This window comes from Ips typographus, unplaced genomic scaffold (assembly GCF_016097725.1).
Source record: "Ips typographus isolate SLU unplaced genomic scaffold, UJ_Ityp_2.0 IpsContig137, whole genome shotgun sequence".
NCBI lineage: Eukaryota > Metazoa > Arthropoda > Insecta > Coleoptera > Curculionidae > Ips > Ips typographus.
The window spans coordinates 1-72,089 of record NW_028098543.1 but is presented as its reverse complement, the minus strand read 5'-3'; the positions used below and the strand labels follow the sequence as shown (position 1 = coordinate 72,089).

At 37.2% G+C, this 72,089-nt stretch overlaps 2 protein-coding genes and 2 long non-coding RNA genes across 4 annotated transcripts; 2 read left to right on the top strand and 2 right to left on the bottom strand.

The window, feature by feature from the left end:
- Positions 1-13,721: 13,721 nt before the first annotated feature.
- Positions 13,722-14,261, top strand: LOC145739417 (uncharacterized). The gene is made up of 3 exons (XR_014181030.1): positions 13,722-13,860; positions 13,912-14,137; positions 14,189-14,261. It is a non-coding gene; the product is annotated as an uncharacterized LOC145739417 (long non-coding RNA).
- Positions 14,262-22,131: 7,870 nt separating this feature from the next.
- On the bottom strand, positions 22,132-24,856 carry LOC145739419 (uncharacterized). The gene is made up of 4 exons (XM_081994842.1): positions 24,622-24,856; positions 24,360-24,543; positions 24,236-24,322; positions 22,132-22,622 (listed from the first exon to the last, which is right to left on the bottom strand). Exons 1-4 carry the CDS (start codon positions 24,690-24,692, stop codon positions 22,275-22,277), a joined length of 690 nt encoding a protein of 229 aa, XP_081850968.1. The 5' UTR covers positions 24,693-24,856; the 3' UTR covers positions 22,132-22,274.
- Positions 24,857-40,917: 16,061 nt separating this feature from the next.
- LOC145739416 (uncharacterized) lies at positions 40,918-48,410 on the bottom strand. The gene is made up of 2 exons (XR_014181029.1): positions 48,313-48,410; positions 40,918-41,180 (listed from the first exon to the last, which is right to left on the bottom strand). It is a non-coding gene; the product is annotated as an uncharacterized LOC145739416 (long non-coding RNA).
- A 14,663-nt stretch (positions 48,411-63,073) lies between these two features.
- LOC145739418 (uncharacterized) lies at positions 63,074-71,595 on the top strand. Its single transcript, XM_081994841.1, has 2 exons — positions 63,074-63,111; positions 70,864-71,595. The coding sequence occupies exon 2, from the start codon at positions 70,866-70,868 to the stop codon at positions 71,403-71,405; it is 540 nt and encodes a 179-aa protein (XP_081850967.1). The 5' UTR covers positions 63,074-63,111; positions 70,864-70,865; the 3' UTR covers positions 71,406-71,595.
- Positions 71,596-72,089: the final 494 nt, after the last annotated feature.

Here is a 72,089-nt window from a genome sequence, read left to right as displayed (position 1 = left end):
GGGAGCAACAACCGAATTACTGATTCGAGCGCTGGAAATTGAAGCTGCGTGCAATGATTTAAAGCCAGAGCCTATTCAAGAGGAAAGAGTACCGCCAGCCGATCATGCTGCTACATTAATAGATGAAATTAAAGCAATGGTAGGCCAATTAGTGCAACAAATGGCAGCATCAGGAAATAGTCAGTCCACACAGTTAGAACGGTCACGTCCGATCACGAGAGTGGAGTGTTATCGATGCGGACGTACGGGACACATTAGAAGGAATTGCAGACAGCGGTCTTGTTCTCCAAACCCACAGTGTCGACGGAATCAGGACATCAGAACAAATCACTGGAACTCCTCTGCTAAAAGAAACATTACATGTTATGTTTGTGGACGTAAAGGACATTACCAATGGAATTGCAGACAGCAGTCTCGTTTACCGACCCCGCAGAATTGGCGTAACCAGGAGCAGGAAATGAAGAACCCGGAAGGACATTTACCGCGATATGTAGAGGATCGTCAAGCTTTTGATAGTGATTTAAGATACCGGAAAGGACAAATTCATAACGGTTGGAGGATTGGTCAAATCGCGATGGTGACAGATAAAGAGGCTACAAAAAGAATGAAGAGCAGCGTTTCTAAGGAGGACATAATAAAAGGACAGCGCTCAGACTCTGATTTGAAAGTAATCAGAAGATGGTTGGAGAAGGATTTGAAACCGGATTGGCAACAGATTTCCAGATATGGACCAACAGTAAGGGTTACTGGTTGCAGTGGAATTCGCTTCGACTGCGAGATGACTTAATTACTCGCAAATGGGAAAGTCCAGACGGAAAACGCTTTGTTTACCAAACAATAGTGCCCAATTCCTGCAAAGAGAATGTGCTGCGAGAACTACATGACAGTCGCAGAGGAGGACACTTTGGAGTAAACCAGACTTTGGCTAGAATAAGGGATCGATTTTACTGGATTAACTTCAGAAAGGACGTTGAGGAATGGTGTAAACGGTGTGACCAGTGTTCGTTACAGAAGGGATCCAGCACAATTCGAGAACTTAAGAGAGAAGATGAAACCAAACAACAACCGTATGAAGATGACACTGGACCACAGACCAACTGGTGGCAATTATAAGGAAGGTGATGCCGTGTGAATGTTTCAACCCAGGAGGAGCAAAGGATTAAGTCAAAGATGGCAACGACACTGGGAGGGACCTTACAATGTGGTAAAAAGGTTAAACGACGTCGTGTACAGAGTCAAACGCAGCCCCAAAGGCAAGATGAAAATTGTCCATCTGGACAGACTCAAGAAATACCAGGGATTAGATGAAGCGGATCGGACGATCAGCTTTAAGAGGGGGGCAGTGTTACGGTCTGGGCCTACTATGCTCGATACTTCCTAACGAGCGCTCGCCTCGGGATGAAACCGATGCGCCGCAATATCTGGCCGGGCGCGTATTAAAGTAGGCCACAGTTAGGAAACGCTACCTGGAAGATTCTTGAATGATCAAGGCAACCCGCGAAGCGTTTCGCGGTCATTCTAGAACGTGATTTGCGAATATAAAAGACGCGGTCTCGACAGCAGTAGTAGTAGTGAATTTGGGAACGCGGTAAAGTTTAAATAGCGGAGTAATTGTGGAATTGTAGTAGTGTTTTTAGTAGCTGTGTTAATTATTGTACGGAGTGTTTTGAAGTGTAATAAATTTATTAATTGTTGAGTTAAACTGACTTTGTGTGAACCCACGGGAAAATCGTAACAATATCAATACAGACATTTTACATCAATTAGGCCTAGAATTTGACGTAGAATTCACATATCGGATAAAAAGTTGGTCATCGTATTTACAAAAACATAAGTTTGGTTTGTTACTCAAATTTGGGACACCCTGTATAATAACTGTTTATCTAAAAATACAGTAGACCTAAATATCTACTAGTTTTGTATTTAACGTTTTTTGCTAAAATCAAAATTAAGAAAGTTAAGGGGGTGGTCAAAATTCAATCAATCACCCTGTACATACATCAACTTCAGCAGCGGTACAAATGGACATCTAAATCAAACAATTTAGAAACGGGAGAAGTAGTAATCTTAAACGAAGATAACGTAAAACCAAGTCAATGGTCATTAGCTCGAATAACCGAAGCGCACGCGGATAAGGACGGAATTGTTCGAGTAGTGTCAATAAAGAAGCCAGGGGGAGTAATTACCAAACGGCCGATTCATAAGCTTATACCGTTACGTGGAGAATCAGAAAAAAAGGCAGTAGAATATGGAAATGAAAGATCAATTCAAAGGTAAAACAAGGTCAGCGAATTTTTGGAAGAAAGCCTTTGTTGCGATTTTATTCATATTAAGCTTAGTAAATTCAGCAGAATTTGCTTCAACCAGGAATGTACATTGAACATATTGGACAAGCAAAATAGAAAGGGGAATCTTTCGAATTGACATAAAGCTGAATAAATCTGATATCAGCCACCATATAAAAACATAAAAAATGTTACAGCCCAAATTCAGACCGTATGCCAAAATGTGGCAGAAATATCAGAAAAAACTGAATGCAACACATTAATTTCCGATATGCAATTAAAAGAAACTAGACTAGAGTGGGTTATAAAAGGAATATACGATGTTACAAGGTCAAGGAAACGGCGAGGATTACTTGGAAAACTGATGACTTCAATTTTTGGCGTAAAAGGCCTAAATGACTAAGTATACACCGACATTAACAATCTAGAAAAGAATCAACAACAATTAATACATGCATCTAGTCATCAAACTAAATTTATGCTGCAGGCACTATCTCAGTTTAACGACACCGAAAACAGAATTTACAGCAAGCTTAAGCAGTTTCAAAAAAGGTTATCAGAAGCCAAGCCGCTATAACTGAGATGAAGCAAAGTTGGTTTCAAGCGGTGGACGAAAACAGACTTAGCATTCACCTTCTAAGCTCATATCAAGTTGGGAACAATTATTTAGATGAAGTATATGACTATTATAAAAGTCTGTCTGACATCCTATACAACACAGGCAACATATATTCAATGTTAACTCCGGGGCATATAAGGGAAATAATCCAAACTGCAGCGCGCAAAATGCCACCAAACATTGAAATCCTACCTCAACCCATATTGAAAACTGAACTTGAGGAAACAGAAAAACAACTACACGTTTTTGTGTATTTTATAGTAACTGAGTTCAGCAATTTTACCGTAGTCAAGGTCAGTGCGATACCGTCTGCAGTGGAAGGCGACACGTATTTAACAATTAACCTACCTCAAGAATTGCTAGCTAGTGATTACAATGAACAAAAATATTTTCACATAAGTGAAGAAGAATTTAAGAATTGCATAGGAATCAGAAAACATTTATTCGTATGCTCACCGCCTTTAATAAGGAACATTGAAAACAGCCCGAACTGCATTTTAGATGAATAATCAACGAACTGAACATTCGAGCTGTCCCGTTAAGTGAGTGAAAATTAAAGCAATACAAATTCAACTTTACACCAAAAATTCGTGATTTTTGTGTCACCTGATTCATCAAAAGTTGCAATAACGTGTAACGGTAATAGAGAAGATTTAGTCTTAAATAAAACAGGAATCATTTCGATTTCATCAAATTGCATTATATCGACTAAAATATCTATAGCAGCTAGGCGCAGGAGGTTTTATCAAGCAGGTGGCGGTAAACTTGACTACGTCAATAAAGCAACCACCTCAAAGCCAATACGAAGAAAACATCATTCATCCTTCAGATGATTTTCGAAAGCTAAAGGAAATGGAGGAAGACATTGAAACCGAGTAAGGACAATATCACTGGAAATCCATAACTAAACATTCTATGTTCACAGGTGCACTGACATCAGCAGCGGTAGTACTTATTATCATGGCGGTCATAGTAGCAGTCAACAAATGCCGTCGGGCACTAACTACTACTAGATCTCAACCAACAGCCAAACATAAGACATTGGAGAAAAATCTTCCAATTGTACGGTATTATGAAATTACTTTTTGCAGGTTGACACAGTGAACGAAAATAACAGCCAAACATACTTGAAAACGATTAGAAAATATTCTGGTGGAAGAGTACTTGGTGTAACTCCAACTTCTGACAGTTACAAATATCAAAGCCACTCAACACCTAGTAACGTGTCTGTGATCCTTTTTAGAAAAAACCTGCAAAATGAATCGGACCTCACATTTCCTATAGATTCTGCTGTTACTGCCATTCACATCACTATCAATCAAGCCTTCATTTTACATCAAAGGGGAGCTTACATCTCCGGGTGGTAATATAAATTAAATACAACAATACTTTGGTTGTGCCCTAATAATTTTTACAACAGGCTACGGGCTCTTATTTGTCTAAAAAGTTCTTGGATACAGTAAGATTTCCTGATGATCAAAAAGGTAAGTAAGTGAATGGAAGCACAAAACTTACAATGTAAATAACCACAGACACTGAGGGAACACTTTGATTACCAGGGCAACGACTATTAATGAACTATCAATATTAAATAAATGATATAAACCTTGACTAGTAAGCACATCATCACAAACACAAACTAATGATCGGAAAAAATTATAATAATAATAAAACTCCTTTATTCCATTTGACATACAAATATGTTTGGAATGCGTCACAAGTCAGATACGAACACTTAACACACTTAACAAAATAAAGTTCGACAGACAACAAAATAACAAATTAAACAGACTTTTCCATATTTAAGATCCACCAAAGTACTCAACTATACTATAAAATTCCCTCTCGATAAGGTATCGCTTTAACGCAATTTTAAATCTTCTGAAGTTAATTTCAGACTTTATACTTATAGGTAGTCTGTTAAAAATGTTTAGGCCCGCGATGTGAGGAGAGCCTTTACTGATTTCCAAACGACATCTAGCAGGCCGAAGGTCCATTCTAGCCCTTGTAGAGTAGCAGTGCATGTCCACGCCGGCAGAGAAACAATTTTTATTCTGATGTACAAATTTACAAATTTCATAAATATAAATTCCCGTGAGTGTACAGAATAACCCAAGGTTACGGAAACACCATCTGCATGAAGTCCGATATCCCGCCCCCATATGCATCGCAAAATTGTTCTTTGTGCTATAAACACTCTCTCAGAGTTCGGCGCACACACCCCAAAAAAAAATAAAAACGAAAAAACAATTCCGTAGTGCAGTCGTGAACCTACAATAGCGTGATTACACATTAGAATTTGTCCGCAAGCTGGAGAAAAACAGATTCTAAAGGTTTCTGATAAGGAAACAAAAAACTACCGAGTTTAGACGACAAGACGTCCACTGTTCTTGCCAGTTGTAATTGTCATCAAAGATGAGCCCATAAAAATTTTGTAGTATTAGAATGTGAAACTAATTCATCTCCAACTCTCAAAGACAGAGCAGGATTTACTCCTTAATCTGATAAGTATGAAATCTCAAAAAGACGGTTTTCTGAATGTTAACAGAGGAGTTATTGTCAACACCACTTCTGAATGCTTCCAAACCCGAGCCACACCTTGTTGCTCTATATCATCTGCATTAGTCGGCCACAATGAACGAGAATCGTCAGCAAAAGTGTTGTATCCATCTTACTGCCTATCTCCGAAATAAGGTCATTGACGATAAGCAAGAACAAATAAGGTCCCAATTACAACTACCCTGCGGTACCCCGTAGTTATTGGCAGTAAACAAGAACGCTCCAATTTTACTCCTCCTGGCGGGGTTGGATGTGGGTCACTACCACATACTGATACCTATTTAACAAGAAAACCCGACAACCAGTTCAAAGCTGGTCCCCGACACCGTACGTCTCTAACTTGCGAGTAAAAGCTTATGTCGACGCAATCAAAAGCTTTACGAGATCCGCAAAAAACGCCCACTGTGCACTTTCCCTGCTCCAAATAATGTATAAGCTTTTCGTAAAAGTGTTGAAACGCTGTCTAGTAAACAGCCCTTTCTAAAGCCAAATTGTTCAGGGAGCAGGGACATTGTTTAAAAGAAAAAAATGTTCTAATCTACTTAAGAACGCGTATATCCTAGAATCTTTGAAAAAAAACGAGTGTTAGGGCTATTGGTCGGTAATTATCCTAAGGCTATCATCACCCTTCTTAAAAACAGGGCGACCTAGTTATTTTAAGGATTGAAGGGAAGAGTAACCTCAGTAAATGATAAAATTATGGAGGTACTTTAAAACTGGTAGCAAGTGGATAAAAACGTCTGTCCGAGTCATTGTAACCGAAACGTCGTCAAATCCCGTTGATCGTTTGTTTTTAATTTTATTTGTAACAATGGCAGACAGTTCTTCTTCTGTTATTGGTTTTAAAAAGATAGTAAGGAGAGGGTTATTTTTGAATTGGTGCCTTTGTTGAACTCCCGACCGAATATTTTTGATTACTGAATTCGGGAGCCTGCTGAAAAAAACTTATTGAACTGCTCAGCTATCGCTATCGGATCACTCACCATGCAGCCGCCAATCGAAAGTTCAATAGTTCTTACGTAAAGGAGATTTTTAGTGGACTTTCCGTCACAACTCTCCATGCTTCTTTGACGGGATTGTCAGAACACGATATTCGAGATTGATAAAACTGCCTTCTTAGAGCGGGATACCAACCTTACATGCTCTAACTTTTTGGTTTTATATAATTGATTGAGAGCGGGATTTTTGTCTTGAGTTTAAATAGATCTTTTCAACCTTAAACCGACTCTACTACGTTTGGGGTTATCCAAGAATTTTTTTAGGTCGCACAGTTATACGCTTTAAAGGAAAATGTACATCAAAATAGTGACAGTATAGATTATACAAATTTTCGAAAGCAATTTTCGCGGTTGTCTCTTGGTAAACCGAAATCCAGTCTTCACGGAATAAGTCATCAGAAAATGCGGCCATGCTTGCGTCAGAAAAGACTCTCCTCATAATTGATTGCGGGGCCGCTTGTTATTGGGGTTAGGAGCACCCAATACAGACATTCAGAGATCTATGATCGGAAAAGTTGTTGTCCTGAACAGACAGAGAAACCAATGTACTACTGGTGTAAAGTGGTCCAAAGTATTATTGCCTCTAGTGGGCTCGTTCACAAAATTACCCGAAATGCCGGTAAGTAATTAAAATATCACGTAATGCTATGTAATCGTTCGAATCCCTGTAATGGGTCTATGTTAAAGTCGCCAACCAAGGAAATCTGCATTCGCTTCGGTGGCTTAAATAAACTATCTAAAACACAAATAATCTTATCACAAAATAGTTTAAAATTACTTCCTGGAGATCGAATAACAGGTCAGTATAGCGCATGATACGATACCATCGAGGTCATCAATGAGAATACCGCTTATTTCAAATTCTCTCTCGATACACATGGTCGAAAGATCGAGAGGTGATGCGCAAATGTCCTTATGACAATATACAGATATTCCACGCCCCTCTGAATGGATCGACAGTAATGTAGATACTAAATTGAAATTTTCAAAATTAATTGACCTTACACTATCCCTGCTGCCCAGGTTTCACAAAAACACAAAACATTATTTTATTTGACAGCCCAACGGCAATCAAATCAGCCTTTTCTTGGCTGAGAGCTTGACAATTGCTATAATAAATCCATACCTAGTGTTGCTAATGTGTTTTGGTAGCCGTTCCTCGTTTGATCCTTACTCAGACGAGGTGAGATGAATTCTCGACCTTATTGCTCTTGCGCTTAGTCTTTGGGTTATATACAAAATAAAGACACAATCTGCGTTAATGCTTTGTTTACTACTTTAACTTGCGAGATCAAAATGCTCTAAATGTGTCAGACGAAACATTGTTGCGCAATTTAAGGCTGAATACTTGAATAGATCCGCGTAGTGAAAAACATAAAAAATTAGGTGTTCAAAACATTTCCTCCACGCGTCAAGGACAAAGTATGTACCTTGTACTGGTACCCTGCGTATATAAAAGAAAGTGCAAAGATGTTGAAATAAATAAATATATTTTCTAGGGAATAACTCAGTAAAACAAGGATATTGTTACGGTTTGTGGCCTACTTACTCGATTCGGGATGGAATCTGAAGCGCCGGCAATATCTGGCCGGGCGCGTATTAAAGTAGGCCACAGTTAGGAAGCACCACACCTGGAAGAATAATATTCGAGGCAAATCGCGTTGCGTATTTAAAAGACGCGGTGTTGACCGCGGGAGGAGTAGTGAATTTGGGAACGCGGTAAAGTTTAAATAGTGAAATAATTGTGGAATTGTAGTAGTGTTGAGTTAGTATTGTACGGAGTGTTTTAAAGTGTAAATAAATTTATTAATTGTTGAGTTAAACTGACTTTGTGTAAACCCACGGGGAAAATCGTAACAATTGGTGTCAGAAGTGCGATCAGACTTTAGTGCGACGTGAATTTGAACTAAACTTCGGGTTAAAGACTTGTGTTCAGAACCGGACTAGAGATTTTTGGAACAGTGGTGTGTTAAATTTATTTTATGCCAATAACAAGACGTCAAAGTGCAAATATGGAGGAACAAAAAGGATTCGACAACAAGACAAGGAAGAACAAGGAAGGATTCGACAACAAGAAGAAAGAAGTCGACAACAGACAAGGAAGAACAAGAAAGGGATTCTGACAACAAGGACAAGGCAAAGAACAAGAAAGAATGAGGGACCAACAAGATATGGAAATGCCGTCCAGAACAGATATTAGAGCGTACGTAGAAATATTGAAACGTCCTAGCGGACACCATAAAACAGAAATCACAAGAGTATGTAAACCCCTAGTCTCAAAAGATGGAGTGTGATGTTCAGATTGATGTTTCGGGAGGGCATTCATAACAATTCAGAATGATGTTGAGGATAAAGGCTACGCGACTTAGACAGCACGAAATTGAGCAGCGATAGGAGCTCAGCTCTACAGTGTTGTCACCGGAAATCGTGCAGGCTCAACAGATCAAGCCTCCCACATTCCGATGGTCAAACTTCCTGGGCAACGTATCAACTTCCAATTTGTGAGGCCGCTGTCAAATGCAAATCGATGTGATTAACGAGGAAATGGCTTGTAGCAACTGGTGGTGTGCATGTACGAGGAACCTCCATTGGAGCTGCTTACAAGACCTCTGCCCATCTCGCCCACAAGCAACTATGACGCATTAGTAGCTGCATTAGAACGACGTTATGGGGATCAGCATAGGGAAGGGTGTATCAAACACAATTAAAGGCAAGACTGCAGAAAACTGGTGAAAATTTACAAGAGTTTGAGGCCGAAATTCGTCGCCTTGTGCATCTGGCTTACCCAGCCGTCCCGGATGAAATCCAAGATATAGTATTTTGTAGATGGGATTCGAGATCTGGAAGTAAAGAAAATGCTGAAGATGTTCAAAGGAAGCAACAGCAGCGAATTACTGGTTCGAGCGCTGGAAGTTGAAGTTGCGTGCAATGACTTAAAGCCAAGGATCAGGGCCGTGACTATTCAAGAGGGGAGAGAACCGCCAGCCGATCATGTTGCTACATCAATAAATGAAATTAAATCAATGGTCGGCCAATTAGTGCAACAAATGACAGCATCAGCAAATGGTCAGTCCACACAGTTAGAACGATCACGCCCGATCACGAGAGTGGAGTGTTATCGATGCGGACGTACGGGACACATTAAACGAGATTGTCGAGTAAAGATACCGTCCCGCTCTCCAACGAGGGACGTACAACCATCCAGAAGGGACCAGGAAAACTCCCACTAGTCAACATTACGGGGCGAATGTTGACTAGCGAAGACAAAGCCCCCAGAATTATCTCCATCAGAAGCCTGGGTAGATCAATGGGAAGCCTGAACGTAGATGGAAAGGTGGATGCGATGAACGTTACTTTTACTTTGGACACCGGTGCGGCAGTATCTTTAATCCGGTCAAACCTTGTGGATAAAAGTCAAATTAAGCCTTTACGAAGAAGTATTCTCCTGCGCACTGTGACTGGAGAATCGGCTAAAGTTTTAGGAGAAATAACAGTCAAGATTTGCCTTGGAAGGATTACGTTTTACCACACCGTGTTAGTAGCAGACATTGAAGATGAATTTATTCTGGGAATGGACCTGATTCGTCAACATGGATTTTCTTTTGATCCCGAGCAAAATATCCTAAGGTTTGGAAGTGAAGAGTTCATCTGTCAACCAATCACCGCTATGAGTCACCCATTAATGTTTTGGCATCTCAGACAGTAAAAATAAGCGGCAATTCCGAGCAAATAATCATTGGACATTTGGAGCAGAATTCTGGGAGCTGTGTTGGACTTGTACGAAACCCGGACCGACCAGGAAGATGCCTTATTGGAAATCACTTGTAAATGGAGGAAGTGAAGTCCCAATTAGAGTTGCAAACATTTTTCCAGACGACGTCAAAATCAACAAAGGCGAAATCATTGCGGTATTTGAGCCTGTAGTCAAAGTAACCAATTGCGATGGCTTACCAGAACAGGAGGAGCAGTTGGGGGAAAACAAGCTCTTAAATGAACTTGAAAAGACCTGGAAACATCTGTCAACACCACAACTGAAGAAGGCTCGGAAACTGATTTTGGACCATGCTAGCATATTTGGAACACCGAACAATATGGGAAAAACTACCATTGTAAAACACCGAATTAACACCGGCAATGCACAACCGATTCGACAACCACCTAGAGACTACCAATAGCCAAACAACAGGAAGTGCAGGAATTAGTGGACAGGATGCTTGACGACGGAGTTATAGAAGAATCCTGCAGCCCTTGGTCATCACCTGTTGTTCTGGTCACTAAGAAAGATGGATCAAGCAGATTTTGTGTAGATTACCGAAAACTGAATGACGTGACCAAAAAGGACAGCTATCCACTTCCCCGTATCGACGACACACTGACGACTTTGGCAGGATCCTGTTGGTTTTCTACTTTAGATTTGAAGAGTGGGTACTGGCAAGTTGGCATTGAGGAGCAAGATAAGGAGAAGACTGCTTTTTCTGCTGGAAATGGGCTGTACCAATTCAATGTGATGCCCTTCGGACTTTGTAATGCTCCTGCTACGTTTGAAAGACTAAGGGAAATTGTGATTCGTGGCCTTAACTGGAAGACTTGCTTGGTTTATCTGGACGATATCATGGTGATGGGGAAAACTTTTGAAGAACATCTGAACAACTTGCAAGAAGTATTTGCTAGAATAGGTGGTGCCCATCTTCGATTGAACGCCAAAAAGTGTTGGTTCTTCCAAAAGCAAGTCGAATTTCTTGGGCATGTGGTGTCGGTCGACGGAATTCAGACGGACGACAAGAAGATACAAGCAATTAGAGAATGGCCAGTACCAAAGGATAAACACGAACTCAGAAGCTTTCTAGGACTTGCCACCTACTACAGACGGTTTGTGGAAGGATTTGCCAACATCGCAGCTCCGCTACATCAACTTACTGAGGACAAAACACCCTACTGTTGGAATACCCAATGTGATCAGGCGTTCAGAAGGTTAAAGGCATCACTTTGCTCCAGTCCCATCCTCAGTTATCCACAACCAAAAGGAAAGTTCATTTTAGACACAGATGCCAGTAATTCTGGTATTGGAGCTGTATTGTCTCAAATCCAAAACGGAGAAGAACATGTTATAGAATACTTCAGTAGGAAACTTACCAAAGCAGAACGGAACTACTGTGTAACGAGAAAAGAGCTACTGGCAATAGTAAAATCAGTCGACCACTTTCACAAGTACTTGTACGGACAGAAATTTTTGATAAGGACTGACCATGCAGCACTCAAGTGGCTCCTCGGAATGAAACAACCGGAAGGGCAAGTAGCAAGATGGCTTGAAAAACTCCAGCAGTATAATTTCAACATCAAGCATCGACCCGGAAAGCTGCATAATAACGCAGATGCTCTATCAAGAAGACCTTGCGCCGAAGAATGCAAACATTGCCAGAAAGCGGAACAACGTGAAGAAGTTGTGTCCATCAGAATGGTTCAGCTGAAGACCGATGATGAATGGAGTCCCGATGAGATTAGGAAGGATCAACTAGAAGACAGCGACATAGGCCCATTGTTGTTGAGAAAGGAACAAAGCGAGCCAAGACCAACATGGCAAGAAATCTCTAGCAAAGGCCTGACGTTCAAAGCACTTTGGGCTCAGTGGGACTCGCTTGTGGTTGAAGGCGGCTTGCTAAAAAAAGCTTGGGAGAGTGCCGATGGAAAAGAGATAAGGAAGCAGCTGGTAGTTCCCAGAGAAAGGGTCGACCACGTACTGGAGGAAATGCACAATGGAAAGACTGGTGCTCATTTGGGAGTAAATAAGACTTTGGACAAAATCCGACAACGCTTTTACTGGGTGAACTACTGCCAAGACGTGAAATCATGGTGTCGACAATGTTCCATTTGTGCAGCTAGCCACGGACCACAGACGAGATCCCGGGGACCTATGAAGCAGTACAACGTAGGATTGCCGTTCGAACGTTTAGCCATAGATGTCGCTGGGCCTTTTCCTGAGACCAACAGAGGCAACAAGTACATTCTTGTTGCCATGGATTACTTTAGCAAATGGCTGAGGTGTTTGCGATTCCAAATCAAGAAGCCAGCACAGTCGCTGATATTCTCGTCGAAAATGCTTCAGTAGATTTGGTGTGCCGTTGGAGTTACATTCTGATCAGGGACGAAACTTTGAGTCCAAGCTCTTTCAGAGGCTCTGTGATCTGCTAGGCATTAGGAAGACCCGAACAACGCCGCTTCATTCTCAGTCGGATGGAATGGTCGAGAGATTTAATAAGACCATAGAGCAACATCTCTCGAAGGTTGTTGATCAGCATCAGAAGGCTTATAGAGCAGCAGTCCACAACTCAACGGGACAGTCACCATCTAAAGTTCTGTTTGGTCGAGAACTTCGACTTCCATGTGATGTGGTGTTCGGATCTCCAACAGGCCAAAGCACGAACATTGAGAACTACGTTGACGAGTTGCAAGACAGATTACTGAACATCCATGATCTGATCAGGGAAAGTTTGAATCTAGCTAGCGATAAGATGAAAGCTCGTTATGATCTGAGGGCCAATTCGGGAGGGTTCCAGAAGGATGATAAAGTTTGGTTGTTTAACCCTCAGAGGAAGAAAGGCAAATCACCGAAATTAACACCTGTTTGGGAGGGACCTTACAATGTGGTAAAAAGGTTAAACGACGTCGTGTACAGAGTCCAACGCAGCCCCAAAAGCAAGATGAAAATTGTCCATCTGGACAGACTCAAGAAATACCAGGGATTAGATGAAGCGGATCGGGACGATCAGCTTTAAGAGGGGGGCAGTGTTACGGTTTGGGCCTACTATACTCGATTCGGGATGGAATCGAAGCGCCGGGTCTGGCCGGGCGCGTTTTAAAGTAGGCCACAGTTAGGAAGCGCCACACCTGGAAGAATCGTTAATATTCGAGGCAAATCGCGAAGCGTTTCGCGGTCACTCTAGAACGTGGTTTGCGTATATAAAAGACGCGGTGTCGACCGCGGGAGGAGTAGTGAATTTGGGAACGCGGTAAAGTTTAAATAGTGAAATAATTGTGGAATTGTAGTAGTGTTTTTTTAGTAGCTGAGTTAATTATTATACGGAGTGTTTTAAAGTGTAAATAAATTTATTAATTGTTGAGTTAAACTGACTTTGTGTAAACCCACGGGGAAAATCGTAACAATATGTTGAAATTAGGCGTTACCGGCGATATAAGTCATATAACCGACGTCAGCTTGTTAGATAGTAATGGCGAGACATTGTTGAAAAATATTATAAATTCAACAACGGCCATCTAAACTATGTCACTGAAAATAGAGATAACACAACGGATATTGGAAATAAAAATGCCATTGATATATTAAGTAAATCGCGACTCGCAGAGCCTTTGTATACTTTAATTAAAGGAAAGGATGTTAAAGGTCTGTATTTTAAAAGCGAAATTAGTGTCGAAACTATAAATACATTTACAGGTCACTACTTTCAACGTTTGAGTTACTTTTCTAGAAAAAGCGACATTTACCCTCTCCAGTTAATTTCAATTGAAGTTGGGCTGGGATCTAAACTATTTACTGCGACAGATGCTCAAACATGGGCCCAAATATATTTCGAAATCACCAACCATGGAACAACGGCTCAATATATTACATACCAATGTACTCATTCTAGAGCCATTTTACACAGACTGTCAAGCTTTCAGTAAGCTTATAATTGTTAGTAATTATAATAATAAATGCATCATGTTCTTAGGAGCTATTTAGAGCCACAGGGACACACTATGGTCATATTATCAATACTAACCCGTTCAGGAAATTATCAAGACGAATCAGTTTTATTGTAAAAGCGGTTAATAATGGATGATACTGCTCCGGAATTGGAATATCATTAAAAAGTGACTGCACAGAAGTCCTTTTTTCCCAGTGTTATAAAGGCATTTGGACAATAGAGGTTGTGGCTAGAGATGTAGACTCAAGTTTTTCAAACTTTACTAGTTAAATTTTTAAACTTCAGTTAATATTGATTTTGTTACTGCAGGCTTAATGCGACTAAACAGAATCCCCAAAGGCTTATACGTCCCATACGGATACACTGTAGGTACTAAAAATTCAATTACAGGAAATCAATTGCAGGTGAGCCCTGCTGCAATCCTGATTTACAACTAATAGCAGTTGATCGACAAGGCAATCAGAAAAGCTACAGTGTTAATGCTTATCGTAAATTTCCTGTACAGCCAACTTCTGTATTTTAACAGTTTTCATTTGCAGAAACTCTTCCAAGCATCGGAGTAATAGCTGCCATAGTACTGGAGTAATACTTTTCATTATTTACTAGTAGTGCTTATTATTGTGCTAATAAAAAAGTGCAAGTCTAGAAGGTCATACGAATTGCGGTCTTACAGAGGGAGGAGGACTGACAATTAATTCAAACTAGCATAGCAGAGCAAAATCAGATGAATCTATGGGATACTTTAGTTCTGGAGTTTTCTGATAGTTTACGCAGTTCCAGTAATGCTAGAAGAAGTAGCAGCAGTACGTAATGACGATGTTTTATGTTTTTGGAGAAATTTTACTACTTTGATATAACATTTGTAGAATCTTGGGTGCTTTTATTTTATTACAAATTATTTACCCTTAATTAGATTAATTTTAAGGCAAAAGAAGGTAGAAATGTAATTCTCTCAACCTAAGTAAGAGGGTTCATTGGTCATATGTTAATTTGAGAGTTGAAACCACTGAGTTGAGCATTATAGGCAGTTTTCCAAGATATATTGAAAGGTTGGAAGGTAAGTAAAATGAAAACAACAAACAAAAAAGGGGGTGGCACGTTTTGGTGGTCATACGCATATAATAATGCATACCCTATCAAAAAAGGGTAGTTTTAATCAAAATTTACCTACAAAATTCCGACATTTTGGTGAAGCAAAAAAAAAAAACGTTTTTTTCATGTAGATTATTCCACTTAGCTCTTGTATTAACCATGCCTGCTACTTAGATGTGGGATATTTTTATTATATACCACAGGTCATTTTTGAAATGACAAAAATATAACCAATTATCCCTTCAACAAAAGATGAGATGTTGGTCTAAGAGACTTGCATTGACTACTCATTAGTACAAATAACTAATATACTAGATTATTAGAATAAACAGTAATAATTATGCTTTTTGTTATCCATGTTACCCTGATAATTACATTTCCACATTATTTGTAGCTGCATTTTGTTGTATTTTACAGAAATTTCTGTCATTGAATAAAATTATGTGTAAGGACTAATGAATCTTACTTTGGAAAATAAATAATATAATTTTGTTATTTGATTAATAATATCAATATCTCTAATATAGAGTATTTATTCACTTCTTTTACAATGACCTTAATTTCTCTAACAAATATTGCTCTAGCATGATAATGGCATGATGATCTCCTATGGCATTGATTGAGGGTATACTGAAAGAGATGATTATGCAACTCAAAGAACCCATAAATTGCAAATCTTTTACTTTTGATGGAAATAATGATTTAACACCTGTTAAGTCAAGGAATTGTTATACTAAGTTTCAAGATTCTTCTTTCAAATTAAAACTTTGACAAGTTGAGTGAGCAATCATAAAAGGCACACAGGAACTTGTTATTACTCATAGTACAGTAATAAACAAAACTAGCTAAATAGCAAAATTAATTTAAATTGAAAAAGTTTAATTTTAGTACTCAAATTATTTACAGGAACAATATTTACTACAGGTTTTGGTGGTGGTTTTTCCATAGCAGGGAGCAAAATAGCATGTTGTGTGAAGTCCTCGTAGGTACTCCCTGTCACTGAAGGACTAAAAAGAGTATTTTTCACAAATTTCTTAGGATCATTCATATTTTTTTAATAACTTCTATTATTGTATGTATACTTAACTATATAGTAAGTGAACCGCTGGAAAGTTGGTAGCTGGACACATTGGCAGGCAGCTGGGCGGAGCCTACAAATAATAAATATTCTTTAAAATTAACTGTTTTATCGATCTGTCAATAAGTTGTAGTTTGCGTTATTTCGAAAAAAGGGCGCTAACTGCTAACACCAACTACAAAAATGCGCAAAAGTCCAAAAACCAAACCGATAGTCAAAACTATGGTCAAGATCAATTGGTCAAAGCAATAAGCAATCTTCAATCTTCATGTCCATATGGTACTGAAAAGAGAGCACCATCTTATGTTGGGGTACTGGGTGACAGATGGCGTTGTAAAAATGACGTCTGGACGGACAGAAAACCAGTCGTGGCACCATCTATTGAGTGTAGATAGCTTCAGCTGATGAACATCTAATGCTTTTGAGATAGGAAATCACAACACCATACAGTATAGATTAATAAGTATTTATTTCAGCGCCATTTCTTAACAGTAGATGTCACTGTACATTCGATTTTCTACTAAATCTGAACTAATTTACCTCACAAAAGCAGTTCCTTGATTGGGGTTGTTTACACCTTCGAACCCTAATCAAAGACCTATATTTATGTATAATCATAAAACATCAACAGTTGTACCCTGGCCAAGTAGATTCTCTTAAATTAGCTTGAAATGGACATAAATAAATGTCTTGAATTGTGCTTGTGGCAGGTAAAGCCAATATTCTTAAATCTCCTGAAGGATTAATCTGCGAAGCGTTTGATACTCAACTAGTTGAATAGCGTGGTTGTCCATACGAATTGTAATTCACCGTAGTGATAGTACTGGATTGTGATTGACCAGTAATCGGGTTGATAGAGGAGCATCTAGCGATAGTCAAAATACACGAAGTTATATTTTTATAAAGAATTACTTGATCCTGTTGTTCTTCAGCAGGATTGTCCTGGCTTGATTCAGAGTAACATTGACTAATCTGAAAATGAAAGCATTAGAGAGATAATAATATAAAAACTAACGAAACATGAGTATTGTTTGGATTTAATTCTAGGCGATAAGATATTATTAGAATACCATCAAACATGCTGCAATGTCATTCTTGTTCAATATACAAGGCGGTTTTTTTAATTATTAAATTTATAGCGATAATCAAACAAAAGTAGTATGACGTCACAGCTGAAAAACTTGGCAAGATTGACAAACTGCAAATGTGTAAGCCACTCAAAACAACGTAACCCTTCCAAATAAAAAGCCTATAAAATCATATTAGAACTTTCAGAGTCTTCTAAATACTACTGAAAACCACCCAAAAATTGCCAGAAGTCTCTAGAAGTTTTTTAAACCCTCCAAGAAATTTCTAAAATTGCCACAAACCTCAAAAAAAAATTGAAAATGCCAGGGGCATCTAAATACCACTCAACAAGCTTGAGTGGTTGAGTTATGTTAAGTAAGCTTTGTTCAAATCAATGCTTTAATTTACTCCAGTTCTTCATAAGTACCTTTCATAAAATTAACATAGTTTTTAAAAACAATAATTAATTCTTCCTTCATTGCTCAGTTAACCGGTTTTAATAACCAGCGATCTAAAAGCGGTAATTTTCCAACTGTAAAATTTCCCGGAAGTTACACGCCATGAAAGGAAAACTTTCAACAAAAAAAAGAAAAATCCCCGTCCTTACTGACATTCCTTATTAAACCCGTAAATTTCGATAAGTCATTCAACTGCAAAATTTACGTTCGCATTAATTATTAAATTGATTAGGTACTTTTTCTGGAAATTTATTTTGGTTGATAATTATTTTAAGTAACAAATTATGATAAAACAGTCAAGCTATGAAAACAAGATAATTACATATTACATATTATGTAATACATAATTTTGATAAGTATATTATTCGTATGTACTAATGATTAGTAGCGTTAATAATAGTAATTATTAATGTTAACTGCGGTCTGATCAATGTGTTTGTTAAGTATACATTTCCTATAGATTCTGCTGTTACTGCCATTCACATCACTATCAAAGCTTCATTTTACATCAAAGCGGAGCTTACATCTCCGGGTGGTAATATAAATTAAATACAACAATACTTTGGTTGTGCCCTAATAATTTTTACAACAGGCTACGGGCTCTTATTTGTCAATGAAACTACTAGGAACCCAATTAAATTCTCTAAAGGATCTTTTTTTGATGACATGGATGGAGGTATGGAAATACATCTGAATTTTTCGACAACTACTATATTAATTGTGGGAACTTGGAGATTAAAATTGAAAAACCAGCAAGAGGCTTATAATGTACTGTTTTTGCTTTTACTAAAAAGTTCTTGGATACAGTAAGATTTCCTGATGATCAAAAGGTAAGTAAGTGAATGGAAGCACAAAACTTACAATGGAAATAACCACAGACACTGAGGGAACACTTTGATTACCAGGGCAACGACTATTAATGAACTATCAATATTAAATAAATGATATAAACCTTGACCAGTAAGCACATCATCACAAACACAAACTATTGATCGGAAAAAATTCTCGACCTTATTGCTCTTTGCGCTTAGTCTTTGGGTTATATACAAAATAAAGACACAATCTGCGTTAATGCTTTGTTTACTACTTTAACTTGCGAGATCAAAATGCTCTAAATGTGTCAGACGAAACATTGTTGCGCAATTTAGGCTGAATACTTGAATAGATCCGCGTAGTGAAAAACTTAAAAATAGGTTTCAAACATTTCCTCCACGGTCAAGGACAAAGTATGTACTTTGTACTGGTACCCTGCGTATAAAAAGAAAGTGCAAAGATTTTGAAATAAATAAATATATTTTCTAGGGAATAACTCAGTAAACAAGGATATGTTGAAATTAGGCGTTACCGGCGATATAAGTCATATAACCGACGTCAGCTTGTTAGATAGTAATGGCGAGACATTGTTGAAAAATATAAGTTATAAATTCAACAACGGCCATCTAAACTATATCACTGAAAATAGAGATAACACAACGGATATTGGAAATAAAAATGCCATTGATATATTAAGTAAATCGCGACTCGCAGAGCCTTTGTATACTTTAATTAAAGGAAAGGATGTTAAAGGTCTGTATTTTAAAAGCGAAATTAGTGTCGAAACTATAAATACATTTACAGGTCACTACTTTCAACGTTTGAGTTACTTTTCTAGAAAAAGCGACATTTACCCTCTCAGTTAATTTCAATTGAAGTTGGGCTGGGATCTAAACTATTTACTGCGACAGATGCTCAAACATGGGCCCAAATATATTTCGAAATCACCAACCATGGAACAACGGCTCAATATATTACATACCAATGTACTCATTCTAGAGCCATTTTACACAGACTGTCAAGCTTTCAGTAAGCTTATAATTGTTAGTAATTATAATAATAAATGCATCATGTTCTTAGGAGCTATTTAGAGCCACAGGGACACACTATGGTCATATTATCAATACTAACCCGTTCAGGAAATTATCAAGACGAAATCAGTTTTATTGTAAAAAGCGGTTAATAATGGATACTGCTCCGGAATTGGAATATCATTAAAAAAGTGACTGCACAGAAGTCCTTTTTTCCCAGTGTTATAAAGGCATTTGGACAATAGAGGTTGTGGCTAGAGATGTAGACTCAAGTTTTTCAAACTTTATTACTTTAAATTTTTAAACTTCAGTTAATATTGATTTGTTACTGCAGGCTTAATGCGACTAAACAGAATCCCCAAAGGCTTATACGTCCCATACGGATACACTGTAGGTACTAAAAATTCAATTACAGGAAATTCAATTGCAGGTGAGCCCTGCTGCAATCCTGATTTACAACTAATAGCAGTTGATCGACAAGGCAATCAGAAAAGCTACAGTGTTAATGCTTATCGTAAATTTCCTGTACAGCCAACTTCTGTATTTTAACAGTTTTCATTTGCAGAAACTCTTCCAAGCATCGAGTAATAGCTGCCATAGTACTAGGAGTAATACTTTCATTATTTTACTAGTAGTGCTTATTATTGTGCTAATAAAAAAGTGCAAGTCTAGAAGGTCATACGAATTGCGGTCTTACAGAGGGAGGAGGATCTGACAATTAATTCAAACTAGCATAGCAGAGCAAAATCAGATGAATCTATGGGATACTTTAGTTCTGGAGTTTTCTGATAGTTTACGCAGTTCCAGTAATGCTAGAAGAAGTAGCAGCAGTACGTAATGACGATGTGTTTATGTTTTTGGAGAAATTTTACTACTTTGATATAACATTTGTAGAATCTTGGGTGCTTTTATTTTATTACAAATTATTTACCCTTTAATTAGATTAATTTTAAGGCAAAAGAAGGTAGAAATGATAATTCTCTCAACCTAAGTAAGAGGGTTCATTGGTCATATGAATTTGAGAGTTGAGCATTATAGGCAGTTTTCCAAGATATATTGAAAGGTTGGAAGGTAAGTAAAATGAAAACAACAAACAAAAAGAGGGGGTGGCACGTTTTGGTGGTCATACGCATATAATAATGCATACCCTATCAAAAAAGGGTAGTTTTAATCAAAATTTACCTACAAAATTCCGACATTTTGGTGAAGCAAAAAAAAAAAACGTTTTTTCATGTAGATTATTCCACTTAGCTCTTGTATTAACCATGCCTGCTACTTAGATGTGGGATATTTTTATTATATACCACAGGTCATTTTTGAAATGACAAAAATATAACCAATTATCCCTTCAACAAAAGATGAGATGTTGGTCTAAGAGACTTGCATTGACTACTCATTAGTACAAATAACTAATATACTAGATTATTAGAATAAACAGTAATAATTATGCTTTTTGTTATCCATGTTACCCTGATAATTACATTTCCACATTTATTTGTAGCTGCATTTTGTTGTATTTTACAGAAATTTCTGTCATTGAATAAAATTATGTGAAAGGACTAATGAATCTTAACACCTGTTAAGTCAAGGAATTGTTATACTAAGTTTCAAGATTCTTCTTTTCAAATTAAAACTTTGACAAGTTGAGTGAGCAATCATAAAAGGCACACAGGAACTTGTTATTACTCATAGTACAGTAATAAACAAAACTAGCTAAATAGCAAAATTAATTTAAATTGAAAAAGTTTAATTTTAGTACACAAATTATTTACAGGAACAATATTTACTACAGGTTTTGGTGGTGGTTTTTCCATAGCAGGGAGCAAAATAGCATGTTGTGTGAAGTCCTCGTAGGTACTCCCAGTCACTGAAGGACTAAAAAGAGTATTTTTCACAAATTTCTTAGGATCATTCATATTTTTTTAATAACTTCTATTATTGTATGTATGAACTATATAGTAAGTGAACCGCTGGAAAGTTGGTAGCTGGACACATTGGCAGGCAGCTGGGCGGAGCCTACAAATAATAAATATTCTTTAAAATTAACTGTTTTATCGATCTGTCAATAAGTTGTAGTTTGCGTTATTTCGAAAAAAGGGCGCTAACTGCTAACACCAACTACAAAAATGCGCAAAAGTCCAAAAACCAAAACCGATAGTCAAAACTATGGTCAAGATCAATTGGTCAAAGCAATAAGCAATCTTCAATCTTCATCTCCATATGGTAGCTGAAAAGAGAGCACCATCTTATGTTGGGGTACTGGGTGACAGATGGCGTTGTAAAAATGACGTCTGGACGGACAGAAAACCAGTCGTGGCACCATCTATTGAGTGTAGATAGCTTCAGCTGATGAACATCTAATACTTTTGAGATAGGAAATCACAACACCATACAGTATAGATTAATAAGTATTTATTTCAGCGCCATTTCTTAACAATAGATGTCACTGTACATTCGATTTTCTACTAAATCTGAACTAATTTACCTCACAAAAGCAGTTCCTTGATTGGGGTTGTTTACACCTTCGAACCCTAATCAAAGACCTAATATTTATGTATAATCATAAAACATCAGCAGTTGTACCCTGGCCAAGTAGATTCTCTTAAATTAGCTTGAAATGGACATAAATAAATGTCTTGAATTGTGCTTGTGGCAGGTAAAGCCAATATTCTTAAATCTCCTGAAGGATTAATCTGCAAAGCGTTTGATACTAAACTAGTTGAATAGCGTGGTTGTCCATACGAATTGTAATTCACCGTAGTGATAGTACTGGATTGTGATTGACCAGTAATCGGGTTGATAGAGGAGCATCTAGCGATAGTCAAAATACACGAAGTTATATTTTTGTAAAGAATTACTTGATCCTGTTGTTCTTCAGCAGGATTGTCCTGGCTTGATTCAGAGTAACATTGACTAATCTGAAAATGAAAGCATTAGAGAGATAATAATATAAAAACTAACGAAACATGAGTATTGTTTGGATTTAATTCTAGGCGATAAGATATTATTAGAATACCATCAAACATGGTGCAATGTCATTCTTGTTCAATATACAAGGCGGTTTTTTTAATTATTAAATTTATACCGATAATCATACAAAAGTAGTATGACGTCACAGCTGAAAAACTTGGCAAGATTGACAAAGTGCAAATGTGTAAGCCACTCAAAACAACGTAACCCTTCCAAATAAAAAGCCTATAAAATCATATTAGAACTTTCAGAGTCTTCTAAATACTACTGAAAACTACCCAAAAATTGCGAGAAGTCTCTAGAAGTTTTTTAAACCCTCCAAGAAATTTATAAAATTGCCACAATCCTCAAAAAAAATTGAAAATGCCAGGGGCATCTAAATACCACTCAACAAGCTTGAGTGGTTGAGTTATGTTAAGTAAGCTTTGTTCAAATCAATGCTTTAATTTACTCCAGTTCTTCATAAGTTCTTTTCATAAAATTAACATAGTTTTTAAAAACAATAATTAATTCTTCCTTCATTGTTCAGTTAACCGGTTTTAATAACCAGCGATCTAAAAGCGGTAATTTTCCAACTGTAAAATTTCCCGGAAGTTACACGCCATGAAAGGGAAACTTTCAACAAAAAAAAGGAAAATCCCCGTCCTTACTGACATTCCTTATTAAACCCGTAAATTTCGATAAGTCATTCAACAAACAAGATTAGGTACTTTTTCTGGAAATTTATTTTTGGTTGATAATTATTTTAAGTAACAAATTATGATAAAAACAGTCAAGCTATGAAAACAAGATAATTTACATATTACATATTTATGTAATACATAATTTTTGATATTAATGTTTAACTGCGGTCTGATCAATGTGTTTGTTAAGTAGGCATTGTATCCTTACCGTGTAAGTCTAAAATAAATTAAATAAAAAATATTGTATCATATAAATATCCTAATTAATTAAGTGTCCAAATTTGGAAAATGTCACAAAAATAACGATTCTTCGATGTTTGGGAATGTCGGTACTTTAACAGGCAAACTTATTAATAGTCAACCCTAGTTTTGACTCTTTTCATTAAGAGAAAAAAAACAGTGCAATATCACGTTTTTAAATGACTACATCAACAGATCTATTTAACGAAAAGAAAAAAAAAAAAGTTACAAAGCGATATCTAAAGAATTCTGAGAGGTTGCCAAAAGATAATTTCATTGACACAAATTATACTAAAATCACTGTTTTGAAATTACCAAGAAAATCACATTGTTCGGAATTGCTCTGTTATCACTGCCATAGTGTTTTGGGGAATTCGCGTTCTAAAATGTTTGCGTTATTCAAGTAACGATTAGGAAATCAAAAATATATCTAAATGTGTGTCTTATCATCGGCTAAACAAAGTGTTGTAATTATGTAATAAATATTCAGATTTTTGGGCTATCGTTGTTTGGTCTGACATGATGTTTTTATTTTCTGTGAAATTTGCGACCAATATACGATTTTTTCGCCACGAGTTCGAATTGCATAACTGAGTGAATAATATCGATTTTATATTCAAGAAATATAAGGTACTAACTAATCTTTCCGAGTTGATTCTTCGCAAACACCGAACAAAGCTACAATATCCTGTCACGCAAACTGCATTTTGAAGTACTGTTGACGTCTGAAAAGTAATAAATATGGATAGTAGAAAAACTTACATTGATCATGTCTATACAGTCATTATACTCTGTTTCAGCAAAATACTGTGAACTGTATGAAGACAATAAATTTAAAGAGGGTTGGTTATTGTTAGCCCTTACCGCCTCACGGAAATTGAGTCTGCAATTCTGCGTATCGTCTACATTTCCGCAGGCATATAAAAGTAAATTTAATAGCTGATTACTGAAATTGAACGAAGAACAAAAAACAAGCGAAATTAATTTTATGAAACATTTCAGGAGGTTTAATAAAAAGACTTACATGTTTTTCTCGCACTTTTGCGTACCAAGGTTTGTAGCCCCCAAAAGGTCACCGATCTGTAAAATAAACATGTTCACTTGACCGCAGTTGCGAAATATTTTAAAACCTTAGACCATTGAACTATTGTTCCTGTGAATGTAATTTATATTCCTAGTAATTAAAGTTGTATCTTTACAAAGTGACCATATAAGGGTAAGATTCTTAGATTTCTGTTTCAGAAGTCATAAGTCCATTTTAGTTTGTAGTATCTTTACACAACTATCTATTTAAAGAATATAATTGAATCACAATAGCTGACGCTAAAAACATCAAAGTTGGGTAACATTACATATAGAATCAAATTTTAATTACGAAGCAATCTGATACTTAAACAAACTAAAATACCTCAATTACGGTGATCAATTTTGTCCCCGCCATCTTGGCAATCTGGGGGTAAGATTACTGTCTAGCCACTAAGTCAGTACGTTTTAAATAAAAGTGGGTTACTTGTGGAAACCTGAGTATTCTTCCCTCTGAGCTACCCCTTAACGTGACATGGTGGAGGCGCCTCGTTTGATCTCGGACTACTGATCTTCATATCAGTAGTCACACCCCAGCTCTGCCCCTGACGCTACGACCCTCCGAAAAATGAAGATGTTGAAGATTTTGAAGGACCGGTTTACAGGCTCGCATTTGCCCGAATCGAGTAGGGAAAAGTCAAGAGCGACCTGGAGACGCCCTAAAGCAACAGTCTATGCAGTGCAGATGAGCACAATAATATGTATATTTGTATTAATTTGATAAAGTTGCAGTTTAGTAATAACATTGTCTCAATTTTCTAAGCCAGTGACGCTATTTCTGACCTCTAGGTTCTTTGCTGAGACAGCAAAATAGTGCAAGTATCGTGTGTTTATTTAAAACTAGGTCAAGTGCAAGTACATGTTATAGGATTCTTTGTTTATTAATTTAAAAAAATATATATTGTTTATTTCAGTGGCCACCGGACGACCTTTTTGCGTCTATCAACGAATTGCCATATCTTTTAAGGAAGTAAAGCAGCAAGTCTTGGAGAAGCTGACATCTTCAGATGGGTCCCGCCAGGACGGTTCTACTTACACCCGTGTGCACCCGAAGTCTTTAATAAGTCGGGCTGAAGAAGCATCTCCAAATGAGCTCACGTTAATTAGGACGAAGTATACATGTCCAAGGATAGGTGTGCTAAAGGAGCACGCAAAAGGACACAGTATGAAGAAATGAAGCTAAGCGATGAAGTTTGCCGCTTAGAGAATACAGTGCCAAGAGAAGGCACTACGATGAGATGAAGCCTAGGTGAAGCGTTTCCACTTAGACGATGGTGCCAAAGAAGGGTACAATGAGCAATTTACGTGAATTTCGCTTAATAAGGAAGGCAATAAGATAGACGCAACAGCAAGGTTGAAAGGTGACCCAATGTAACATTTGTGATGTTTTAAAGTACACCCCTATCTCTCGCAGGCATTAAGAATAGGACTAAGCTAACATATTGTAATCTGCTGAAGAAATAAAGGACTCGTTCCACCACCTTCATACACCCTATAGCATTTAAGGTTAAAATTAGCATATGTAGACTTTATGTATAAGTTTTGCTTTTAGTGTTCGGGGCAAACACTTGTTGGAAGGGGGAGATGTCACACCCGTGTTAGTGGTAACGGTGCACACCCAGTAACCAGCACAGTCAGCAAGGTTAGCATAATGAGGTCGCTGACGAATATAAAAGATGCACCGTAACTCGACTAAATTACCGAACTCTGGGGGAGGGAGGTCACTGACTGATCTCTGGGTTAGTCTGTGTACGCCTATTGTGCAACGCAACGTGGAGCAGTAGGTGACCAAGTGCCACACCCTAGATCAGCCCTAGCAAAGGAAATAGTGTGGGCGAGCAGCATAAGTTGCCGTACCTACTTACCTCCCTTTGTTAGGTTCTCCACGTCTTTACCAGCTCGGTGAATGCCCTCGGACATAAGTCTAGGGTTCATTCATCCCCGATAAAGCGTCGCCCCCCTTGTTCTTCCTGCCTAAAACCGGACCACATTATGCTCCCCGCCATCTTGGCGATCTGGGGGTAAGATTATGGTCTAGCCATTAACTCATTACGTTCTAATAAAAGTGGGTTACTTGTGGAAACCTGAGTATTCTTCCCTCTGAGCTACCCCTTAACGTGACAATATTATTGGGTGCCAAGTTTGAGTGACATACTCACCACACCCGCTAGGGTGGGGGGAATGTCAGGATATTTGTTCTAATGTGCCCCACGAGTTCTGCTAAAATTAAATGTTTCCGGTATTAGGACAAGGAAACAAAGGGGTGCTCATTTCAACTGGTGCAATTTAAAACTTGGTGAAAAATAAATATAAAAAGACATTCGATGGGCTTCGGCAAACAGTATTAGCAGTCTTGCTGCAAGAGTGGCTGCTTTTAATGACAGTTTATGGGATGTATACGACTGTCTCAGGTGTCGGGAATCCCGGAACAGACGATAACAAGAATAAACTCGGCGTTGCAATGCGTCCTTTTTGCCTAATCTGACCTGTGGTTCATTGCCTTCGCACGATATATCGTGAAATATCATATCCCGGTGTCAAATCCAATGGTAATGATTGACATAAATTTTGTATAATGAAAGCAATTTAATACCGCACCGCGGGGTGATTGCTTACAATTTTCCCTCAGCTCTAATAATAAAACACAAACCCGGTTTTGTTTTTTAACTGACGTATTCTTTCACGTCCTCGTGACAATATTCGAGCTTAAATGGACACATAATTACCCATTTTGTTTCCCTTCGTTCATAGCCTCGATAATGTTAATTATTTTGAATTTGTATTTTTCATACTTGCCTACCAATTGCACTTAATGACAAATTATTTGGCAAACACATTATCTTTTTAGCTTAAATTTGTTTGAAGCAAATCGCCTAACTAATGCTCTACAGGATGGTTCAAGAAAACCAGTATCTCAATATACTTATTTGTATATGCCATCAGGGTATAAAGTGGCTTGAAACTAAAAATAAGATTTGCCATGTAATTTAGAAGCGATAACAAACGAAATTGAAACTTATTAACATGCAAAATTTAAATCAATTGACCGACTTGCAATAAATTTGAAAATAATTTTCAAGAACAGTTGGGTATGTTTGTTTTGAATTAAACCAAAATGTCGGGATTCCGGAACAGGCGATAACAAGGAGAAACTCGGCGTTGCAATGCGTCGTTTTTGCCTAATCTGACCTGTGGTTCATTGCCTTCGCACGATATATCGTGAAATATCATATTCCGGTGTCAAATCCAATGGTGATGATTGACATAAATTTTGTATAATGAAAGCAATTTAATACCGCACCGCGGAGTGACTGCTGACAATTCGCCCTCAGCTCTAATAATAAAACACAAACCCCGTTTTGTTTTTTAACTTGCGCTTATTCTTTCACGTCCTCGTGACAATATTCGAGCTTAAATGGACACATAAATACCCATTTTGTTTCCCTGCTTTCATAGCCTCGATAATGTTAATTATTTTGAATTGAATTTGTATTTTTCATATTTGCCTACCAATTGCACTTAATGACAAATTATTCGGCAAACACATTATCTTTTTAGCTTAAATTTGTTTGAAGCAAATCGCCTAACTAATGCTCTACAGGATTTATACATCAGGGTATAAATTTTAGCTTGTTAACCTACACCACTCTCCGTGAGTAGTTAGCCTGGGGCATTCACCGAGTGGCTTGAAGAGGTCCCATGGCCACCCAATCTTGTTTTGTAAAATAAAATCTTTCAGTTAGTATTTTCAGCATAGCAAATTCTATTGTTACAATTAGATTTGTGAAAGTCTCCAGTTCTTAAATAATTTTGGTGTTCTTTAATACGTTTTTTTAAAGGTCTGGAGGTTTCACCAATATAAAATTGATTGCATTCGCAAGGAATTTTATATATCACGTTTCTTGTAGATTCATTTTCATTGTGAGGTTTTGTTTTAGTTAAGTGTGATCTAAAGTCAAGAAGTCTTCAAAGTCTTGGGGAACGTACAAGCTTAAGCGTAAACACTATTTTAGAACTTTTAACAATTGTGTGTTAAAACAACATTCTTCCAATATGGAGATGATTATTACCAACAAAATTCTGGAATGGCAATGGGTTCTCCATTGTCTCCAATATTAAGTAACATTTTTATGGAACATTTCGAAGAAAATAACATTAATAATTTTAATTATAAACCAACAATCTGGTGGAGATATATTGATGATGTTTTCACAATATCATTCGGTAATGATCATCTCCAACAATTTCTAACTCACATAAACTCAATAGAACCCACAATCAAATTTACAACAGAAACTGAACAAAATAACGAACTTCCATTCTTAGACATTCTAATCAAAAAAGACATAAACAAATTTGAAAAAAAAGTATACAGAAAACCAACCCACACAAATAGATATTTAAACTACAAATCCAATCATCCAATAATGGTAAAAAAAGGTATTGTAAAAAGTTTATTTTATAGAGCCAAAATTATTTGCAATAATGAACAATTTAATAAAGAAAAATTATTAATTAAAAATGTTCTAAAAGAAAATGACTATCCTGAAACATTTATTAATAAATGTTTTAGGGATTTAGAACATCCAAAACAATCTGGAAATCAAAATGAAATTTTACCTTTTACTAATTTACTATTCCTTACATTCCAGGTATTTCTGACAAAATCAAACGAATAGCTAAAAAATATAACATCAGAACAATATTTAGAACTCAAAACACATTAAGATCACACTTAACTAAAACAAAACCTCACAATGAAAATGAATCTACAAGAAACGTGATATATAAAATTCCTTGCGAATGCAATCAATTTTATATTGGTGAAACCTCCAGACCTTTAAAAAAACGTATTAAAGAACACCAAAATTATTTAAGAACTGGAGACTTTCACAAATCTAATATATGCCAACACGCGTTTGATAATGATCATAGAGTCAAATGGAATGAATGTAGTATCATAGACCAAGAAACTTTTTCAAAAAGACGTAAAATAAAAGAAAGTGCATATATTAGATTAAACCATGACTCCTGTGTTGCTACATCCTCTATTAATATTGACCAAACTTGGTTAAATATTCTAGAGGAGGAGATAACACTTGGTCATATCAAACGAAACTGAAATTTCTTGTAATTTTGTTTTCATTATAAAACCCACCTTTCACTACAACAATAGATAACCTTCCTATTGGAATGACAAAAGTCAAAATTTATGTCAATTTTTATTGACAAAACCCTTCTCAGAGTTCCAAATTGAACATTATCAGGTTTAATATTTATTAAGTTGTTGTTTTCTGTGTTCTGCCGTTGTGTTCTTTCTTTTTTAGATTCTCTGAAGACGGTGGTAGATTTTCCACCGAAACGTCAGCGTTTTTAGGTAACAAGACCGAGCCTAAGTCAGTGGTCTTGTGTTGGGACGACTAGGTTAATGTTATTTTCAACTTAGTTGAAAATAGTGCGAAATTCTATTTTCCCAACAAACCTTTTTTGTGTGAGACAGAAGACCCAATAAACAAAGAAAAAAAAATGAGTAACTCGTCTCAACAAACATATAGAACTTATTCCCCATTATTGCGTAATTAATAATCCAAGTGTTTCTACAAAATTAAGGGTGGTGCTTGATGTTAGCATGAAAACATCTTTGTGTTTTTTACTTAACGATGTGGTTTTAAAAGGCTACACAGTGCAGTCGAAATTAGTGGATATTTTATGTAGATTTCGTTGTTTTAATATGTTTTGACTTGTGATATTAAAAAGATGTTTTTGCAAGTTAGAGTAAACATAGATCACCATCATCATGTTATGTTTTGTTGTGATTCCAAATATTTCAAAGTTAAACCGATGTTTTTGCTTTAGCTTTAAATGTCGGAGAACAACCAAACAAATTCGGCCGACAATGCGAACAAATTGGGACACTAACACAAAACGGGGTGACAAGAAATCCGTTTTTAAATTTTCTGCGAGACATGAGAAAAAACGTTTAGGGTAGGTCGTGTAAGCAGCTCTCGTCAAAAGTAGCAAAAATTTGGGGCAACATGTCGAAAATAAACAAGTAACCGTATCGGCAAATGGCTCAAAGAGTCGCGCCCATCGTACGTCGACGAAGAAGATCGAAATTGCGACGTCGCCGCATACCGAGTAACCAAAACTCACGAAAAAGTCGCACTCGATTGTTGTTTTCCGAATCCAAATATTTTTTATTTCTGTTTTTGAAACCCGTATAAAAAGCTCAAAGAGAAAACAGAAGATCAAAATCCGGACGTCGCACACTGGTAGGTTTTTTAAAATCAGTGGCATAAAAGAAATACTTGGAGTTTTATATTGGCTAAATATCATTCAAATGTCAAACAATGTTTTCAAAGAACAAGTTGGGTATGATAGAATGTCACATTTTTTTATTACTGTTTGGCAGTGATCCGTCAAACTCAAATACATTATTTTTTTCCAGTAAGTTTTTTGGATACCTTACGAAGGTTTTGTTGTTATAATTGTAAAATGTAGTTCCAAATTAACAGTTACATTCAGTTATTATTGGTACAAGTAAGAGGAACAATATTATTAATTTGACGGTCCATAAATTATTTTTCTAGTTTAATTAGCTCCGGTGTTTCGTAAATGAACTGTAATTTTAAAAGACGACAAAAACGAAGCGATGACGTTCTTACATTTTGTCAAATTATTTGATTATTTTATTCGTTTCTGTACGACATACCAGGTGTCCAAGAGCACCCTGGACATAGGAGATTAACCCTCCGTTAGTCTGTTGCCATTTTTTCGAATTTGGTCTGGTGGGGTCTAATGAACCCCACAAAATAAAATTGGATCAACAATATTTTAAGGCATAATTTTTGTCTAACTTTAAAATACATTTTAAAAACAAGTTTTTATTGCAAATTGCATTTATTTAAAAATATAGAACAAAAATATCATACTCTATACAAACAAAAGAAGAACAACAGAATGCTTGAAAAATCATAATGTGACTAAGTAAAAAAGTATCCAACAGAAAAAGTATTATTATACGTAACTAAGCGCCTAACTACTTATTTTAGTCAGATTCAGAAGTCAAACCGTTACTAATAGAATTTTTGCAAAACATAGCTGAGTGCGGGACACATATGGGTTTTTCACATTTGACAAGAGTATTGCGACTTGCAACAACAGCGGTTAGACGATGGTCAGTAAGAAGTTTATTGATTAGGCTGTAGCTGGTAAACCAGTTGTCAAATGTTACGTTACGCCCGGTTTTAGATACTGGCTGAATCAAACGGATTACTATGTCCTCGCTTTTATTACTTTGTTGGAAAGGGTCGTTAGGCTGAAGTCCGACATAAACTTCCATGTTGACAGTATAAAAACATTTTGCATCCACTAATGCAAAAAATTTAGGCCATCTTTGGAAGGTTTGTTTGGAATATATTGACGGAATGAGCACCTCCCACGAAATGACGGCAATCTTTCGTCGATAGTCAAATAATCTCCTGGAGAATAAACGTCTTTTGAGTGAGAGAAAAACTGATCAAAAATTGATCTAATAGGCGCCAATCTGTCCAATTTCTTGCGTTCGGCTCGAGTTTCGCTGTCATCGAATCGGAGGCAGGCCAATATAAACCTAAACCTGTAGAGAGCCATAGTCTTCCGAAAAATCATTACTCCTGTGTCGTCTGTCGACCAAAGATCGTCCAGATTATGTCGACCGGAGCGGTAAAAGCCTGCCAGATACAAGAGACCAAATCATGCAGAGAGTTCCTGGTGGTCGGTATCCTTTACTTTGTATTTATGTTTTTCGGCATAAGAAAAAGCTTTTTCTCGAATTTTTTTATTGGTCTGCAAGGCTATTTCTCTCATCATATCGTCAGTAATAAACAACTTCCAACAATCTAGAGGTGATTTAGCGTCTATGAAAGGTTTTCAAACACCCGGCCGTTGAGTAATTATGTTTTCAGAACGTGTCTTGGCTGTTTTACAAATTGGAATTTTAAACCATTTTGTTGATTGGTTCTTTTCTAAGTAAAATGGATAATGAGTATATTCTTCTGCTTCGGTCCGACCATGCTCTACGCCCGAATTACTGTGTTTGACAAATCGTTCTTCTAGTTCATCTTCTTCTAATTGTTCTATTTCAGAATTTTCATCTTCGTCCATTTCGGAAGTAGAGCTAATAGTCTCCGATTCCACTTCTTTATAAAGAGCTAACAGTCTTGCTTGTTCCCGTTCAAAATCGCCCATGTTCAATCTAAAAAATGTCGCAGTTATTACACTGCACATCTTGAAAATGTAAAAGTAAAATTTCAGCATATATAAAAGCAGAAAAAAAGTTTTAACTGCAAACTTAAAATATTCAAAAAGTTAGCGATCTAATAACGAATTGTACTTATCAAATTTGCGAAAATGTACTTACATATTAGTAGTAAAAACAAGTATCGACTTTAGTCTGCTGGGGTCTCAACTGACAATATCGCTGAATAACACCGATATGGACAGTAAAGCGGTACACAACACACTGGATCAGTGAATTCGTGTCATGACACAGGAATACATAGAGCGAAAAGATTGCGAAAAGTGCATTGTCTAATAAAAAGGGGGCGCCACTATATTCAAAGCTTGGGGTCTGCTAGACTCCACCAGACTAAGGCAGGGTTAACATGGGAAATCGGTTTTGATTTTTTTGCGCCTGTACAGGGTGCTGCATTTTCGATGGTTTTACGGGGTACAGAGAAAACGGTAATACATAGAAAAAAAGTAGCATACGGGTTCTGATCTCTTTTTCTGAGCTGAGATGACTGGCGAAAAGTGGGCGGCGCAAACTTCTTTTGTTTCAAAGATACCGGGGGTTTTCAAAAATTGGTAATTTTTGAACCTCTTCTGTATTTCAGTTGCTCTTAAAGTTATCAAAAAAGGAAGAACGGTTCCCGGTAGTAGTTTTCATGTAGAATCCAATGGCGTAGTCAGTTTTTTCTATTCCGTTTAGTTTCTGACATATGACAGTAAATTACATTTTTTTAAATGTAACATCCTATATTTTTATGTCATTTAATTCAGTTGATTTTTACCTTTTCAACGGTGTGTTACAACATATAAGTTTGTAGAGTTAATCCTGTTATTTTAAAAAAAGACCTTTGCTAAGCTGAAAAAAGGCCAATATCTAAAATACCAAACAAAATCGGAAATCATATAAACTAACACATCAGAAAATTAAATATTTTTAATAAATCTTATTAAAAATCTAAGTTACAAACAGTTCTACCGTCACGTTAATAAGAAAAGTGGCCATTTCTATTTTCTACTATTTTAAGGTAGAAGTTGAAAAAACTGTTTATAAACACATGTAACATGTTAATAAGAACATAGCCAAATTTTGTTTCGACTGTGGGTATTTTTTTTATTATTTAGTACTCTTTTGTTAAGAAAACGCTTTTTTTCTAATTACCAAGATTAACGTTTACAAACTTATATGTTTTAATACACCGTTGAAAAAGTAAAAATCAACAGAATTAAATTAACTAAAAATATATAGGGTGTTCCGTTTAAAAAAATATAACTTACTGTCATATGTCAGAAACTAAACGTAATAGAAAAAAACTGACTACGCCATTGGATTCTACGTCAAAACTTCTACCGAAAACCGTTTTTCCTTTTTTGATAACTTTAATAGCAAATGAAATACAGAGGAGGTTCCAAAATGACCAATTTTCAAAAGCCCCCCGTATCTTTGAAACAAAAGAAGTTTGCGCCGCCCACTTTTCGCCAGTCATCTCAGCTCAGAAAAAGAGATCAGAACACGTATGCTACTTTTTTCTATCTATTACCGTTTTCTCTGTACCCCGTAAAACCATCGAAAATGCAGCACCCTGTACAGTTGATTTCATTGAAAAATCGTATTAATGAAAGTTGTATTACCTATCACGGACTAGTTTTCTGGATTTTTTTCAAATCTCTAACTTGAGCTCTTTCGTCGTAAAATACGTTGGGCAATTTTTTAAAAAAGGTTTAAAACCCAATAAATTTATTGTGGAGACGACTGAGTGAGAATGGACTACTTCTTCAATCTATAATATTTGTTTACATAACATTTGTTTACGTATACATAAGTTTGATAAACTTAAGGCTTGCTCCTTCCATTTCTAATGTAGATACATTTAATAGTGGTAATTCTAGTGACAATAATGCCTCTGCTTTGTTGGTTAAGTCAAGTGATCAGATTTCGTGTTCAAAGTTGCCTAACATTGAGATTCCCAACTTTGATGGGAAAAATTTAAATGAATTCAAACCACTTTATGAGATATTTACAGCCGTAATAGACAGAAATAAAAATCTTTCGGATGTGGAAAAGTTATTTTACTTAAGAAGCTATCTGAAAGGTGAAGCTCTATCTTTAATTAATCACCTTCCAATTGTAAATTCTTCTTACAATGAGTCTTTTGAAATTTTAAAGAAACGTTATGATAATGAGGTTGTGTTATAAAATTCTCACATTAATCACATATTAGAAATACCTAATATCCAAAAAGGTGGCCCAGTACCTATTAAAGAATTTGTCAGCAAGGTAAGGCAACAAATTGGTGCACTAAAGAACCTTAATCAACCAGTAAACCATTGGGACACGATCTTAATATCTATTTTGTCAAAAAAGTTAGATGCATTTACAAACAGAGCTTTTCAAATTGATAGGGATTCTTCAAAACTACCTATATTAACTGAGTTTTAGAATATTTAGAAACAAGAGCTACAGCATTAGAAACTGCTGGTGGAACTATTAAAGAAGTCAATACTTTTTATTCAAATCATGTACAGCTTGAGAAAAACGAATACAGTTGTGTTTTTTGTAAGCTGTCTGGTCACAAATTATACAATTGCAGAAAGTTTAAAACATTATCTGTAAATGATAGAATTTATTTTGTAGACAAGAACAAAATATGCAGAATGTATTTAAACAGGCATATTGGAAAATGTAAATCCAAGTTCAGGTGTCAGGTTTGTCACAAGGAGCATAACAGTCTTCTCCATTTGGATAAATCATCATTACAGGTAAATAGACTTTTGAACAGTACCAAAGCATTTCAGCTCATATGCATTCAAGTTGACACGAGGTTTTATTGCCAACAACTAAAGTTAAAATTAACATGAATAATTCTTGGGTGTATGCTAGATGCTTATTGGACACTGGTTCACAAATTTCATTAATTAACAAAACATTATTTGAAAAGTTAAATTTAAAAACATTTGAAATTGAATTAAAATTTTGGGGGTATCAGAAAGTGCTATCACTACAAAAAATTCTGCTTTTGTCGAAATGCATTCTCTTGTATTTAATTACAATATTAATGTTAAATGTGCCATAGTTGAAAAAATTAACAGCTTTCCTCAAGGTGGTATAGAAATTTTAAGGAAGATTAAATTTCCAGAAAATATTACGCTGGCTGATAGCTTTGGTTGCTCTGGGGGCATCGAATTATTACTATCAGCTGACATATGTTTTCAAGTTTTGCTGAATGGTATTATAAAACTCGAAAATGGGCTAATATTACAAAATACTCTTTTTGGGCATGTGGTTAGTGGTTGTCTTTTGCCTTCTACATTATGTCATAATTTTTTGCTATCATGCCATCTTACCTCATATGATAATTTTGAAGGTTTGATTTCAAAATTTTGGGAAATTAAAAAGGTTCCTGAGATCTACCCTGAGTTTTCCACTGAGCAAAAGGCATATCAAGAGCTATTTTGTAAATCTGTAAAATTGATTGATAAAAAATTTTAAGTTGATTTGCCTTTTTAACAGTCTCTGAATGACATTAATTTAAGTGATTCTTTTTCAATTGCTTATAAACGAAAATTTGGAAAAACGCTTTAAAGACATTTTTTGAGCAATATCAAGCATTTATTAATGAATATTTAACACTCGGACATGCAAAAGTTGTAAATATTACTGATTATGATTTAAACAGTGGAAAAGTATATTTTATGGGTCACCATCCTGTAATAAGGGAAGACCGAAAGACCACTTCATTTAGAGTAGTTTTTGATGGAAGCATGAAAAGTAAGTCAAGAAAGTCAATAAATAATTATTTATATAATGGTGTCGTTGTTCAAAATTCTCTATTTGACATTCTTATTTATTTTCGTACTTATCAATTTGTTTTGTTATCAGACATCAGACAAATGTATCGAATGATTGAAATTAGTCCACATCACCGTCCTTTTTCAAAATATCTTATGGCGAGAAAGTCCCAATTCTCAAATTCAGTGTTTGCAACTACAAACAGTCACTTATGGTCTTAAAAGTTCATCATTCATCGCAACTAGATGTTTGGTATTTTTGGCAAACACTTACAAAACGCAATTTTCTTTGGCTGCAAATGCACTTTTAAATAATACATATGTAGATGATATTTAGCAGCAGGTGAATCAATTGAACAACGATGAACAGAAGTTAAAATGTGAATTGATTGAACTTTTAAAACTTGGTTCTTTTCAACTTCATAAGTGGTGTTCTAATAAAATGTTGTTTTTAGAAGACATAGCTAAAGAAAAGTGCCATCTTGATGATGTAGACATTAATAAAACAGAGTCAATAATAAAAACGTTAGGATTAGTATTTGTTCCAAAAAATGATTGTTTCAAAATGTCATCTCCAAAAACCGACCCTAACAGTCTATTAACTAAACGACAAGCATTAAGTTTTATTTCAAAATTTTATGACCCTCTTGGATTAGTTGGGCCAATCATAGTTCAGCCTAAACTGTTGATGCAAAAACTGTGGTTTTTAAAGTTAAAATGGGATGATGTGCTACCCACTGAACTTGGTTTTCACATCACAAGTTTTCCTGAACCAAATTACATTGAAGTTCCATTGAAGAACAGATTAAGATCTTATAAGCTGTGCACCAAAATGCAACAACATTTTCGGCAAAGGTGGCTCAAAGATTACTTGGCTCAACTTCAAAGTAGACCAAAATGGCGTTTTGATGTACCTAATTTAATTATTAGTTCTTCTTAAAGAAAACCATACACCATCATTAAAGTGGCCAATGGGCAGAATTACTAAAGTTATTCGAGGTAAAGACAATAAAGTGAGGGTAGTGGAAGTAAAAACTCAAAGTGGAAATTATTTAAGGTCTATAACTAAAATTGCAGTTTTGCCCATTTGAACGCGACTATAAGGTATTACTATTAGTTTTTAAATTTTAAGAACATACTCTAGTAATGTATTAGTATGTAGGTGTAACAATTAATAGTAATTTAAGTTATTATTATGACTTTAGTAGTCTAATTTTTACTGACTTTCGTAGTCACTTGTTTTCTTTCTTTTAGACATTTATTGTAAAATCAATGCTTTGGGTTGCAGTATATTATAAGCCTTTAATAATTCTTAAGGCCCTAGCATGTTGGATACAAATCCAACAAGACATGGCAACAATGTATATTAAAAATAGCGCCGAGGCGAATTAGTGTGTTTTATAGCTTTAGAAGCGAGCACACGTTTTAAATTATATTAAGTTTTGCACCGATTATATTGTTACAAAAGCCTCATAGCCAGATTAAGATTTCCTGAAATTTAGGGAAAAACGAGGGGTCACTATACATAATATCCCTAAATTTAGGGAAAAAAGTGCACAACTTGGCAACACCGCATCCCAGGGGTGTCCCAAACTTACCCCCCTAATACGAAGTCTCAACCCTCTAGGCCTTAAAATACCCTCTAGGCCTTAAAGTTACCCATTTAACCCCATGTAAAATGCAAATCTACAAAACAACTACTTTTGGACATGTCCCGGTATCTTTTAAAACTCGGATCGGCGCGGCGTATCGGATGGAATGTTCGCGATACAATACACGTTTACTGGACGTATAACGGGAACATTCTGTGCAAACGGGAACATTCTGTGCATACAGGAACATTCGAGAATCGAATGCCCACACGACGGACAGTCGTTGTGAAATAACAGTGGCGCGATAAAGCAAAGAACGAAGTAGTGAAGTGGTAAAAGTGACTTTAGTGGTTTAAAAGTGAATTTTAGTGTTGTAAATTGTTGTGTAATTAGTAAATAAAGTTTGTTGAGTTTATTAAAAGTCTCACTTATCAAAAAGAACCCAGTAAAGTGTAACAATATTTTAGGCTCTACCTTAACTATAATTTGTATCCTAATTCTTAAACTTTGTATATTTTGTAAATACAGTTAACCGAATAAAATTTATCGCGTGTGAGTTGTTTTTCTTTAAGATAACAAAACTGTCGAGATATTGAAGCTTGTACCAGTTAAACTGGAAAATACAATTATCGGAAAATTACCAAGCAGGTGATTTTCTCAGAATAAACAAGTAGGTATATGTTACCGTGGCTATGGGGTAAACAACAGTCACCAATATAAATAATTGTCAAATAAAGTCGGATATTAAGTTGGCAAATATTAAATTAAAAAAATGTCATCCGATCAAGAATTAATGGATTGTACACCGCCAGAAATACGACAGGCTAATGACGCAGCAGCACATGACATGGTGCAAAAAAAAGATGAAGAATATCGGTTTCAAAAGAGAACTCTTAGCATATTTTTGAGAACAAACGAGACAAAACAATGGATAGATGGAAATCTAGTACTGTGACAAAAGTTTATGCGGATAGCTAAATGGAGAATAAAACCAAAACATTCTACTATGCTGTTCCCAACGTTCCATGTCTTCTGTAGCTGCTGCAAGTAGTTCACAAACCTCAGTCATTCAATAGAAAATTAATTTATTGATCAAAGACAACTGTTGGAAACGTCAGGACTGGTACTGAAAGTATACTAAATATTTCGATAAACGCTTACAATAATTCAAATGTAACCATTAATTCAATAAGTAGTTTATTGTATTTTAGTTTCCCGTGTCAAGTTCCGCACAGTTACTTAGTTCGCCATGCGTAGATTGACATTTAAAGAAATGGCAATTTTTCTAATACTTCACCATTTAGTCGGATATTGAATAAAAATCATTCAGCCAGATAATGTTGATAGAACAATGCTGCATATGGTATAACAGCAAATCAAAAGAGCAAATAAAACTACACCACCCGCGCCTCCATCTTTAGTTTATTATCAAAATATAAGAAGTCCGAGGTTCACCAGAACTGACTTTTTTTGCTTCACGCTTCACTGGAGGAATATCTGAAACAAGGAAAATAATATAAAACATATTACACAATGTTATATGTAGCATAAAATCAGTATAAAAATTCATTCCATATTGAACGGTAGTCTAACACACCAGGGGGGATATTTCTGACCATATGCAACTTTAGAAACGTATGAAAATTATACGCAAAGTTGAGAAGTATTTACCATACATATCTGTACGCATATATTCGTATACGTAAATTAACTTATGATGACCGGATTTTACCGACCCTTAAAAAATTGATTTTATGCAAAACACGTATACCAGGTGTCCAAGAGCACCCTGGACATAGGAGATTAACATGGGAAAACGGTTTTGATTTTTTTGCGCCTGTACAGTTGATTTGATCGAAAAATCGTATTAATGAAAGTTGTAGTACCTATCACGAACTAGTTTTCTGTATTTTTTTCAGAACTCTAATTTGAGCCCTTTTGTCGTAAAACACGAACAAAAATGCGAAAATTTAAACTTTTTACCTGCACTGTATAAGCGTTTGTCGAGCAACCGTACCAGCAACAATGACCTGTTTACCCCTTGCCCGACAACCGCCTATACAGTGCAGGCCAAAAGTTTAAATTTTCTCATTTTTGTTCGTGTTTTACGACGAAAGGGCTCAAGTTAGAGATCCGAAAAAAATACAGCAAACTAGTCCGTGATAGGTACTACAACTTTTATTAATACGATTTTTCAATCAAATCAACCGTACAGGCGCAAAAAAATCAAAACCGTTTTCCCATGTTAATCTCCTATGTCCAGGGTGCTCTTGGACACCTGGTATATCAGCGCGCTGGGTTAAAACAGCGTACTGAAATTATTGTATTTTTGGAAAGTCCTACTGATTATTGTCACGAATAGAAATTCTTATTATTTAAAAAATATAAATTCATAAAATTTAAGCAGGTATTTGAAGATGGCAATATAATAAAAGGCACGAGGTAAGGTTACAGTCAGAATGCTAGTAGAGCATCTTACCTATTTTTAGCGGCTAACAAATAATATGTCACGACTAGCGTGACTTGTCGAATTGAATTCAACCTTACTACCTGGGATCTCGTTTCAGCGTGAAATAAAACACACAGTCAACCCTTCCATTTAATTCTATTAAATAAGTTCTTTAACTTGAACAACATAAGTTACTAACTAATAAAATAACTAACTGGAATAAACCCCTCTATAAGGTAATTCCTTTTTATAACCTTCAAAACACTGATTGCACCAATCAGAAACTCCCAAACCTGGTCTCATTTAGCCCACAACTCGTGAGGACCTTTCGACCCAACACACTTAGAAATATTTCTCATATTTCACAACCCAGCATCAGTAGTAGATCAAATATGGATTTTTCTAGAAATTAATTAAATTCATATTTTATATAAAAAAAAACATAAATGTTTTACTTTTGAATGTCACTTACAACAATTTAAAATGTTTATAATAAAAAACGGAGTTAAATCGCAATTAAAATTAGGTATATGATATACTTCATAAAAGTTAAAGTGTTTCGGAAAAGCTAACAGAAAAAAATATAGATGAGTATTTCGTTTTAAAAAGTCGAAATTCTTTAATTAAACATACACAGGGTGTTTCAGGTTTTAATATGCAAACTTAAACCACGTATTCTATGTCTAAAAATAACTGTAGCATACAGTGTTGAAAATTTCATTTTTATTCAACTTGTTTTCAAGCAAATTGCATTATATTTTCAGAAAAAAACATCTCAACTTTGTATACTCCTCTTTAGATTGGTAGAGAATTTGGGGTCATTTTTTAGATAAATTTGTAATTTTCTTGAAAACGGTGACAAACACGGAAATAATTTAAGAAACAAAAAAGTTTCCTAATTGAACAAGAAATTTGAATAAAATCATTGTGGACGAAAAAAAAGACCAAAAATTCAAAAAAAAAATAACACCCTGTACACTTGCAAAAAGTTGGCTTATTCAATGATGCTGTACGATAAGATACCTTTAGTCCATATTGCCAATTTTTCTCAGCTAGTCGATGATAGATTTATATTTTCCTTCCGACGTTTCGTTTTTGCGCGGTTTTTCATGAACTTTTTTCTTATGAGAACCATATTCGATTTTTAGACCACCAACTAGTGCATGTTATTTCTGATTTCAGTGATGTATAATAACTTATGATTTGCTTCATAAATGACAAAATAGTTCAAGAAAAACTAATTTAACTGAGTTGACTTTGATACGTTTTATGAAGATTATTTGACAGTACTTGTCACACGCAATCGGCCTGCATATACTTCAAAATGAAGAAAAACGAGGCAATATCATTTTAAAGCTTTATCACAAATTTGATACCAAGCTAATATTATGAGAGCAAGCCAAATGTAAATTCTATTAAATAAGTAATATAAAATTTATCCTTGAAGGGAGAAAAAACTTAATCAAAACCCAGTGTTGGTTTCAAAGGTGGCATGTTGCTTGATTTTTTATTATTGAAGGGGGAAAAACTTAATCGAAACCCGAGTTAGTTGAATAATGTTAAAACGGCATGTCTATTGAAATTGGAGACCAAGTATGGATGGTGGACATTCAGAGAAAAACAAATTTAAAAAATCCTGGTGGTGGCGTGGTCGGGCAGGGCATCATGTTCAGGGTGCAGCAGAAGAAAATTTGTTTTTCTGTGAATGTCCACTGCGGTTCTTGTTATGCGACGTCTTTTACGTGGTCTACTTGGTCTCCAACTTCCATAGACATGCCGTTTTAACATAATTCAACTAACTCGGGTTTTCATTAGGTTTTTTTCTCCCTTCAAGAATAAAAAACCAAGCAACCTGCCATCTTTGAAACCAACACTGGATTTTTTGATCAAGGCTTAACCCAAGGCTAAGGCTTAACACCAACCACCTTATGTCAAGCCTTATGTACACCTGGGTTCAGCTGTCCCCCCTTGTAGTCTTGTAGAATGACAGCCAGCAGACTGTGACTCTAGTTAAGCCTCTGAAGATGGATGTCCAAATACACCCGAAACATGTCAGGCAGATAACAACTTAATAAATATTGTCACAAGTAGATTTTCGTTGATTACTTAGTCAGCAAAAAATCAACCATTGACCGAAACAAGTCGTTGACCACTCGAATTGAAAAGTAAGCAATCCAACCTTTTAGAACGGAAGCTAGCTAAGGTGTTGCAATCGCCAGTCAGCAATAAGTCATCATCTGTACGGACAATGATCCAAGTGCTTAGACAAGCAATTAAGAAATTGAACTAAGGGATGGTAATACCTTACAATAAATAACAGAGAAATGTTGGAAAAGGGGTGTCTGAAATTATCCGCGAAACTAAACGGTTTGGTCGCGAAAGTTAAGGGAACTCTACCCTGACACGTACCCTCGGTCCAAATGGTTTGTGCATTTATCATCATGTAAGTACAAACTTGTAATTTATAAATAAGCCAACTTGTGTCTGACAATGTGTATAAAATCAGTCTCCAACTTGACTTGTTTATCTCTATGAATAAACGTTGTTATTAAAAAGAAGTAGTAGTCCATATTCTTTCAGTGGAGTTGTACAAGTACAAAAGGAGGGCAATGACACGCAGTCGTCTTCAAACGGTAACGCCTGCTCTACTAGATTCGGACATATAAATGGCCATCTTCAAGAGCTACAAGAATAACTTACTCTACTTGTGTAACAGGTGTTTAAGAAACAAGAAAACCTACTTCAACTCGACAAGGTAGGCCATTTATATGTCCGAAACTATTAGAGCAGGCCTTACCCTTTAAAGGTCGAAATAAAGTATTGTGGAGACGACTGCATGTCATTCCCTTGCTTTTGTTGTTGTTTTGTTATCCAATCTTTGAGTTTAACTTGACTACGATCCCAGCCTACACGTCCCCGCGTTACGACTAAAAATTAGATCGTGACAATATTTTGTGGAGATCGACTTAGTTTTGTTTTTACTTTATTTTAGTGTTAAAAAGAGCAATGAACCTAATTATTGAATCATATTAAAGTAAATTATCTACTCATTATGAGAATATATAAATGTTGTTTTAAAAAAATAAACAAACAAGTACCTAAAAACACACTCAGAAAAAAATATACACCCAATGGTAAAAAAAACAAAAATAAAACTTTCAGTTTTTCGGTTTTTGTCTGATTTCTCCAAATGTAATAAAATGTTGTTGATTTTTTTACTAAATTATTTAGCAATAAAATGCGCAACTTTGCTTTCATTTAATTAAAGCTCTACCAACTGCAGGTTCTTAGATAGCAATGCTAGTGCATCAAATTTGTAACACCCTGTATGTAAACAATTTGAACAATTCATCTTTTAATGTCATTCCTTCCCATCTTTTGGAAAGTTACCACGGATCCGAGTATACAGGGTTTGATGGAAGTGTCAAGGTCAAGGTCAAAAAATGTGTCAGGACAAAAAATTAAAAATTTGCTCCAACGCTCTCATCAACATTTTTTTTGTGTTTCAAAATAACCTTAATCGAGTCTTGTGGTCAATATTTCTGGACGTTTTCTCTAGTTTGGTGATTAAGGGCGGTTTACAAATTTTATTAAAAAATTTAAAATGGGGTTATTTTTACTTCTCTTGTTTTTAATTTAAACATTTCCTTAAATCTTTTGTGGAAAAAGAAAGGGATTAACAAGGCTACACTTAAAACTAGGTACCCAATTTAAGTAAAAAGCTTAATCTGCATTATACAGGGTGACCCAAAAAAACTTTGAAAACAAAATCATATTTTTATCATACATTTTTGCATGGTTAGTGATTTTAATAGAAAATAATAATATTGGAGACCAGGGTCATGATTACACAGTCAACACAAAGACGAGCATTGTGCACACACACACACACACACACACACACACACACACAGTGAACACTTGTTTTTATATTCAAACATAATTAGAATGAAAATGAAAACTGTAAAAATATTGTAATATCGGTAAATAAAATTTATAAAGTACTGTAAAACGATGAACGTTAACTTTAGACCGCCTCACTCCATATTGAACAATTCTGTCGTTTTAACGCAAAATCGAGGGCTTTTAAAAAAACATTCTTTACCGACATTATAATAGTTTTACAGTTTTAATTTTAATTATGTTGTGAATGTAAAAGCAAGGGTTGACTGTGGGTTTTGTAATGTGTACAATGCTTGTCTTTGTGTTGACGGTGTGATCCTGACCACCTCTTTTTAAGGTCTGATGATGGCTTAAGAGCCAAAACCGTTAGCCGGACTTAAATTGTCTCTATCCTTTCCTGATTAAAAAACATGGGTCACTTTGCGGATTAGAACAACTTTATCTTAATATTTGTTTAATGATCCGAATCATGTATCTAGACGTTTATAAAATTTATTGGTAAATTTCAAATATGTTATTTAGCTAAGCTATTTAATAAACTTAGTGCAGATCGACTCTGTGATTTTACTTTCACTTACACTCACTACTCCACTGTGGGAATATGAACTACTTCTTTTCAATTAAATTGGGTAGTTTTAAGTGTAATTTGGTTTATCCCGTATTTCTTCAACAAAAAATCTAAAAAAATTATTGAATTTGAGTAAAGAGACGAAAAAATCAAACCATTTTTGAAATTTACCAATACATTTTATAAACGGCCCTTAATTGCCACTGTTCGAATCGTCTAAATATATGAATTGGATCTTTAAATAGGATTGGATCTTCTTAATCCAATATATTATTTTCCATTAAAATCACTGAAAATGCAAGATTTATGATAAAAGTTTTTTTTGGCCACCGTGTACAGAGTGTCTCTAAAAGGTCTGTACAAAATCCTATGACATATTCCTGACATCAAAATAAGCCGATTTAAAGCAACTTACCATAGTCCGAAATTACTTAATTTTCGAGATACAGCGTGGTAAAGTTAAAAAATAAAACTCAATTTTTTTAAATTTAATATACGTCTTGTAACGTATTACTGTCAAATCTAGTAGCCAGAGGTTTTTTGAGATGCGAAACCCGAATTTAGACACTTACAATTTGAACAAATTTCAGGTGACAGTATTTCGGTACAGTATCGAACACTTAAAACCGAAATATCTCGACAACAGTTTACATTAGCGGTTCATAGCAGAAGTACCTTTTTTGCTTTAAAATGTTTGAAACATCATTTCCTTAAAAAATAAATAAGAAAATTACACAGAGAAAAAAGTTACGGTCACTTAAAATCATCAGAAGTACACTGTAAAGCGCCCTCTACCGGCCGCAGTAAAAATGTGTCCAAATTCGGGTTTCGCATCTCAAAAAACCCCAAGATTTGAAAAGTAATATGTTACAAAATGTACATTATATTTTAAAAAATCAATTTTTATTTTTAATTTTACCACCCTGTACCTCGAAAACGGACCAATTTCGGACAAAGGTAAGTTGCTTCAAATCGGCTTATTTTGATGTTAGGAATATGTGATAGGATTTTGTACAGACCTTTTAGATACACCCTGTATAACAAAGATTAAGCTTTTTACTTAAATTGGGGAGTTTTAAGCGTAGCTTTACTAATCCTTTTCTTTTCCCACAAAAAATTTAAAGAAATGGTTAAATTAAAAAAAAGCATAAAAATAACCCCATTTTTGAAATTTTGCAATAAAATTTGTAAACGGCCCTTAATCACCAAACTGGCAAAAACGTCTACAGATATTAACAACAAGACTCGAATAAGATTATTTTGACAAACAAACACATTTTTTGTGAGAAATGGCGTACCAAATTTTTCATTTTTACTACACTTCAGTCAAACCCTGTATACTCGGATTCATGACAACTTTTAAAAAGATTATTTAGGTCAACAGACACAGAAAGAAAATACCTTTTAGTTGTCAAAAGAATTATTAAAATTGAGTCAATCAATTTGAAGAAACAGCTGTTGAAAAAAGAGCTTAAATTTTGATGGCCTATTCTTTTTAACAAGCAGTCTAGTTTACTTTGGTATTAAGTTTTTTTGTAATATAAAGTAGAAAAAAAAAGAGCGGGTAAAAGTAAAACCAATCACTTTGTACAAAAAATAGTTATTTACTAGCAGTAAGGCAAGTAAATAAAGTGTAAATAAAGATTAAAGTAATCAATTGAACAATGTCAGATGCTGTCCACCTGAGATTATTTATGGAGAGGCAAAAGCTTGAATACCTATTCAAAATATCTAAAAATTCAGAAGTAGTTTTGTTTGGTTTTGAAAAGATTCCAACTCCACACAGATGTTTGCTTTATAATCATAGTATTCTTTATAAACAGTGCGTTTTTTTTTACGTGCAACGTAGGATTTCACATGTTAAATTTTTAAGCACATGTTAGACCATGTTATTTTGGAACTAGAAGTATAAAACTTGATGGGTGGCTGTTTCGTACGCTTAAGCTAAAGTAAGTTTACCAATTCGGCCTAAAAAGTGATAAAAAACTTTCAAAAAATCATCTTTTCTCAAACAGGTTTTATCTTTCCATACTTCCTTTATGTCGGTATAGCAAGTAAAATTTGGCATAGAAAGTAAAACAGGGTGATCAAAATGCAAATATTAACATTATATCAAGAAAGTTAAGAACAAAAGAAGTATTTTATGAATGAATTGTTCAAAGTGACCTCAGTTTGAAGCCAAACAGTATCCCAATCAATAATAAAATACCCTTTTGCGCGTTAAAAAAACGCACTGTACATTTTTTCTTTGTTTATTGGGTCTTCTGTCTCAACACACAAAAAAGGTTTGTTGGAAAAATGGAGTTTTGCACTATTTTTAACTAAGTTGAAAATAACATTAACTTAGTCATCCCAACACAAGACCACTGACTTAGGCTCGGTCTTGATACTTAAAAACCCTGACGTTTTTGTGGAAAATCTACCACCCTCTTCAGATAATCTAAAAAAGAACACAGAAAACAACAACTTAATAAATATTAAACCTGATAATGTTCAGTTTGGAACTCCAAGAAGAGTTTTTGTCAATGAAAATTGACATAAATTTTGACTTTTATTGTTCCAATAGGAAAGGTTATCTATTGTTGTAGTGAAAGGTGGGTTTTATAATGAAAACAAAATTACAAGAAATTTAAGTTTTGTTTGATATGTCCAAGTGTTATCTCCTTCCCTAGAATATTTGAACAAGTTTGGTCAATATTAATTTAATTTAATTTTATTAGTGTGATATTCCATTTTTCAAACAAACATTTTTTTTGTAGTGAGACAGAAAACCCAATAAGCAAAGAAAAAATGAGTAACTCGTCTCAACAAACATATAGAACATGTCTCTCTCTTTATATACATGTTGTCTCATACAAATACACACTACAAGCTACATACCTCCTTATTACTGTTACTTTAAACATGCCATTAAATAACACTACCTAATACAAATTGACTCAAGCTTTAGCAGTGCAATTTACTAAAGTGTATAATAATGATTAACGTGAGAAACATAAAACAATAATGAAAACTGCATTGTTTTCATTTTAATTTGAGTTTTAGTAAAAATAGTTAACTAACCTTAAAACTTGTTCTTTTATCTACTGTTGTAATGTAGTGCATTCAATTTCTCTCTTTATCTCGATTGATATGTGGCAGTCTTCTTAGTGGATAATTTGGGCCTGAATCTGGTTAGTTCATAAAAAATAAACTGAACCATATAGAAAATTAGTGAAGTATTCAGGATATACCGCATACAATTCTGTAAAAAAGGCTTAATTTGTTACTTGAACTATACTTAAAAAATGCTAGACTTGAAAAATTTTTAGAACTGAAGCATCAAGGGGGTTTTACATAGGTTAGGTATGAAACTGCCACTGTAATCTTACCTGGGCCAGCAGCTGTTTGATCCATTATGTCCATCAAAAAATATATATTACTTGATTTTAGGATATAATCTTCACCAATTATTGGATTAATGTGATAAAATTAAATTATTTTAGCTGCATGTTAATCTTTTTGACAGAACTAAATAAACAAAAACCAAGTGACAAGTGACAAGACTAGTCGGCATTTGCCTTCTCAATAGATCCAAGATCTAGCGAATGTCAGCGACTTGTTTGCTTAAAGCGATACGCCGGGTGACGTCACAGTGGATGCTCGGGTGCACAATATGCACTTAATTAATACCCAAAGGATAACAGGCGTTGTCTGTTTTGTATTACTCTTTACATTAAAATTGTCTCAAATGCGGCTTGTTGTGTGTTACTAGAGGCGGCCCTGAAGTGTTATCTTTATCCTTTTTATGCCAATTAAGAATTTATTTATAAAATATAAAACTAACCATTAAAACATGCTGTCAGTAAGTTTATCACAATGTTACGGTTAAGTGAATTACGCCCTCAATACTAATGAGTGAAAAATAGAAAACAGCACTAAAGAAGATGTAACTTTATTTTTGTTTAAATAAATCTCAAAGAAAACTAAAGACGTGGTTAAAAACATGTTAACCCGAACAAGAAGTGAAAAGGCGGCAAATCATTACTTATGTCTAACAACTTAATCTTTACTAGACTTATGATGTTTGACATTTGTCATAAGTCACTTAACAGTAGACATTACTAACTTATACATATACACATAGGTGGTTTTATTGGTATTTTAACACCCTTCCTCAATAAAACAATTGTTACATATTATCAATATCAACTATCAAGTTCAAGTCAGTTCTAAATTTATCAAACAGAACACTAGTTAAACCTTTTGTTAAAACGTCTTGCAACTTGCTCAGTCGTTGGCAAGTATTTTACACTCACAGTTTTATTTGCTATTAAATCTTTAATGTAGTTAAACTTCACATCAATATGCTTAAGTCGTTTATGATCAAATTTGCTTGTTAATTTAATACAAGACTGATTGTCTTCAAAAATGTCAAAGATGTGTTTTTCAAAACCAAGGTCGAAGACAACCATACTCCTTCTTTTGATGCTTCTGCCAGGGCGACATATTCCGCTTCCGTTGATGAAAGACTTACAGTGGCTTGCTTTTTAGTACACCAACACACAACAGCTCCAAAAACTTTAAAACAGTATCCAGTTGTTGACTTCCGATCATGCAAATCACCAGCCCAATCGGCATCGGCATAACCAACTAACACCACTTTTTCATTCTTTGGACAAAAGAACTCCAAATTAATTGTACTTTTAAGATATCTAAGAATTCGTTTTAACTTGGTCCAAAGTTGTTTCTCGGTTTGCTTTGATGTCTACTACACGTATTTACAGAGTAGCTTAAATCCGGTCTTGTTGCCAGCATCAGGTACATAAGTGAACCCACCAATTCGCGCACTGGTAGGTTTTCATCTGTTTCTTCAGTGTCCGTTTCTTCAAAAATAACACATCCAGCCTCCATTGGAGTTTTTACTGCTTTACATTCACTCATGTTAAGACGACTTAATATCTGTGCAATATAGTTCTTTTGACTAAAGTACAGACCTTTTTTACTAAATCTAGTATTTATACCCAAAAATGTTTTATATCACCTAAATCTTGCATTTCAAAATTTGATTTTAACTTTTCCTTTAAATTTGTGATTTCTTGATCATCACCCACAATTAAAAAATCATCCACATACAAAAGTAGATACATTTTCCCTTCCTTAATATGTTTAATATAAAGACAAGGATCATTTTGTGATCTTACAAATGATTGTCCTTGAATAAATCCATCAAACTTTTTATTCCAACAATATGGGGATTGTTTCAGCCCATACAAAGCTTTATTCAGCTTACATACTTTATCTGTGTTTTCAAAACCTTCTGGAATGGACATGTAAATATCTTTTTCTATTTCACCATGTATAAACGCGGATTTAACATCCATCTGTTGAACAATTACATTTTTGTAATTTGCAACAGCAAGTAATGTTCTTACTGTAGTTAACCTAGCTATAGGAGCATAGGTTTCACTATAGTCAAATCCTTCTTTTTGCATAAATCCTTTTACAACAAGTCGAGCATTATATTTGAAAACATTTCCTGTTGAATCCTTCTTGATTCTAAAAACCCATTTACAATTTATAATTTTGTCCAAGTTCGGTTTTATTTAAGGCACTTATTTGTTCTAGTACAGCTTCATTCCAAAGATTATAGTCAGGTCTCGATTTTGCATCCTCAAGGCTTGTTGGCACTTCTTTTGTTATAAGTGAAATATTTAATGCCATATGTTCCAGATCATCATCTCTAAGGTAGTCACTTAAATACTTTGGGAGTTTTCCTGACTCTCATACTTCTTCTATTTTCTCCTTCAAAATGATTTTCAGATATGTCTTCATCATTTTCGTCTATCATTGAGTCAGTTTCCTGATTTTGTCTCTGTTGAGTACCATTTTCCTCATAGCCATTTTGAATTGTGTTTGGAACATAAACTGCAGTCAATGTTCATGTTTTTGAAATCTTGAGCAGTCTTTGTCTCATCAAAAACAATATTTCTTGCAATAACCAATTTTTCGTTTTTCGGATACCACAACCGATAACCATGATCTGTGTACCCAATCATAAAATTTAGTTCACCTTTTGGGTCAAATTTATTTCCTTGTTTCTGCTTAGGAATATGGCTATATGCCAGACAGCCAAAAATTTTTATATTTTTTAGATTAGGCTTCCTTCCATAGAATAACTCTGCAGGAGTTACATTTGTTTTTAATGCATTAGTTGGACTTCGATTTAATAAGTAGGTGGCACACAGAATAGATTCACCCCACAGGCTTTTGGGTAGGACTGATTGCAGCAACATTTCTCGCCCTTTTTCTATTAAAGTCCTATTGAGTCGTTCGGCACATCCATTCTGATCTGGATTGTATGGTACAGTATAACTTACCATTATGCCTTTGGCATCACAAAGTTTACGAAAATCATTTGAGCAATACTCCCTACCATTATCACATCGAATAACCTTGATTTTTTGTTTAATTGGTTAGTTACAAGAGCTTCATACCTTTTAAAGCATTCAAAGAAATCACTTTTATTTTTCAAAAGAAAAACAATACAAAAATGAGTATAATCATCAAGAAAGGTCAAGATATATTTCTTTTCATCATAAGTAGCTGGAGTAATAGGTCCACAAATGTCACTATGAACCAGTTCAAGAGGGCTTTTAGTAATTTTATTCGCTATTTTGGTATCTAGTAATTTTTGTTTGAGCACAGACTGAGCAAATTTTACAATTTCTAGACATTTCCTTACTTAAATGTAAACCATCTACCATACTTGACAATTTTAGTATACTATTATTGCCCTAACCTAGAATGCCACAAGCTAATATCATTAGTTGAACAACAAACATTTGCATTTTTCGAGTTGAAATTTATTGTATACAAACTCCCTACTCTTTTACCTATAGCTAAAACCTTGTTATCTTTAGAAATAGATACAGAACCATTTTCAAAAACAATCTTTAAACCAGCTTTTCAAGCTTTGAGGTAGATAACAAATTATCTTAAATCAGGGCAAAAATAGACATTCTTAATTTGGCCAGATTGACCACTTTTAAAGGTAATAGTAATGTTACCAATTTTTGTGGCATTCAGTTTTACATTTGACTTTGCGACAACAATACTCACATTTTTAAGTGTACTTACAGAATCAAAGTATTTTTCATCATTAATCATATGGTCAGTCGCCCCACTGTCCACAATCCAACTTATGCAGTGTCCACCACAGCTGTTTGCCTCTTTCTGCTCCTCAGTACAAGCATTTGTTAAAAATGCAATAGATGACTGGTCATCATCAGCATCAGGGTCAAAACTGGAGCCAGCCTGGTTTGCATGTCGTCTCGATAGGTCCTTTACTCTGCAGTACTTTCTTGTATTGCACATCTCTCATGTCGCTGTTCTGCTCGTTTCCCGTTCGGCAGGCCGCGGTTTTGTGGAATTTGTGGAATGCGGACAGCAGGTCATATTTAATAATAATAGCGGCTTTGTTTACATGTTGATTGGAAATTTACTCAAATTGTGATTGATTTTATTACTGGACAGTTTTAGACTGGTAAATCAGAGTTAAATCGATTACTTATAGTTGGGCATGTTTATATTTATCATCAGCCGAGTTTTCCTGAGGAAAGTTGCAACAGGTGAGTGGAATGGTATTATGTAGGACTTATAATTTCAACATTTCGTTTTTATTTCAGAAAATCTTTGATAATCTGCCCACACAGCTCATATAGCCAATGTGCATGAAGTATACTGGAACTTCTATTAAGTAACAATTATTATCAAAGACAGTATTTAATAAAAACCAAATGTAAACCGTTTTTGAAATCTATCTAGTTTTAAATCATCAGAGAGGCAAATACATTTGAAAAAACTGCATCCAGCTTCAGCATATACCTGTTGAGGTATAAATCTAGTTGATTTACTTACACAATGCTTTAATATGGTAAGTATACATATCAATCAACCAGCCCTCGACGTCCACTGCTGAACATAGGCCTCCCTCATGGCTCTCCACCCCTGTCTGTCCTGGCTCGCTTGGATCCAGTTGTTTGCCATTCTCTTTAGGTCGTCGGTCCAACGTGTAGGCGGGTTTCCTCTGTTGCGCTTATCGGTACGTGGTCTCCATTCTAGCAACCTTTTTGTCCATCTGTCATTTCCCTGTCTGCCCACGTGTTCAGCCCAGCTCCACTTCAGTGAGGTTATACGCTGAATAATGTCCGACACTCCGGATCTTCTGCGCAGTTCTTGGTTTGTGATATGGTCCTTCAGGCTCAGCCCAAGCATTGCTCTTTCCATTTTGCGTTGTGTGACTCTGAGTTTCCTCGCCGATACTGTTGTTAAAGTCAGGGTCTCTGCGCCATAAGTGAGCACCGGCAGAACACACTGGTCGAATACTTTTCTTTTCTGGCAAGTAGGAATGTCACCCGTAAGGATATCTTTCAGCATCCCATAGGCCGCCCATCCAAGGCCAATCCGTCTATGCAGTTCACATGTCTGGTTGTCCCTTGATATTCGGATTTCGTGACCTAAATATATGTATTTGTCAACTTGCTCGATTTCATTATTTCCGATGTTTATTGTCGTTCATGACAAGGTTTGTCATGATCTTGGTCTTAGTGAAGTTCATTTTTAGACCAACTTCAGAACATGCTTCCTCTAACTCTCTTAGCATCTGTTTCGCCTCTCTTAGACAGTCTGTTGTTAGGACTATGTCATCTGCAAAGCGGAGATGGTTAAGTTTTTCACCATCGATGTTTATTCCTTTAAGTATTAGTAATATAGTAATATTAGTAATAAGTATACATATGTTACATAGTTAATACCTACTTCTCATATTCTCTATGTAACATTTAATTTTTTTGTTTATAGATCCATCAATTGCTACATTTGATGTAGTGTATATTCATGATTTTTCTGATTTGCATGCAGGTCACACGAATGCAGCAACAACCAAGGTAACATATGCTTTTATAGTTTGTATATTACAATAGTAATTCTATATAAACGTCTGTGATAATATAACTTGTAATATCATATGGGAGTTAACAGTTAAATAAATCTATGAAATTTATAGTTTTCATTACACTAATTAGGTATAATGTATTATTAAATGGTATTTATATAAGTATATGTGCTATTTTAAGTTGGTAGAAATGTTATTCTTTTATGTTAATACATTGTTTTAAGAGTTTAAAAGTTTAATTAGTTTAAAACCATTCGAAACGAGTTACATTTTTCCTAAGTAAACACGATAATGTATAGAATATGGTGCATCTGATGCGTATAGAAACTTATGTAGCATTGTATTGCTTTCAAGAATAAAGTACGATAGAATATTACACAGCCATACCAGATAAACTGGACACAAAATTATATACGGTAAACAACTATTAAAATAAATAGATCGGGCAGCTTGATCGACCATATAAAACCAAACTGAATAAGTCTAGGTTTGTTTATGTTTATTTTTACTAATTTATTAAAGAAAAATAAATTATTATTAAATTTATTTCGCTTTTGTATATTTTATTTTTTCTCAATTTTGACCTCTCTGATAATAATAACCTTGTTGATCTCTTCTTGAAATTGTTAATTCTAGAGTTAGACAACAATTATCCACTTGCAATAATCAAAAAAATTCTCAACAAACAAAACAATACCAAAGTTGAAAGTAAACCAAAAGACGAAGAACTAACATGTTTTAAAATACCATTCATACCATTATCAACTAAAATTAAGTATGTTATCCAAAGCTACGAAACCGCAGCAAAGCAAAGGTAGGTAAAATGTAGTGATTGAAAGTCTCTAAAGAGAAACAACTTGCTTCTAATTTAATACACCATTTCACACGACATAACTTTACCAATCAAATGTGCAGCATCATATTGCCAAACCCGAAAAAACCAAAAAACCAAATCCCCCAGAGAACGGAAAAGGTCAAAACCCTCAGAGCCGGACATGACAGACAGCTGACAGCAGACAATACATGTGTGATCGGTCTACTCATCAAAATAATACAGTGTAAACAAATAAAGTTAGGTTAAACTAGAACTTAACACTGACAGCCAGCAGACTAGTGATCTAGTTAAGGTAGGCTTCCATGTCCTTAGTTTTATAAGTTTTTAATTAACACACTGTATAACTTTCAGCCTCTGAAGATGGGTGTCTGAATACACCCGAAACGTGTTAGGCAGATAACAACTTTTATTAATATATATTTGTGGAGATCGACTCTGAGTTTTGCTTTCACTTACACTCACTACTCCACTGCGTGCATATGGACTACTACTTTTCGATAAAATATTGATGTCCCTACCTGTTCCGTTTTAAGCATTTTAGATCGGCATGGGAATCAGTTGCTAGTCCCATTCAAATTCTGAGTGAGTTAACCTCTAGATTTCTAATTGAGGACGAAAGGTTAAAGTCAGAAGAGAATACCACTGCATTAGCAACCTTTAGTAGAGATGAGGCCGCTCATGTTCCAGTTTTTAAAGCAAAGGAGTATTCATTTTGTCACAAAAGGGGCCATACAGTAAATAATTGTTTTAAAAAGCAGAACAGTGATAACAAAAGTGAATCCAGGAGGTGTTTTTACTGCAAGAAGCCAGGACACGTGATAGCCAACTGTCAGCAACGAAAACAGAAAGGTGACCGAGGCAAAACATCCAATGTGAAGGCTTTTATTGGAGGTGAATTGGACTTAAAAATGATTCGTGCATGGACACAGGTGCTAGTGAACATATGTGCCATGACAAAAGTCTTTTCAACCAACTGGTACTCAGTGATCTAAGCAGAAAAGTCAAGGTGGGCAATGGCAATTTATTAAATGTCCTAGGAGTAGGCACAGTGCATTTGTGGGCTGATGCTGGTAATTGTTTGTTAGAAACCACTTTATCAAATGTTCTCTATGTCCCAGAGGTAAAATGTAACCTATTTTCAGTAGGCTGTGCTTTAGATAAAGGGTGCACTATGACCTCTGATAAAAATCGGTGTATGTTTCTAGATATCAAACACAAAATTAGAGCTATTTTTAACTATTACATTTTGTAAAACTAAGCAAATTGAAAATTATTTCTGAGTGCAAAGTTGCAGAAAATGTTGAGTCACTTAGTGTGTGGCACTCAAAATTAGCACATCAGAATATAGCTCATGTTAAACAAGTACTGAAAAGAAATAACACTGTTTTTTCGGATAAAAAATTAGAATCCACTTGTGTTAAATGTCTAGCAGGGAAACAGCATAGATTTCCGTATCCACTCAGTCATTTCAGGTCAACTGATCTTCTAGAATTAGTACACGCTGATCTTTGTGGCCCAATGGCAACCTCATCAATTGGTGGTTCAAGGTACTTTCTCCTCATGAAAGATGATTTTTCCTCATACAGGCATGTGTTTTTCCTCAAGCATATGTGATAAACTCTGCTGCTATTCTATTGGAAGTATGGTTGTCCAATGAAGGGTTCTTCAGTTCCAGTACGTAGGGCTAGATTCAGTGAAACTCAAAGTACAACAATAACAACAACGTTAATAACTTCGCCATTAATAACCGCACATAGTCACTCTAACGGCAACGCGAACCGACTATTCGCGAGTTTGCGCGCGGCGCGAACTGTTCTTTTGACTGCCCGTTACTACGATCAATCGCTCTTTTATCTACTCAGTATGTGTTATCTTACATCAGGTTTTTGGGGTCGATTGCCTCCTAAAACCTTCAACAACATAACCCATTATCCTTTTGCTTGAGCGTTGACCGCATGGAGAATCACGTACTCACTTCTTAAACGTGCTTTTGAAGTGATTCCGTGACGACCAATAACCCAGCGATTCGGGTTATACCCTTGCCTGGGTCATCTCCCTTACATCTCCCCCCTGGAAGAAGAAAAAATGTCGTCCTGTAAGACCTGCATTTTTTCGGTTGCACACATGTGCTTGCATACAAATTATTTACACAACTATCTGTCTACTATAATAATATTATTCTAAATGTTTACGCAACACTATCTTAAATTATTATAATATTCCTCTCATATAAACATTATTTTACTAACGTCAATTGTTTTTAGTATAAGCGCGCGTATTTACACATCACTTGCACCGCCGTGTTTTTGTTCATGGTATATTTTCACATTGTTTTTGTGCACTTCCTTAATTCTACCTTTAACTTTTATGTGTACATTTTGGTCCGATATGGATTGAATTTCATAAGGATCTTTAAATAGGGGGTCCAGTTTATTATTTGGAGCTGTATTTTCGACTAATACCCGATCTCCTACTTTAAGTTAATTTTTAATTTTGCAGTTGCTATCATACGTATTTTTTCTCTTGTGTTTAGAAGATATGATATTTTGTCTGGCATCGTTCCATGCCGTTTGAAGACAAAGAAGAAGAAATTTTAATTCGACCGGGTAGTCCTCGAAGTTATAAACGGGGTCGATTTGATTAGTTACATTGGATGGCATATTACATCGCGTGCCGAAGACAAGCTCATATGGAGAATACTTTGTAGAAGTGTTAACTGTGTTTTTGTACGCAAAGCACCAGTATGGGACCCAGTCGGTCCAATTCGTGTTTTCTTTTGACACCTTCATGCGTAAGTACGCGCCCAGATTTTTATGACTGTTTTCGAGCGCTCCTAGCGTCTCATGATGATACGCTGCCGAGTTAAGTTTCCGAATGTTAAGGAATGCACATGATTCTTTGAACACGCTTGACAAAAACTCCGTTCCCTGATCTGTAATAATTTCTGCTGGAATCCCGAATCTTAAATAGGATAAGCCTCCACAAATTTTGACAAATCGCATTCCAGGGTTAGGATGTACTTATTGCCGTACGCATCGATCGGCAAAGGGCCTACCAAGTCCATAAATACCCGTTGTAGTGCTTGCTTTGCCGTGGTCGTTATGGCCATTGGCTCTTTTGTCTTAACTGAATGTTTAAATTTTTGACATTCATCACATCGTTTGACAAAACTAGCTATGCTATATCATCCACTAGTTTGGGCCAAGAATATTTCCGTATATTATTATACATGCATTTCCCTGCATGTCCCCTATGTGTAAGGTGTGGAAATCGTTTAATATAAGTGTCTGAGTTCTTGCTATCTACTCTCTGTACATCTTTGACAATTTTTAGCCTAGTTAGCCTAACTTAGGTACATTCTTTCTCGCTTGCAAAAATTCGTTTAAAAGTTCGGCATTGCTATCGTTCTTCAGAATAAGAACCTCTTCAATATTCTCTTCTGCGCAGAGTTTGTCCAAAGTCTTCAACGATCGACCTAAGTTGAACGCTGATCGGCAGTCAATGGATAAATAAATTACTTGCGAGTTTGCCTCATATATAATATATCGGTTATATCCTTTCCCCCGGAGTAAGGTTCTTAACTTGTCGAGTTCCTGTTTTTGCACAAGGCGTAATTCTACTGTCCCTTCAGGTTTCTTTAGGTTTCTTTAATATCTCTAGAACGTCCGGTTGACTTGTCCGGTTATCTAGAATTTGGTCTTCCTGAGGTAACTGCCTGGTTTGTGCTCTCGTCATTACATACATATTTTTTTTTCTATATTCGAGTTCATTTCCTTGAGCTCACTGGAAGTTAAGATTACGCGTGATAGTGCGTCTGTCGTCACGTTGTCGCGTCCTCTCATGTACTCGATGTCAAAATCATACTCCTCCAATGTTAACCTGAATTTAGTTAGTCGACTAGAAGGGTTTGTCATATTGAATCTAGATATGGAAATCTGTGCCGCCTCTTCCTCCGCGGCGACAATTGCCTATCTAAGTGTCTTGTAATTTCTTGCTTTGATGATAGTCCTCAGTTCAGAATTTCTTAAGCCATTTGCAAAAGTGTTAATCGCAATTTTTCATTTACTTGCAAATTCTTTTAATTCTCGATTTCTCTGTTTTTCGTTATTTAATTTTGAAAATAATACGGTAGTTGCTTCTTCACTGTACTCACTTCTTAAACGTGCTTTTGAAGTGATTCCGTGACTCGACCAATAACCCAGCGATTCGGGTTATACCCTTGCCTGGGTCATTCCCTTACACATAAAACAGAAGCTAAGTTGTGCATCGAGCAATTTATTACCAGAAGTGAGAGGGAAACTGGAAAGTTAATGAAAGTATTGAGAACTGACACTGGTTTGGAATTTGTAAACAAAGAGGTTAAAAATTTATCAACAAAAAAAGGGATTCGACACTAAAGATCTGTGGTGTACACTCCACAGCAAAACGGGCGTGCTGAGAGGGAGATGAGGACGTTAGTCAAAGCTGCAAGAACTTTAATTCAAGGGTTGGACAAATATCTATGGGCTGAAGCTATAAACACTGCCACCTCGGTGTTAAATAGAACTGGAAGGAGTCCATTTCCAGATAAAAGTCCTTTTGAACTATGGTGCAATAAAAAGGTGGATTTTAAGTTATTTCGAGTTTTTGGTACTACAGTTTCTGTACTTAGACCAAAAGAAACCAGACTTAAATGGGATGCAATTTTGGGCTATTTTGTTGCAAATCCAACTTCGTCAATAAGACAAGTTTCCGTAGAACCAGGCATATCTAAAAGCTCAATTCAAAGAATCCTGAAGAAACATAAATTTCAACCTTTTTCATTTAAATTAGGGCAACACTTAAAAGAGGTTGACTTTCCGAAGAGAGTGGTTTTTAGTGAGTTTTTGCTGACTAGTCACTATGGAGAAGATTTTTGAATAATGTTATTTAGAGCGACGAAGGCAAATTCACTAAAAATGGAATGTTCAATAGACATAATTCACACTACTGGTGTGACATAAATCCACACGTAATTAGAGAGAGAAATTTTCAAGAAATCTGGAGTTTTAATAATAAAAAATGTTTATTCTCAAATAAAACGAAATGGGTTGGATTTAGATATAGGCAAGTAAATTGAAACGTATAGTAATTTCTAATGCTCAAAATGATTCCGTCATAAAAAATGTGGGTTTCTATTTAAAAAACTTGAAATTTTCATTTTTTTTAGTGGCAGGTTATGATTTTTTTTGACGACCCTGTATACTGTATATACAGTTTAATAAAACGATCCTTTATTTACAATAACCCAAAGTTTCATTGCAAAATGAAATACGGTTTTGACAGAGTACAATAATATGTTGAGCGTTGCAACTCTCACTTTTTTGGAAAATCATTAAATATTTCGAAAACGGCTAGAGATAGGCATAGGGCATTGTACACAAAAGTTGGTCAGAATTTTGTGAGGAATCCAAATATGTAATAACATACAGGGTGTTCTATTTAAAATAAGAAAGTTGTGATCGACTTTCGGTATAAACGAAAGTGCAACCATCTGGAAAAAACTTTAGTTTGATTGGGCATGCCCACATCAGTATCCTGCCAAATTTTCAAAACTCTCCTATTTATACTTTTTCCAATATCAATCGATGTCTTTCGTCGTGGGACACCCTGTATATTAGTCATAGTTCATAGTTCACCCTTGAGGGCGGGTGTTAAATTACAATGGTAAATATACTCTAGTTTGTTGAATATAAATATCTTTAATTAGAATATAAGAAGAATTTGACAGTATGTCATTTGGTCATGACAGCAGACAATGTCAGATGAGTTGGTTTTTTGTAAAAGAAGAGAAGTGTGCGTTTTTTAAGGTTAACAAGTAGACGCGAATTTGATTATCCATCCTACTTTATTTTTGTTAAACGTTATTTAAAACTTACTACTAATTAAACCTTCATTTCTTATTTCCGGTGTTTGAATTGATGCCGACATATTCCTTCTTCAGATCGTTTTGTTCGTAAATTATTGACAAATTGAACTGGTTTGACTGATATAAGATGTTATGGGTTGAAGTTGTAAAGCGTAACCTCAGTTCAATCAAACCACATTATAGGCACCAATGAACTAATTATATTAACAAACTAGTACTTAAACAAAACCAAACATTGTTCTCTTTCAAGATGTTTGAATACCTGATCTCGAACAACTTAACTTAACTTAATTTTATTGCTTTAGCAGCTGGTGAGTACACACGACAGTTACAACAAAGAGTATAACATAAAACAAATACACTTATTCAACTAAAATCAATGATATGAAGTATTTAAACTTGTTACTGCCAAGAGGCTTAGTAAACATATCTGCAATGTTTTCACTAGAAAACATATTTTATAGACAACTTTTGTTGAATATTCATATCTTTAATGAAATTATATTTTATATCGATATGTTTACCTTGCTTTGAGTTCTCGAAAGTATTGATCATTGATATGGCACGCACTTAAATTATCAACCTTTGAGACAGGAATGTTACAGTCTACAAATTCTGATAAAACACCTTGTATACTAATCAGTTGTTGACATGCACTACAAGCAGCTAGGTACTCTGCCTCCATGGTTGATAATGCCACACAATTTTGCTTCTTGAAAAACAAAGAAATTGAATTTCCAGGATAAAATTCTATAAATCCACTCACACTTTTACGGGTTTGTTTATCTCCCCCTCAGTCGGCATCTGACATAGCCTTTAGCTTATGTGGTCTTGTGGGCGACATGCCTTGCAACTACTGTCTCTTACAAATATGCAACCAGCAATACAGTCCTAATTCTCCAATATCACGCCGTCATTCCAACACAGTAGATAAGTTATATGAGTTCCACGTCACATAATAATGTGTACATAAGGCAAGGGGCTGCTAAGCCTTACTGACAAGTTCAAAGGCAGCTCCTGGGACGAAACACACTTTACTACGTCATTCCCCTCTTCTCGGTTGAATCTCCAAATTAAGGGGAGTACTGTGGGCGACATGCCTTGCAACTACAGTCTCTCACAAATATGCAACCAGCAATACAGTTGCAATTCATTCAATTCAACAATTCAACATTCTCCAATATTACGCCGTCATTCTAAGACAGTATATAAGTACTTATATAAGTTCCACGTCTTAAGCATTTAATAAGAGTGGCTTGTTCCTTTTCTAAAGTAATAACATGTCCCTTTTCTACCGTTTTGTCTAACAGATTGTGTTTCAACCCTGGCACAATTATAGCTTCAAATTAATTGAATGTCCCTGACATTTAGTATGTAAAATGCCTAGCCTGTTTGACTTCATAACTTCACCATTTGCGATATCTATATAAACGTGTTAGTATTTTGATATTAAACATGTAAAGTTCTAGGTTTTTTTGAGCAAAATGGTATTTGCCCGTGAATCAATAATGAAATTTGTACTTACAGGGCGGGTTTTACATGATTTAGCCGAATATATTGCATTTGCCTCCTCTGCTGCATTGGCTGAACTATTATTTGGGTTATGATGTAGATTACCATTATCGCTGTTTCCAGAAAACCTATGAAAACCTTTTGTAAATCCTCTTTGATGGTGGTGTCTGTAACGAAGTTACGAATATTTTTCTGTTTGGTTTACTAAGCCGTCGTTAGTACCGTTGGATTTGCGGCGATATGCAGATAAGGAATCCATTAATAGAAGCCGTTTAGTAAAGTAACCAGTGCTAGGACGTTGCCAAAATACGATAAGCCGTATTATTAAGTTATTATATTTTCTCAGGATTGGCCAGTCCGATTTTTACCATTCTTGTTGGAAACCATGGGTAATATTACAGGGTTTACAACAATGCTGCAGTAGGATAGCGCGTAATAGGAAATTAGTGGTTTGCGTTTCCTGTAATTATAATTCGCGAGTTGACGTAGCTGGCTAGGTTGGCCGAAGCGTACCGTTTTCCTGCAGTACTGCGTTTCGGTACGCGTCACTCGAGTAGGGCCGTGTTTCCCACTACCCGACAGTGGGGGAATCGGACTGTCTATAAACTAGCGTGCGCCGTCAGTTCGTTCTCTGTTGAGATCACTAGCTCCCCGAGCAACATCTCAACCTCCCAGCAGCACCGCCGCAACACAGTAAGTATACCTGTTTAGTGGTTAGCTCTCTAGTGCACTGTGTACCTGTTATTTGAACACCGAGGCTCGCTAGACCGGGTGTTCGTTCCCTGTTACTCCAACCCTGTACCGCCGTTGTTGTAGCGTCGTGGCTCGCTAGACCGGGCGCTGCTGTAACGGTCACGTCACCTGTTTTCATTGCAAACGCTACATGGTTCGCTAGACCGGGCGTTTGCACCGTTAGTCCCAGTCCGGCCATTTTTCCGGCCCTTTTACTTCAGTAGCATCGTGGCTCGCTAGACCGGGTGCTACGCCATATATCCGGCACTGTAGGCTTCTATACAAACACTACATGGTTCGCTAGACCGGGGTTTGTATACTTTCCCCGATAGGCCAATTTCCGGCCCTAGTTTACTCTGTAGCGTCGAGGTTCGCTAGACCGGGCGCTACACGATAGTTCCACCTTCAACACAAACGCTACATGGTTCGCTAGACCGGGCGTTTGTGTCATTTAGTAGTCCGGCCGCACTTCCTGGCCTGTCTTTTGTTGACTACGCTACATGGTTCGCTAGACCGGGCGTAGGAGGCAAGTTTCTAGATCCCGTTGCCAACAAGAACCACTACAAGGCTCGTAAAGACCGGGTGGTTCAGTAATACCCTGTTACAACTCTTTTACCGACCCGTGACACCGTAACTTTATTTGCACTAGGACGGTTAATTGCTTAGTTGTAAACGTAGACCTGCATTGACCCTGTAATTAACTTTGATTCATTTTGTACCTGTAACATTCATTGCACTGCGTGGCTTTTTAACTTTCTGCATTATACCGTTGACCTGTTTTGCATCGCATCCGACCCGTACCGTAACTAAGTTGCACACTCTCACTCTCGTTCTTGTTTAATTAAGGGGAAGGGGGATTTAAGATACGTTTGTTTGCATAAGTATTTGCTTAGTAAGTTTGCTGGCATTGTAAGTTAATCACATAGAATATACGTTAGTTGATTGGTACTTTGGCTTTTATTAGCGTTGTCACCAACTGAACCACTGTTACCACAGATTGTCGGGAACCTTGTCTCCAGCTGTATAAAAGCTACCAAGGCATACGAATTGTGTTTCCTGGTTCACATTTCGAAAATTCTAATTACTTTCTTAAAACCAGGTGGCGCCCGAGGCAATTCTCATTAACTTTTGTTCTAGAACATACTTTAATTCGAACTCCCGAATAAATAGCGTCACAAAATTGGCGCCGAGCAGGGACCGTATTTCTGTTTTCTGATTGTGACAGTGGGACAGTACTTTTCTTTCAAAAGTAGTACAATAACTTGTTTTTTTTTTGAGTGTGCAACTTGGTTGGGGAAACCCAACATAACTCGACGCCTGTATTATATACGTCATGCTTGTAACTTTTACACCGCCGGCCTTATACGCACGTTTGCTTTGGTTTGGTTGCTAGTTAGCTTGTTAGTTGCTATTTAGATCCACAAATAGAGTAGCCCCTGTTCCTGTAATATCCTATCATGAATACCGAACAGAGAGAGGATTTACCGTTCGAAACTACCGCCGGTGCCACCGAACCTCTTGACTCCAAAATCGCGATAATATGCCAACTAAAGAAAGATGCTTGATCGTTGAATTATCCAAGATTGGATTAGACACCAGTGGCACCACAGAGGTGTTAAGAAAACGCCTAATGCTTATTTAATGGGTGGAGAATCAACCCCAATAGTCAAAACTGCACCATTTTCTTTCCCTGCAGTTTATACCGAACCGACCACTACCACAGTAACTTTGCCCCCGACTACCGTAGTAGTTAAAGTTACCGAGTCACTTACGACGACCGCCCCCATTTTTACAACGCCATCGACGTGGGTACTTCACGCCCCATCCCAGTTGCAATACCGCCCTAACGTTCACTTCGGCTCATACAACTCTACCGATTTCCGGTTCCGAGCCCCCCCTTTATCTTTGACTTTACCGGTGACTTATCCCTGGATACCGCCCATGACCACAGCCAATGAGGCGTTAACAAAGCCACTTTCCTGTCTGCCGGAACCCACGCCACGCCGACCCTGAACCGGCAAACAACCATGTATTTTCGAGCTCAAGACTGGAAAGTCTACTTTAATGAACAGGATGATCCTGTTGCTTTCCTGGAGCAATTAATGGAGATTTGCGCCGCTAATCAAATCCATCCCGATTTATTAGTGCCGCAATTACCTATGGTGTTGCGTGGTAATGCGCTATTGTGGTTCCGAAACAACCGGCACCGTTGGGCGACGTGGCAGCAATTTGAGGCTGATTTCCGCACTTTTTATTACCCTCTGGACTATGATGATCTTGAGGCACAGATAAGCCGCAGATTGCAAAAACAAGGGGAATCTGTCAGCCTGTACTTTACTGACTTACAAACTATGATCCGCCGACATGGCAGTATTACACCCGAACAGGAGTTACGTTGGTTGTACCGCAATATGACACCACAATTAAGACAGATGGTCCGGCCGACCGACTTTTACGATGTGTTAACCCTGTCACAGAAAGCCCGTGAGACCGAACGCCTCTTGGAGGAGGTAAGGCAGGCAGAGGCATGTAGTTACCGCCCTCAACCTGAGTTTACTAGAGTGAATAGTAATCAGGAAACGACCGTAAAATCACAACCAGTACCCGAGACACGGGTTACCGTACCAGGCCGCCCACGACCAAATGAAGTGAGTCGACAGCCTCGCCCCAACCAGTTTCTCAATACAACGCACAACAGGCCACCTCAACACCCATCCCGTACCGAAAACCGTCAGGATGCTCCCGTGGGCAATCCTGGAGGAATATGTTGGCGTTGTGGAGAGACCGGGCATTTCCGTACAGAATGTACACGTCCATCCCGTCTGTTCTGTTCCAGATGTGGAAAACAAGGTGTACAGTCTCGGCATTGTAATTGTGCACGGCCGGAAAACTAGAAGGGCGTTGTGATAATACGAGGAAAGCACAACCGCCCGACGTAACAGCCTCGACCCACCTTGTTCCGACCGTTACCGCCTGTCAGCCGTCATCTGTAAATACCGTTCAGCCGTCAAACCCCATTTTACCGACCGTTACCTTAGCTAACGTTACCGTACCGCCTGTTCCTGTCACTGTCATACCGTACCACCTGTTCCTGTCACCTGTCATACCGTACCACCTGTTCCTGTCACCTGTCATACCGTACCACCTGTTCCTGTCACCTGTCATACCGTACCACCTGTTCCTGTCACCTGTCATACCGTACCGCCTGTTCCTGTCACCTGTCATACCGTTCCACCTGTTCCTGTCACCTGTCATACCGTACCACCTGTTCCTGTCACCTGTCACACCGTACCACCTGTTCCTGTCACCTGTTATACCGTACCACCTGTTCCTGTCACCTGTTATACCGTACCAAGTATACCGCCGACAAAGTAACATTACCGTACCGACCGTGTCTGCAACCTGTTGTACCGTACGACCGTTAGTAGACATAAACGTGACGTTACTCCAGTACTAAAGTACCTAACGTTACTACCAGTTACCCTGTACCGACCGAGACGTTGGATAAGGATTCTGGTACAAAAGACTACGTTCATCCGACCGCAACACCAGACCTTACCGTACCGACCGTCCCAGTACCGTCTGTTGCTGATATACCAGCAGCAGTTACCGCCCTTAATGCTTTCGTGTCAACTGACAACCGACCCCACATCTCTGTCAGAATATTTGACACAGACTTTATGGCATTAGTAGACACTGGTGCTGCCCGTTCATACGTAGGGGCCGTGGTACGACAGTTGTGTCTTAAGCACGATTGCACACCTCTCCGTCCAGCCGTTGAAAACGCTAAAGTTGCAAACGGCAGTAAGGTAGATATTACCGAGGCTTTCAGGGTCAAACTGACTTTTGAGGGCTACCCGACTGTAACGGAGGTGTTGCACTATTTACCAGGGTTGACCGTATTTATCGTGCTTGGTATGGACCTACTGGGAAAACATCCATTTCAAGTAAATTTGCAGACAAGGGCTGTACAAATAGTAAGCCCCAGACCAGTCAGTATACCGAAAAAGATTAGTCCAGTCAACACCATTGATCCGCCTGAGCCCTTAGCGTTGACTGAAACCGAAAATACCAGACTGCTACAGTTTTTGAACACCGAACTTCCAAAGTTCGATCGAATTAGCGGTGTAACTCCACTAACCACACATACCATTCATTTGGAACAAACCGAACCGATTAAGCAACGCTATCACCCTCGCAATCCTCGTATGCAGGAGATTATTAATACCGAGGTAAAGCAGATGTGCAAGACGGTATTATTGAGCCGTCAACTAGTCCGTGGAGTTCCCCTGTAGTAATTGTCCGTAAAAAGGATGGTAAGCACCGTTTCTGTATTGACTTTCAAAAAGTCAATGACGTTACCCGAAAAGATGCATACCCGTTACCGTTTATTAATGCAATCTTGGACAAACTCCGCCGTGCCCGTTATATATCCAGTATGACTTGAAACAGGGTTACTGGCAAGTAGCTCTCGATAAAGCTAGCAAACCAATTACGCATTTACGGTGCCGGGCATGGGCTTGTTTCAATTCAAAGTCATGCCATTTGGTTACACTCAGCTCCCGCTACATTTCAACGATTAATGGATAGAGTCATCGGCCCTGATCTGGATCCGTACTGTTTTGCGTATCTGGACGACATTATTGTTCTTGGTGAAACTTTTGAACAACATCTCGACAACCTGTCCGAGGTATTCCGTCGTCTCAGAGCTGCAAATCTTAGACTTAATCCAGAAAAGTGCCAGTTTTGCCGAAAATCCCTACGTTACTTGGGTCACCTGGTTACATCCAATGGTATCTGTACCGACCCAGAAAAAGTGTCAGCTATTCAAAATTTGCCGGCCCCAACTACCGTAAGAGGTGTCCGCCGTTTCTTAGGCATTGCCTCTGGTACCGTCGTTTTGTGAAAGGCTTTTCCCAGATTGCCTCTCCCCTAAACCGACTATTAAAAAAGGGAGTCAAGTGGTCCTGGTCAGAAGACCAACAGCAAGCATTTGAGCAGCTAAAGATATGCTTAACCGAAGCCCCTATTTTGGCATGTCCAGATTTTTCCCGACCGTTTGTACTACAAACGGATGCGTCGGATCATGGGCTAGGTGCTGCATTAATACAGCATGATTCCAATGGAGACCACATCATAGCTTATGCAAGCAGAACGCTGACAGCTACCGAGCGGAAGTTTTCGGTGACCGAGAAAGAATGCTTAGCAATAGTCTGGGGAGTTGAAAAGATGCGACCGTACCTGGAAGGTTACCGTTTTACCGTGTGACTGATCACCAGTCGTTACGTTGGCTACACTCCTTAAAAAGCCCGTCCGGACGTCTAGCACGCTGGAGTTTATCTCCAACAATTTGATTTTGAAATCAAGTACCGTAAGGGAGTTTTGAATAAAGTCGCGGATGCTCTGTCACGAGATCCGGTTCCGACAACGTCTACCGATCCGCCAGACTCCGTAGCAGTAATTGAAGACTTTGAGCCGTGTTCTTGGTATCTGGCCAAGAAGAAAGCCGTTGAGAACAATCCTAGCGAGTTTCCCGATTACTGCATAAAAGACGGCCGCCTGTTCCGACATTTCTGGGATATAAATGAAGGCACCACCGCCGAACCGAACGCGCCTTGGAAATTTTGGCCCAAAAACTGCTCGTGAACCCGTTTTGCGGCAGAACCATAATGAACCGACCGCCGGACACTTGGGAATAGCAAAAACTACCGTCCGTATTGCCCAACGTTATTACTGGCCGGGAATGATGCGTGATATTGCTAAATATGTCCGTAATTGTTCCTCCTGTCAAAGATATAAGCTTTCACAGCAGGCACCTCCAGGCCAGATGCAACCGTCTCGTAACAACAATCCTTGGGAAACCGTCAGTACCGATTTAGTTGGCCCTTTACCTCGTTCGGCCAAAGGAAACAACTACCTAGTAGTTTTCCAGGACCGTTTCACTAAATGGGTACAGTGTCGAGCGATAAGGAAGGCAACAGCCCGTGCCGTAAGCCAGGCTTTCTACGAGGAGATTGTAACTCGTTTCGGTTGTCCAAAGACTGTGCTGTCCGACAATGGCACCCAATTTACGGCCAACCGTTTAAACAGTTGCTTGAGGAGTTAGGAATAGCTCACCGTTTCACTCCGCCGTATACGCCTCAAGCTAATCCTGTCGAGCGTACTAACAGACGCTCAAGACCATGATGCGCAATTCTGCGAGAATGATCATCGCAAGTGGGATGTCTTTCTGCCGGAATTAGTGTTTGCCATAAACACATCACAACATGACTCTACCGGGTTCACGCCCGCGTACCTGAATTTGGCCGTGAGTTAGAGCCCCAAAGGCTCTGTATCGTTTTGCTAGGCCGGAAACCGACCGTACCGAACCGTCCGTGGAGCCCCAGTTCTCCGATATTGAGGAGCATAATAGCCGCCTCAAACAGCTTTGTGATATTTTGAGCTGGTCCGTCTAAATCTGAGTCGGGCGTTCACCACTCAGAGCCGCCACTACAATCTCCGGCGACGCGAGTGGAGATGTCACCTGGGAGATCAAGTTTTCCGCAGGGAAAATCCTCTGTCCTCCGCTGTCCGAGGTTTCGCCTCGAAACTAGCGCCTAAATACTCAGGGCCGTATACCATTGTCAAAGTTGTTTCTCCCGTGGTCTATGATCTTAAAGATCGTACCGGTAAAACCCTGCGGCATGTTCACATCAAGGACCTCAAGATGGCTCATGTTGGTGCCTCTCTTGATTCTGATTTAGGGGTTGGGCGATCGTAAGTAAGACGGGTCAACTGTAACCGCGGAAACCACGATTCTTCTTCAACCATGAGAGTAGATTTTGGTACCTTGACCGACAGAACCCTGTCTGCTTTAGATGACCGGAGTAACCAACCGAATTCCCAAGTCCCGCCAAAGATTGCCGGGTGAACCCCCCATGGTGTGCCTCCTGAAGCGGTACCGTCCGTCAAGCAAACCCGTTTCCTAACCGCCGCCGCTGCCAAAACCCGAATGGCTCGAATCAAGCGGGAGGCACAAGCCCTACGGGCTCCGTTACGGAAAACTGTATTGCCCTCCAGCTCCGATCCCACTCTGGCAACGTCTCGGCCCTCCATTTGCATAATTTCCGATATCCGTTTGCGGCCGCCTTTCCGGGGGTCCTTAAATACTACAGCCGATAACGAAAATTTGCGGCGTTTGCAGTGGGCGGTTGAACACGCGGAAGAGATCTTTCCCGAACCGGCCCGCCCAGTTACTGAAGTCCATCCACGGCCTGTTCCGTAATTCCAACCGCTGACGAGCCGTCGGTGGTTGCGGAGGTTGTGGATGGACAAAGGTGGCGGATGAAGTCGCGCCACGCCCAACCCAGCGATGTGGTCGGCAGCGTTGGTAGCCCAGCTGCGGAAGCTGCGCCCGCCACATGTTCCCGGGACCCGCAGATTTCGGCGACATCTGCGGACCAGCACCGGCCAGCGCATACACATCAACGTGCCGTAGCTCGGAAAAGTAAAGGTGTCACCGCCAGGGATTGGGCTGCTTTCTGTCCCCTCTCTCTTTTCCCTCATCCCCGTGTCCGAACTTAATGAAACACAGAATTTACGTTTCCGTGCCGTTTGCGGTTTTTTTTTTTTTGAGGTCTGGTGCAGGAATATATTTTTTTTTTTGCCCGTTTTGTTGTCCTTGCAGACAGTTTGGAATGTTTACTAGTTTTTTTTAAAAATCTTGTCCGTTAGGGATGTCCCTCTCGCCAGTGTTGGAATTGTCCACTGAGGATCACTGTTTGGAGCTGATGTTGGCAATGGACGAAGACGTGACCGCTGAGGTGAGGGCGCCGCCCTCTCCGGTTACACTAAAAATGCCGCTGGTCTGGAAGATCGCCCCATCAACCTCTGCCGACCGAGCGCCGCGGCTGGTACCAGCAGTATGGACCGAGGAACTGAATTCCCCGGCCGCGTCCGACCCCGCCCCGTACGTACCTCCGGCGGAGATACCGCTATTCCTGCCTGTTAAAAAGGGGTTGTGTTGGAGGTGGGGAGCGAAGGTCATCACCGGGCCAACTGCACGCGTCCGCCGATTCTGTTCTGTTCGAGGTGTGGGCACCGGGACCGCCTTACCAAGACTTGCCCCTGCGCGCCGTGGTTCCCGGAAGAAGGGAAGACGGTGCTACCAGCCCCCGAGAGACACGCGTCCGCTCGTCGGTACGTATCTCGTGGTACGCAGTGTTCCATGGACCGCGAAAGGTCGGGTCGGCATTGTGACAGGTGTGGGAGAGTGAGCCGTGCAGTGTCGTGGCGCGATTTCCGTTAATGTCGTTTCCGTTTGTTTTTTTTTTCTCGCCTATAGTGTGGGGCAATTAGTTGGGTAGTTTAGGTTGAAATGTGTTAATAACTGTTAAGTTAAGTAGTTGAGTAAGACTAGGAGAAGTGAGAGAGCATTGTGTTTGAATTATTTGCAAAAAAAGTAAACTAGTTTTCTTTTTTTTACCGAAGAGAGAGGGGTGTGTAACGAAGTTACGAATATTTTCTGTTTGGTTACTAAGCCGTCCGTTAGTACCGTTGGATTTGCGGCGATATGCAGATAAGGAATCCATTAATAGAAGCCGTTAGTAAAGTAACCAGTGCTAGGACGTTGCCGAAATACGATAAGCCGTATTATTAAGTTATTATATTCTCAGGATTGGCCAGTCCGATTTTTACCATTCTTGTTGGAAACCATGGGTAATATTACAGGGTTTACAACAATGCTGCAGTATGATAGCGCGTAATAGGAAATTAGTGGTTTGCGTTTCCTTGTAATTATAATTCGCGAGTTGACGTAGCTGGCTAGGTTGGCCGAAGCGTACCGTTTTCCTGCAGTACTGCGTTTCGGTACGCGTCACTCGAGTAGGGCCGTGTTTCCCACTACCCGACAGTGGGGGAATCGGACTGTCTATTAAAACTAGCGTGCGCCGTCAGTTCGT

Excerpts from the sequence above, each read along its gene's own strand:
- LOC145739419 (XM_081994842.1), bottom strand. The coding sequence starts at position 24,692 with ATGTTTATTTTACAGATCGGTGACCTTTTGGGGGCTACAAACCTTGGT. Across the intron at positions 24,544-24,621 it reads CAAAAGTGCGAGAAAAACAT|TAATCAGCTATTAAATTTAC; the intron begins GTAAGTCTTTTT and ends GTTCAATTTCAG. Across the intron at positions 22,623-24,235 it reads GAATCAACTCGGAAAGATTA|ATTAGTCAATGTTACTCTGA; the intron begins GTTAGTACCTTA and ends TTTCATTTTCAG.
- LOC145739418 (XM_081994841.1), top strand. The coding sequence starts at position 70,866 with ATGTCCCTCTCGCCAGTGTTGGAATTGTCCACTGAGGATCACTGTTTG.